The 72,089-nt window shown below is 36.2% G+C and overlaps 1 protein-coding gene across 3 annotated transcripts; it reads right to left on the reverse strand.

Annotated features, from left to right (window-relative positions):
• Nucleotides 1-11,140: 11,140 nt before the first annotated feature.
• Nucleotides 11,141-38,813, reverse strand: LOC110894743 (cytochrome P450 CYP72A219). Of its 3 annotated transcripts, XM_035980913.1 has the most exons (6): nucleotides 38,297-38,813; nucleotides 36,180-36,400; nucleotides 35,847-36,091; nucleotides 35,377-35,708; nucleotides 11,704-11,756; nucleotides 11,141-11,624 (listed from the first exon to the last, which is right to left on the reverse strand). In XM_035980913.1, the coding sequence occupies exons 1-6, from the start codon at nucleotides 38,562-38,564 to the stop codon at nucleotides 11,184-11,186; spliced, it is 1,560 nt and encodes a 519-aa protein (XP_035836806.1). In that variant the 5' UTR covers nucleotides 38,565-38,813; the 3' UTR covers nucleotides 11,141-11,183. The 3 variants fall into 3 exon arrangements, with proteins under 3 accessions (XP_035836806.1, XP_035836807.1, XP_021997668.1); XM_035980914.1 differs by lacking the exon at nucleotides 11,704-11,756 and having other exon boundaries at nucleotides 35,324-35,708; XM_022141976.2 differs by lacking the exons at nucleotides 11,141-11,624; nucleotides 11,704-11,756 and adding an exon at nucleotides 34,644-35,244 and having other exon boundaries at nucleotides 35,324-35,708.
• Between the last annotated feature and the right edge of the window lie 33,276 nt (nucleotides 38,814-72,089).

The following is a 72,089-nucleotide window of genomic DNA, read 5'->3' on the forward strand; positions in this document are numbered from 1 at the left end:
TTCACATCACGCCCTATGTAAGTAATACCTCTATCTGTTTTTTTCTTGGAAACAATATCCCGGATAGGTTTTCTATTCAGGTCTTTCCAAGTTTTCAATCTACATATGCAACTTTCAATCTCTACATATCTGTTGCATATTACTATTTATGCAATGATTTAAAACGTGCACCTGATAATGCTTGCCCTAACGGGCTTCTCTTGCCATTAGCCTTGTTCGCGGTCGTTACACGATTTAGTCCTTGATGGGCATGTTCCTCTTGTCATGCCTCGGACTGTTCCTCTATCACATCTTGCATTTGTTTAACCTTTGCCATCTTTAAATGTAAGTGTCCTTCAATCAAGACATTCACAAAGTTAGTAATGTCAACTTTACTAAATGCCCGTATCATAGTACAAGGCTTTTGTACTATATGTGTCAACGCACGAAATGTTGTTAACCATATCTATCATTTAATTTGGGGTAACGTGTATTACACGGTAACCCTATGTGTTGTCTACAACACTTTAATACGCTAGACCATTAGCATACATGCACATACCGGATTTGCGATCAAGCCTCGAACCGAACACACCTCACTCTTTAACCATGAGCTCTGATTACCAACTTGTAACACCCTAGTTATTATTTTAAAGGTTTTCATATAAATTACGAATACAGACATGTATTTAGTGTTAAGTATCCTTAGGAAATTCCGAGTAAATTAAAACTTTTACAATTCATAAGCTATTCTACAAAACGTGATTGGATTCGTCGTTAAAATTTACAACGAGGCAATGTGCGGAAGCATGAGTCTTTATCGTGTTCGGTTCTTCATTGAGCTTGATGTCTTCCGGCATCCAAGGTGTACCTACATTTCATAAACATGAAATGCTTAGTTATACAGGGTTTTAAACGTGTCTAAACGGGTCCGAGAAACAATTGATTACAAAACAACAATTTTCAACCCGACCTCCACCGTAAATTACGGTGGCACCGTAATTTACGGTGGCCACTGGTTTTACATGCCCCTACCGTAAACCAGTAGGGGGCCACCATAAGACTTTTCATCTCCACCGTAAATTACGGTGGCACCGTAATTTACGGTGGACCCTGCATCAGCTTTTCCAATTTGCCGTAATTTTGACCCATTCATGTTTTTATCAAACGAAACATGTTTGTTTGATCCTTATTCTCACGGTAATAATAATTTCAATAATTCCTATCATATTAGGTTCAAGTCACGGGTTCCTTACGTATCTTAAACCCGTTTACGCTCATATGCATATTTTGACCCGTTAAGGGTATTTATGCATATTTTGATCATGAAACGCTCTCATTCGTTTCTAGCATTAACATACAACATTTCTTATCAAGTGATCTTCCACCACAAACTTATTTGTGGTGGACTTAAGGGGGAAATCTATATAATCCGAGTTTTTCTCGTCGGATTACTAAATTTACGACAAAGACTCGTATAGAGTCATTTGACCAAAGGTTTACATCTTTTGCGACTTAATACTTATTTCAATTACTTACTTGATCGTAAAACTCGTTTCAAAACTACCTTTAAAGGTAGTTTGTCCAATTTAGCTTATAAGGGCGTTTTAGTCCGTTTAGCCAATCATTTACGATGAAGGACTTTTGGAAGTATATTCGACCCGCAATCCCTCTTTTAACTTATGATTTTGTTTGAAAAGTCATTAAGCTTCCCAACGCAATGTTCACTATATTAAACATTCGGTTTACTTATCAAGTAACCAAATGTTTATTTTGACTTCTATTAGCACTCGTTGAACCACATATTCTAAATGAGTGTTACCCTTTTTCACATACCTGGCGCGGATCAATATATCAACCCGTTTTTAATACCTTGCTTTTATAACCGCTAATCCATGGCGTTGCTAATACCCATTTCACATTTACTCCTGAAATAATATAACTCGACAATAATCATTAGTCGTTATTGTCAAGAGGTGATATCTTCACCTTTTGACCCGTTTGGTCTAAGTGACCGGTTAGGTTGACGAGATGGCATTTATTACCAACTCATCTATACAACTCGCTCCGGTTTACACCGTGCGGTCATTTCACCTATTGATCGTTCCCTAACACTTTTTAGCCTATCATAGCTTACGTCATACGGTGCCTTTCAAAATCAATAGTTATGGTCAACGCGTGACCAATTTACCGTTTTACCCTTATTGTTTGTTTTGGTTTACCCTATAAGGCAACCATTCCAACGTTTCATTTTTCATTTGTCATAAAATAATCGAATTACTGATTTTAAGTCTTTTCTAAACCATCAACATGGTTTCTTGTCATGCTTGTCTAACTTGTTCCGTGCGTCTACACGCCGGAACATCATACCGCAATTATGTATTTATCTTATTCGTAACTAATACGATAAGAGGATATTCTAAAATACAAGACTAGTGTAAGCCATACTTACCTCGCACCCGAATACGCTTTTTCTTCTCGTGCTTGATTCGTTTGACCGCTTCTTTCCCAAGCCTCCGCCTAGCTTGTAGAGAGTGTCAAACTATTATTATAATCCGTAAGATGATTAGATTAGTCATCTTTACTTATGACTATTTTATTTTACGGATTTCATGCCAAAACTACTATTCGATATCATCATTCGTTAATTTGACTTTTAGGAGTCAACTACCCTTAATTATCCAATAGGCATAATTAAGTTAAATCATCGTTATGATTAGAATCCGTTTTAACCCATATTTCACGTAATTAGTCAAACTAGCCAATTACGCATTTCTTTCATAAAATCCTCTTTTCAATATTCATTCGGGCATTTTAACAAACACCTTGTAGGCGAGATTTACAAGCATATTTTCTCTAATCATGTTCATCATTTTAACCAAGTTTTAGTATCAAAATCATGCCTCTATGTCTAGTGTACATGAACTACACCTAGAACTAGCATCACAACATCAAGGTTCATCCATTTAGCATCTTAATTCGAGTGTTCACCATATTTCTACAAAACCCATTTAACACATGATAGGGTAATTATCAAATCCCTAGTTTGGGCCTCAATTCATCAAGTTTTCAACTAGGGTTTGTTTCTAAACGAAGATTTCATCACAATAACACTCATAGATTCAATATTCATTCTAGAATTTCGATTATGATTGTTTATCATAATCTCAAAGTATCACCAAATCATAAAATTCGACATACCTTGTGATCCCCACGACTAGGTGATCATTTATATGTGTTCATGCATCGATTTGGGTCTTGATTTGAGCTTCAATTTGTTGAGATTGTTTGAGCTAGGGTTTGGAGCTCTTGCTCCTTCTCCTGGACTACTTCACGCACGCACACACACATCTAGTGTGTGTGTTGTGTTATATTTTTAAGTTATAATTCCATTTTCAAGATACCCGGCTTTGGTCCCTCGTGTTTGGTTAGTTATTAATTAGGTCACAACCTAATTATTTTCAATAATATTCCCACTTATTAACCAGGTTTAATATTCCTAGTTAACTTAACGGGTTCGGGAAGTCATAACCCGTTTTTATTTTAAGTCCCGTTACTCGGACTTTTACAAATTTCATTTCATTAAAAGCTTTTATTCACTTCTTATTTAATATTAGGATTAATTATTTAAAATCCTATTATTTACCGGGTAAGTTCTACCGCTAACGGTATTTTACCCGTCTTTTAGTGCTAACGGGGTTTGATTACCGAACCCATTTTCGGGGTGTTACAAGTCTGCCCCCTTAAAGAGGTTTCATCCTCGAAACCTTTTCTTACATAATTTATCGAGTTTAACTCCATGCATTTGCTCTCGATAATCAATTAAGCATTTCTCCTATCTTAACCGATTGTTAGTATTACCAGAAAAGTATGGTAATATTCTTTTGGTTATTAATCATCTACGTATCTTACATGACATAATGCGACTGGAAATAACGTAATCTCGTTATTTCCACTAATTTAATTAACTTAGCGATATTCCCCGCTTTCATATATTATCGAATTCTTTATGAATCCATTACTTTGAACCGTTTAAAGGTCTTTAGTGAAATCTTTCACTTTTAGCAACAATTTCTTTTGTTTTCAAATTCATTTATTCGGTTCAGTTATACCGAATCCACCGCTTACAAGCAACCAAATTACTTAAATGACCTTAACTGGTCTCACTAACTAGACTTATTTGTCCAGTTCCTTTTTACCGCTTGCTTGGTCATATTGTGATTCTACTTCACATTACATTTCTTGACCGTGATTGTGTTACATCATGTTTAATTTATATCAACCTTTCATTTTTGAGAATATCACCTTTCGAATATATCATCTTGCGCCTATCAGTGTCAAGACTTGTATCTTTCATGCTTACTATTTAAATTCCTATCAGAATTTATGTTTGTAAGAACATTATTTCTTACTAAAACCGAAGTTTTAGTTTTAGGATCTTTTCTTTATCTTGTGTCAATCATCCATACCAGGATATTGACAGTCCGTAATTTAATCCTTTACAGTCTTAGTTTTTATGCGGGGATTCTTAACTGATTTCCTTGCTTTATTCCATCTAACCCGTAGGTTTATCACTTAGCCTTATGGGCTATTTTTGATTAGACATTCACCTGTTTAAGGCGAAGTCCTTATAACTTCTTTCTAATCATGACCCGTGGGTCGTTTTGGCCCCGTAGACCTTTTGCTCTAATTAATACCTCGTAGGTTATGATGATCCCGTAGATCATCTTTTATTCGAGTCTTCCTTCAAATGTGTATACATTTATATACGCATACGGCGTTAAGGCACCATGTTTTTGTTTAACATCATTTATTATCGTTTTGATATTATCTTTGACCTTGACCGTAGTCTAAGGCTACATTCGTTTCTTTTCGGGCACATTTTCCGACTTTATGATTTCTCACGTCATTTATGCGTCGGTTCATCTTATGCTCACCATTATCCAGTTTACATACATTCGTGTTTGATTATGTCCCATTGCCGGGCTCATTATTCTCTTGCATTTAACACTACCTTTATCTGGCTAGTGCTCATTTGTGCCATTCGGCGTTATATTGTATTCAACATGTTTGACATATTAATGTGAAATCCATCACTTATAATCAATCAACTTTATTCTTTATTCGACCCATTCGACTTCGAATAGTTGAACATATTTACTCACAATTTCTATATACGAGATTTTATAGTCATAACTCGTAATCCAAGTTACTTTGATCTTTCAACCCGCGTTCACGTCTCTTGGTTTACGCATGTGTTTAATTCTTACACACCCACCGGGTGTTTTACCGAAGTTGTTATTATTGCAACCCTCCCGGTATGCATTAAGACCTCGCTTCGGTTTTTATATTCTGACTTTATCTTTAAGTTCGACGTTTTACAAAAATGACCCGTTAAGGAACATATTTGCATTTTCCGGGTTCGAGTGTAAGTACACCCCCTCCCAATGCATATCTAACTCATCTTACATGTTTACATTCTCCGGGTTCGAGTGTAAGTATCACTCCCTCCCAATATTTGTCTAAATCATTTTACATGCTTGATGTTTTCTGGGTTCGAGTGTAAGTACACTCCCTCCCAATACTTGTCTAAATCATTTTACATGCTTGATGTTTTCTGGGTTCGAGTGTAAGTACACTCCCTCCCAATACTTGTCTAAATCATTTTACATGCTTGATGTTTTCTGGGTTCGAGTGTAAGTACACTCCTTCCCAATACTTGTCTAAGTCATTTTACATGCTTGATGTTTTCTGGGTTCGAGTGTAAGTACACTCCTTCCCAATACTTGTCTAAATCATTTTACATGCTTGTTTGTCCCTTCACCCGGGCTCATTATCCTAATGTAATACGCTCCCGTCACTTGGTTGTGCGTTTACATTATTATCAAATATTTTGCTTATCTGATTCATTTGGGTACTTTTTAATTAGTCCCATTCACCCCACCCTTACTACATCGGATGTAAACGTGTCCGCCATAAGAAGTTCATGGTATCATATGCCGCTACTTACTTGGCCAGAGTAAGCGATTAACACATGACACGCATGACCTTTTTACAGTTTTCACATCACGCCCTATGTAAGTAATACCTCTATCTGTTTTTTTTCTTGGAAACAATATCCCGGATAGGTTTTCTATTCAGGTCTTTCCAAGTTTTCAATCTACATATGCAACTTTCAATCTCTACATATCTGTTGCATATTACTATTTATGCAATGATTTAAAACGTGCACCTGATAATGCTTGCCCTAACGGGCTTCTCTTGCCATTAGCCTTGTTCGCGGTCGTTACGCGATTTAGTCCTTGATGGGCATGTTCCTCTTGTCATGCCTCGGACTGTTCCTCTATCACATCTTGCATTTGTTTAACCTTTGCCATCTTTAAATGTAAGTGTCCTTCAATCAAGACATTCACAAAGTTAGTAATGTCAACTTTACTAAATGCCCGTATCATAGTACAAGGCTTTTGTACTATATGTGTCAACGCACGAAATGTTGTTAACCATATCTATCATTTAATTTGGGGTAACGTGTATTACACGGAAACCCTATGTGTTGTCTACAACACTTTAATACGCTAGACCATTAGCATACATGCACATACCGGATTTGCGATCAAGCCTCGAACCGAACACACCTCACTCTTTAACCATGAGCTCTGATTACCAACTTGTAACACCCTAGTTATTATTTTAAAGGTTTTCGTATAAATTACGAATACAGACATGTATTTAGTGTTAAGTATCCTTAGGAAATTCCGAGTAAATTAAAACTTTTACAATTCATAAGCTATTCTACAAAACGTGATTGGATTCGTCGTTAAAATTTACAACGAGGCAATGTGCGGAAGCATGAGTCTTTATCGTGTTCGGTTCTTCATTGAGCTTGATGTCTTCCGGCATCCAAGGTGTACCTACATTTCATAAACATGAAATGCTTAGTTATACAGGGTTTTAAACGTGTCTAAACGGGTCCGAGAAACAATTGATTACAAAACAACAATTTTCAACCCGACCTCCACCGTAAATTACGGTGGCACCGTAATTTACGGTGGCCACTGGTTTTACATGCCCCTACCGTAAACCAGTAGGGGGCCACCGTAAGACTTTTCATCTCCACCGTAAATTACGGTGGCACCGTGATTTACGGTGGACCCTGCATCAGCTTTTCCAATTTGCCGTAATTTTGACCCATTCATGTTTTTATCAAACGAAACATGTTTGTTTGATCCTTATTCTCACGGTAATAATAATTTCAATAATTCCTATCATATTAGGTTCAAGTCACGGGTTCCTTACGTATCTTAAACCCGTTTACGCTCATATGCATATTTTGACCCGTTAAGGGTATTTATGCATATTTTGATCATGAAACGCTCTCATTCGTTTCTAGCATTAACATACAACATTTCTTATCAAGTGATCTTCCACCACAAACTTATTTGTGGTGGACTTAAGGGGGAAATCTATATAATCCGAGTTTTTCTCGTCGGATTACTAAATTTACGACAAAGACTCGTATAGAGTCATTTGACCAAAGGTTTACATCTTTTGCGACTTAATACTTATTTCAATTACTTACTTGATCGTAAAACTCGTTTCAAAACTACCTTTAAAGGTAGTTTGTCCAATTTAGCTTATAAGGGCGTTTTAGTCCGTTTAGCCAATCATTTACGATGAAGGACTTTTGGAAGTATATTCGACCCGCAATCCCTCTTTTAACTTATGATTTTGTTTGAAAAGTCATTAAGCTTCCCAACGCAATGTTCACTATATTAAACATTCGGTTTACTTATCAAGTAACCAAATGTTTATTTTGACTTCTATTAGCACTCGTTGAACCACATATTCTAAATGAGTGTTACCCTTTTTCACATACCTGGCGCGGATCAATATATCAACCCGTTTTTAATACCTTGCTTTTATAACCGCTAATCCATGGCGTTGCTAATACCCATTTCACATTTACTCCTGAAATAATATAACTCGACAATAATCATTAGTCGTTATTGTCAAGAGGTGATATCTTCACCTTTTGACCCGTTTGGTCTAAGTGACCGGTTAGGTTGACGAGATGGCATTTATTACCAACTCATCTATACAACTCGCTCCGGTTTACACCGTGCGGTCATTTCACCTATTGATCGTTCCCTAACACTTTTTAGCCTATCATAGCTTACGTCATACGGTGCCTTTCAAAATCAATAGTTATGGTCAACGCGTGACCAATTTACCGTTTTACCCTTATTGTTTGTTTTGGTTTACCCTATAAGGCAACCATTCCAACGTTTCATTTTTCATTTGTCATAAAATAATCGAATTACTGATTTTAAGTCTTTTCTAAACCATCAACATGGTTTCTTGTCATGCTTGTCTAACTTGTTCCGTGCGTCTACACGCCGGAACATCATACCGCAATTATGTATTTATCTTATTCGTAACTAATACGATAAGAGGATATTCTAAAATACAAGACTAGTGTAAGCCATACTTACCTCGCACCCGAATACGCTTTTTCTTCTCGTGCTTGATTCGTTTGACCGCTTCTTTCCCAAGCCTCCGCCTAGCTTGTAGAGAGTGTCAAACTATTATTATAATCCGTAAGATGATTAGATTAGTCATCTTTACTTATGACTATTTTATTTTACGGATTTCATGCCAAAACTACTATTCGATATCATCATTCGTTAATTTGACTTTTAGGAGTCAACTACCCTTAATTATCCAATAGGCATAATTAAGTTAAATCATCGTTATGATTAGAATCCGTTTTAACCCATATTTCACGTAATTAGTCAAACTAGCCAATTACGCATTTCTTTCATAAAATCCTCTTTTCAATATTCATTCGGGCATTTTAACAAACACCTTGTAGGCGAGATTTACAAGCATATTTTCTCTAATCATGTTCATCATTTTAACCAAGTTTTAGTATCAAAATCATGCCTCTATGTCTAGTGTACATGAACTACACCTAGAACTAGCATCACAACATCAAGGTTCATCCATTTAGCATCTTAATTCGAGTGTTCACCATATTTCTACAAAACCCATTTAACACATGATAGGGTAATTATCAAATCCCTAGTTTGGGCCTCAATTCATCAAGTTTTCAACTAGGGTTTGTTTCTAAACGAAGATTTCATCACAATAACACTCATAGATTCAATATTCATTCTAGAATTTCGATTATGATTGTTTATCATAATCTCAAAGTATCACCAAATCATAAAATTCGACATACCTTGTGATCCCCACGACTAGGTGATCATTTATATGTGTTCATGCATCGATTTAGGTCTTGATTTGAGCTTCAATTTGTTGAGATTGTTTGAGCTAGGGTTTGGAGCTCTTGCTCCTTCTCCTGGACTACTTCACGCACGCACACACACATCTAGTGTGTGTGTTGTGTTATATTTTTAAGTTATAATTCCATTTTCAAGTTACCCGGCTTTGGTCCCTCGTGTTTGGTTAGTTATTAATTAGGTCACAACCTAATTATTTTCAATAATATTCCCACTTATTAACTAGGTTTAATATTCCTAGTTAACTTAACGGGTTCAGGAAGTCATAACCCGTTTTTATTTTAAGTCCCGTTACTCGGACTTTTACAAATTTCATTTCATTAAAAGCTTTTATTCACTTCTTATTTAATATTAGGATTAATTATTTAAAATCCTAATATTTACCGAGTAAGTTCTACCGCTAACGGTATTTTACCCGTCTTTTAGTGCTAACGGGGTTTGATTACCAAACCCGTTTTCGGGGTGTTACAGTAAGGTCTAGGTGGGATTATTAAATGCCAATTTTCTTAAGAAAAACAAACGTTTATCTTTATCTAAATATTTTGTTAAAATTATTATTAGATAAATGGAAAAATAAGGTGAGAAAGCATGAGAAAGTGACACGTGTCCAAAAATGATTTTCGTTTATTAGTATAGGAAGATAAGCAGAACGTGATATTGCGAGAACATATAGAATAGGATAAAAAAAACTCATTTTCTCAATTTAAAAAACAATTGAAATGTAAGAAAATGACAAAAAAAAAAACCCGAAATGTAAGATAACGGTAATGTTTATTGTTTCTAACTTATGTTTTTAAAAAGGCAAATTGTATTAAAATAATCCTAACTTTCTCATTTGTCTGATAATAATCCCAACTCAGTTATTTGCCGATAATAATCCGAACTGTTCCACTTTTAGTCGATAATAGTCTGCGTTAAAAATAGTTTAACGAAGTTAAGTTTTTTTTTTTCGGAATTACAAATTGATATTTTAGGGCTTTTGATTAGAACGAGGATATTAGTTGATTAAGGTAAAATTTACCTCAAAATACTGCCCCAAACGACGAAAACGATGCTTCAATTCAGGTGTTTAAACTTTCAATCAACAAAAATAAGCCGTTTGGAGCATCGTCTCGAGGTAAGTTTTACACAAATCGACTCGTATCATCGTTCTAATGAAAATCTCTAAAACATCGGTTTGTAATTCGGAAAAAAAACTTAACTCCATTAAACTGTTTTTAAGGCGGACTATTATCGGTCAAAAGTGGACCAGTTAGGATTTTTATCGGCAAATAACTGAGTTGAGATTATTTGAACGAGGGGAGAATATTATTATAAATTAGATTGTTTTAAATTACAACTCGTGTTACGAATTCACATCGAGATAGTTGGTAAACGGGCAACAAGCTGCGCCGCTATCCCTTTTTGAATAGCAAAACTAAGTCTTTTAAAAAGTACGTCCATAGATCTCGGGGTCATAACATTACTATTATGAATGACCTTTTGAACTCGACTACGTAGGCCCACAACCTTTGGAATCCGTAAATAAAACATATATCAGGTATTCCACAACTTCAGCAAACGTTGGAAACTAGACAAGTTTAAAAAAGTTATTGATGATCTGTTTGTATATGGTACCAGTGATCCCTAGTAATTTTCATCGGTAATTTATCGTGAATGAATTCCCACTACCATATTTCTGAAATCCTGGTTTACTGTTGGTAACCACCTTTATCGACGAATTTGAGCGCAGATAAAAGATGGGATATAATTGTTGATCTTTTAAATTTCTCTGAAATAATTATGTTCTTGGTCGACCAACACAACTTAGGAAAGATTAATAAGAACTAGAACATGATGATACAAATCTACAGATGTTGCAACTAAAGAGTTTGGGGTGTGTGTGTATATATATATATTAAATTAAACTACAATATGTGATAAATTGTGTAGAATCAAATGAGCGCCAAATTGAGGTTGTAGAGTTAGCATAGTGTGCGGAGCATGCGAGTAGGATGGAGATAGCTCAAAAGAAAAATGCTGTAGAATCATTGCAAGGGCCATTTTCGCTTCAAGTAAAGCAAAATTTTGACCAATGCATATACGTGGGCCGCCACCAAATGGGACGTATGCGGCCTGTCCCTTAGTAACCTTTGATATGCCTTCGGAAAATCTTTCAGGCTTAAACTCATGCACATCTTCACCCCACATATCTTTGTCGTGGTGCAAAATCAACGAGTTTAGTTGGACAAAGGTTCCTGCTGGTAAGGTTAAGTTACCTAGTTTGGTTTCTTCATGTATTAGTCGTCTAAGTTGCACAATTGGTGAATATAGTCTAAGAACCTCATTGAAGATCATGTTCATCTGCAAAATGAGATTGATAAATTAATAACTAAAATATATTCAACAAGGATTTAGTAAATTTATAGGTCTCAAAACTTACAACTTTCAAATGACTCAATCCATCAATATCTGGGTTTTTATTGCCAAATAAATGTAAAACTTCCTCAATAGCATAATTAAGAGCTTCCTTACTAATTAAATGGCGTAAATTACGTATAGCCTATTAAAACCCAAATTTTTATACCAAACTTTTTACCCACTGTTATAAAATAATATTTTGGGATTTTTGGTGATTTTTATTTATTTTTAGGCTGAGCATAACTTAGTGTTCTAAGATTAATTCGGTTTATGCCGGTTTTGCCCTTTTTAGCCATAAATTGAGTTTTACAAATCCTTTTGACCTCAAACCAATTCCTACTGATTTGTTATGATAAATAAATTATTTTGAGCCTTCTGGAATATTGAAAATATCAGCTTTTTACAGAAAACCCGGAAATGGCTCCAAATCGCCTTTTTAGGCATTTTTAACACATAAGTGTGCACTAAAACCTTATTTAGCATAAGGGTTTGAACCTACTGATGTAATTAGTATACTTTTATTTTTAAACAGTAGGCAAATGTTTTGAACTCAGAATTTCCAGAATTGACCTTTTAGGCACATGTGAAATTACCAAAATGCCCCTACGGTACATAGTAAGGTTAAAGATAATAAATTTCACATAAATTTGATACCCTACTGTTATAACTTAGTAAATTAAGTATATTTACTAATTTAATCAGACCTGTAACTCAGGTTATCATTTTAACCCTTTTTCACCTTATAAAATGACCAAAACGCCCTTTTGAGGCATAGTTTTGGTTCATAATCATTTGGGGCATAATGAAAGGTATCATTCTGATATCACAACATATTTTAAGCATATTGACTTCAGAAACTTGTATTTGACTCTTATGATTACTCGTTACGCATTATACGCGTTCGGATCGGCTTAAGTGACTAGTTTGGCCATTTTAGCCGAAACGGGTCAAACCATATCTTTTTGGTCTCAAAATCCAGAATGTGATTATGTTACCCATATAAAACAAGTGTGCAAGCTTGTTGAGGCGAAACCACATTCTAAAACGGTCTTCGCCTTATTGTGCGTTTAAAACCGTAATCTTTATATAAAACTAACCGGTATAAGCTTAAGACTCGTTAGGATTCTAATAGGTTATTAAAACCTTAATTTCCAGATCTAGGAGCCCAGTAAAAGCTACTTGCACTCGTTATATTTGGTTTATACTTGCTCAGGTAAATACGTTTAACTTATTTTCCCTATACGGGCTTGGGGTACGGTATATAAAATACCGCTTGGTCGGGAAATTGACCATAACCGGTCTTGGTTATGTGCAGTCAAATGAACCCGTTTGAAAATGTTGTTTTGTTTGTTTAACGCCTTTGGGGGCTTAATGACCATGTCCCGGATATCCTTGGCATCATTCAAAGAATGGCCACGACCTTAGCACTCGGGTGTAGGCGTACACCCGTAGCGCTGTATAACATGTATAATCGTCGGTACGAGAGAAGTCTCGCGGCGGAATTATATTAAGTGGTGTGTCTATTAATCCTTAACCCGGAACGAACCCGGGCTACTGAACGCAGAACGAACATGTAATTATTTTACAAGATTATTAAGCAAATAATTATCCCAAGTTATAAAAAGTTTTATGCCACGTGCATTTAAATCAATTTTAAACGTTTTCAAAATGAGTCAGTTAAATTGTATTTACCAGTGTAAACTGACGTATTTTCCAAAAAGACTAAGTGCAGGTACTACGCGTAATAGGCTGGTCACTCCTTAAGCATCCATAGAAGTCTCGCAAGCTTAGGATGCATGAAGTCTGTTGAAATGAAGTTTCCTTTTTATTTGATTCTGCATGTGGATTCTATTTCGACATTTTGTGATACTCGAATATTACAATAAATTAAGTTGAAATAAATCTATCTTTGCTTCCGATGTGCATTATAATTTGTGTTGTTTGACTATGATGATACCAACTACGTCACGTTAGTCCCCCACCGGGCCCACCGGTGACACGTGGAAATTAGGGGTGTGACAGGTTGGTATCAGAGCCAACACTGAGTGAATTAAACACTAGCCTTTTGTGTTTAGTCTCAGTGCACGAATTGCACATTCTTCGAGTTCCGAGTCTAGACAAAGAACATAGGACAAACTCTGTTTTGTTTTATTTTGGGTCTTAGTTTATTATATTGTTGTTATCTAAAACGTGTATGCAGGTCAACATGCCACCAAGATTTCTTCGCGGACGAGGCAAGGCCCCTGTCACGGGTCACGACCACGAAGCCGGGCCTTCGCACCGGCGTACCCCGTCCATTACCATGAGCACTAGTCCACAAGAGCCGTGGAGGCTCTATGTTGAACCCGAGAGACGGTCAGTTTCCCTCAGCTCTTCGCCTTCTTACCAGCACTCCTTTGGGCCTCAATCGGAAAACGAGCCCAACGAACAACCACCCTCTTTCATACCATTACAGAGATCCAACTCCCACCATTACTTTGGCGACCCAACCCCAGTTTTCCAAAGCCGATTCAACCCGGCCAACATTTTTCCAGAACCTGGAGGCTTTAACCCACTCGGACCGGAAGACCACTTCTCTGGGGAAAACGACATGGACGAGGATACTGATCCAATGGAGCCTGCTACAGGAACGCCGAACCACCCCATCGAAATCTCGGATGGGTCATATTTCCACGGATCACCATACCGCTGTCCGGATAATTATCAAGAGAGGTTCAAGCAGTGGGACTGGTACTTCACGCCTTCTGAACACTCGTCCCTGTATCAGCAATAGCAGCAACAGCAACAGCAAGATCCTTCTGAGGATCAACGATTCGTGGCAGTCACCCCGCCACCACCACCACCAGTGGAACAGCAGCCGCCTCCGGAGCCGCCGAGGCGGAGGAGGTCGAACGCACGGATGTCCGTGCGAGGGGGTGTCCGTATCAGCACACCCCAACCGTCAAGTGGCAGCCATTATCCGCCACTGCAGGAGGAAGAAGAAGAACCACAGATGGGGGTTCCATCAAACCCCATTCCAGATGTTAACTCAGTGCCTGAGGTGCCTCCGTTGGGTTTTGACAACCCAATTCCTGCTTATTCTGCGGCGTACAACCCGTTTGAAATGCCGGGCCACAACAGCTTTAACTATGCCAACGTGGACCCATATCAGGAGGCTTGGGATTACAACGCGCGACACCCTGAAGGGCCCTACGGTGGTCCTTGGACTACCGGGTACCCTCCATATGTGTTCCAGCAGCCACCACCTCCTCAGCCGTTGTACCAGCCACCGCAGCCACAGCTTATCCCACCGGAGCGTCAGCAGGAGGTTCTTGATAGGTTGAACCAGGTCGAACGAGAAGTTCGAGAAGACCGCAGAGAGCGGCAAGGCTTCTTCAAGGGTCTGTCAGACTTGCTAAAGGGGAAGTCCAAGAGGAGGGGTCACTGAAGACCTTGTTGTTTATTGCTTAGTTGTAGTCAGTCCCTGCGTGGACTTGTTGTTTCTGTATTCAGCTCCTACGCGAGCTTGTCTTTTAGTATTCTGCCCCTACGTGGGCGTGTCTTTCAGTTGACCCCTGCGTGGGTTTGTTTGTTGTTTTATTTGTTGTATTTCGCCCCTGCGTGGGCATGTTGTTGTAGAAGTCCCGTTTAGGGCAAGTATTGTACCGTTAAATCTTTATTTAGTGAAATGTTGCATTGAAATTTTCATGATTGTTGTTATAAATAAGTATATGAATAAACTTAAAATAAAATGAAAATAACATTTCCTAAATTAAAAGAAGACCTACCATTAATATAAAATGGCAAAATCTAAAAGGGGGCAAGACCTAGCCACATGTCATTTTAAGACAAGGCCAAGATGGTATCTCCATAATTAGATTCAGGTCCATAATTAATGTCTCAACTTAGGATTGATCTGCGTTATAAAGAGAATCTAAGGGGTAAAAGCCTAGCCACGTGTCGTTGCAGACATGGCCAAGATGGCATAACCTATCTAGAAGATTCCAAATTCTGTTAACATCTGTAAGTATGTTAACATAATGGGCAAATTGTGACACAGTAAAAGTCACATAGGCCATCATTGAAAATTGGGTTAATTTGAAATTCCCTGTAGGTAAATGTCCATTCCTTGGGAAAGAAGTGCCTACGGGTAATAATTAATGTCCTAGGGACTAAGGGACAGTTAGAGTCTGCAACTCACTGTCTAGAATAGGGTGATGAACTGTGATTCAAACCCTAATACCTTGATTCTGTAAGAATCCGGGTTATTGACTAACACTGTCCTTGTGACTAAGTTATATGTTAATTCTTAACTATAATATAGGATTACAATACAGGTCCTGAATTAATATTTGATTAATAAATTAACCTGCAATGGCTATTTAAAACCATGGTTAATAAATTACATAAAATACTGTATTAGCTGTTAAATAAAACCTTGCCCATTATTGTTTATATGTAGCAGTGAAGCTACATGGCTAGGTCGGACGAGGTAAATAGTCGTCTGGTGGAAAACCACGATAACACCAAGATACAGTTAACTGGTGCGGAGTTGAAAGCACTGGTAGATGATGCGGTTACAAAGGCTTTAGAAAGACAGTACAGTGAGTACAGCGGGACCCATAGTAAAACCTTGTCTACACCGCATAATAAATCTAAGACTCATTCGGAGGCTCACAGCAAGCCACCTTTTGTCAAACCCAAGTCTAAAAAGGAGGAATCCAAGAAGGAGGAATCCAAGAAGGAGGATAATAGACATTCTTCGAATGAAAATGATAATCATTCCAAGAAGATTGTGCTTTATGATGCCCCACGTGCCAAGGGTTGCACGTATAAATACTTTGTGTCTTGTAAACCCCGGGATTTCACTGGGGAGAAGGGGGCAGTGGACTGTATGACTTGGCTTGATGAGATGGAGACAGTAGTGGATATAAGTGGCTGTGCTGAAAGAGATATTGTGAAGTTCGTGACACAATCCTTTAAAGGTGATGCACTGCAATGGTGGAAGTCGCTGATTCAAGCCACCGGAAAGATACTGCTATACAACATGTCTTGGGAACAATTTGTTGCCCTAATCAAGGAGAATTACTGTCCCCAGCACGAGGTCGAAGGAATAGAGTCTGATTTTCTGTCTCTGGTGATGAAGAACCTGGACTGCCAGGCTTACCTCACAACCTTCAATTCCTTGTCAAGGCTAGTTCCCTACCTTGTAACACCTGAACCAAAAAGGATAGCCCGTTTCATTGGGGGTCTAGCCCCAGAAATTAAAGCAAGCGTCAAGGCCTCTCGGCCCACTACTTTTCGATCAGTGGCCGACATATCTCTGTCCCTTACAAAGGACGCAGTTAGACAGAGATCACTGAGAGCCGCAGATGCCGAGAAGCGAAAACGCGAAGATGATGGTTCGGGACGCTCAGAAAAGAAGCGTAAGGGCAATGACGACCACAAGAAAGGGTCGGGATCCAAGAAAGGAGATCATCAGACAGGTGAAAACCCAGGTGCAAAGTTTGTAGGAAGCACCATTTTGGGAAATGCAGGCAGGAGTCTAGGTCCCAATCCCAGCAGAAATTATGTAGGATTTGCAAGTCCCCGGATCATAAGGCATTAGACTACAAGAAGCAGGTAGTAATCAAGACACCATCTGGTGAGCCACTCACTATTCAGGGAGATACTCAACACGGAATGCCAGAGCGTGTGGCCATGCTTAAGGCATCCGGATGCACGAGTAGGGGTTGTGTCATTTATATGGCAAGAGTAACCATTGACGAGAAGAAGCCCAGGATCGAAGACATACCGTTCATTTCTGACTATCCCGAGGTTTTTTCGGAGGAACTACCTGGTTTGCCGCCAGATAGGCAGGTGGAATTTAGGATTGACATCATCCCCGGAGCTGCACCAGTGGCCAGAGCACCGTATAGATTAGCACCAACGGAGATGAAGGAATTAAGGACACAGCTAAATGATTTGCTAGCTAAAGGCTTTATTAGACCTAGTTCATCTCCATGGGGAGCGCCAATTCTGTTTGTTAAAAAGAAGGATGGATCAATGCGTCTATGCATTGATTACCGTGAGCTAAACAGGGTTACTATCAAGAACAGATATCCTTTGCCTAGAATCGATGATCTATTCGACCAGCTTCAGGGAGCGAGTTACTTTTCTAAGATAGATCTCAGGTCAGGCTATCATCAATTGAAGGTTAAGGAGGAGGATGTTCATAAGACCGCGTTTAGGACTCGTTATGGTCACTACGAGTTCCTAGTGATGCCTTTTGGGCTCACTAACGCACCTGCCGCATTCATGGATCTCATGAATCGCGTATGCAAGCCTTATCTGGATAAATTTGTCATCGTCTTCATTGACGACATCCTCATCTATTCAAAGAACCAAGCTGACCATGAGAGGCATCTCCGGTGCATTCTTAAGCTACTCCATCAAGAGAAGCTCTATGCCAAGTTTTCAAAATGTGAATTTTGGCTTCGCGAAGTTTAGTTCCTTGGTCACGTTGTGAGCGAACGTGGAATTCAAGTAGATCCCGCAAAGATAGAAGCTATCATGAACTGGCAAGAACCAAAGACACCCTCAGAGATTCGTAGCTTCCTAGGTTTGGCTGGATACTATAGGCGTTTTATTGAAAACTTCTCAAGGATTGCTGCACCCTTAACGTCGTTAACACGTAAGAACGTTAAGTTTAATTGGGGGCCTAAGCAGCAAGAATCTTTTGATATCTTGAAGCAGAAGTTGAGTAACGCACCAGTGCTGACTCTACCTGAAGGCATTGAAGAATTTGTGGTGTATTGTGATGCGTCACACACCGGAATGGGTTGTGTGTTAATGCAAAAAGGGAAGGTCATAGCCTACGCTTCACGTCAATTAAAGGTGCACGAAAAGAATTACACCACCCATGACTTGGAGTTGGGTGCCGTTGTATTTGCACTAAAGCTCTGGAGGCATTATTTGTATGGGACGAAGTGTGTAATCTATTCCGACCATAAGAGCCTTCAACACCTGTTCAATCAGAAGGATTTGAACATGAGGCAGCGACGATGGATGGAAACCTTGAACGATTATGATTGTGAAATAAGGTACCATCCAGGCAAGGCCAATGTAGTCGCAGATGCTTTGAGCAGGAAGGAAAGAGTGAAGCCGATAAGGATCAATGCCAAGAGCATTGAAATCAAGAGTAGTTTGAATGAAAGGTTATTAGCCGCACAAAAGGAAGCTGTGTTGGAAGCTAACTATCCTGAGGAGAAATTAGGAGTAACTGAAGAACAGTTGTCCTACGATAAAGACGGAATGTTGAGATTAAATGGACGAATATGGGTTCCTGTATATGGAGGACTTCGTGATGTTATCCTCAAGGAAGCCCACAGTTCCAAATATACCGTCCATCCTGGAGCTGATAAGATGTACCAGGATTTAAAGGCAAATTATTGGTGGATAGGCTTGAAGAAGTCTATAGCTGCTTATGTAGCTAAATGCTTGACGTGTGCTAAAGTCAAAGCTGAACATCAGAAACCGTCAGGTTTGTTACAACAGCCTGAGATTCCCACCTGGAAATGGGAAATGGTGACAATGGACTTCATCACCAAATTGCCTAAGACGCCGAAGGGAAATGATACTATATGGGTCATAGTTGATAGACTGACTAAGTCAGCACATTTCCTGCCCATTAGAGAAACCTTCAGCTCTGACATGCTAGCCCAACTATACGTGGATAAGATCGTGGCCTTGCATGGTGTGCCAGTATCTATTATCTCGGATCGGGATACTAGATACACATCCCACTTCTGGAAGAGTTTCCAACAGTCTCTGGACACTCAATTGAATTTCAGTACGGCTTACCATCCTCAGACGGATGGGCAGAGTGAGCGTACTATTCAGACGTTGGAAGACATGCTGCGTGCATGTGTAATTGATCTAGGAGGTAGTTGGGACAGGCATTTGCCATTGGTTGAGTTCTCCTACAATAATAGCTACCATACTAGCATTAAGGCTGCGCCTTTTGAGGCACTATATGGTAGAAAGTGCAGAACGCCCATTTGTTGGGCAGAAGTGGGAGATACGCAATTGTCAGGCCCTGACTTGGTCTTCGAGACAACGGACAAGATTGTCCAAATTCGCGACCGCCTGAAAGCTGCTCGAGACAGGCAAAAGAGCTATGCGGATGAAAGGCGAAAGCCTCTCAAGTTTGAAGTTGGCGATAAAGTTTTGCTCAAAGTATCACCATGGAAAGGGGTGATGCGATTTGGCAAGAAAGGTAAGTTAAGCCCAAGGTACATAGGGCCATTCGAGATTATCGAATGTGTAGGATCAGTGGCTTACAAGTTAAACTTACCTGAGGAGCTCGATGGTATTCATAATGTATTCCACGTCTGCAATCTGAAGAAATGTCTAGCTGATGAGTCACTAGTCATACCACACACAGATGTGCATATAGACGAGAGCTTAAAATTTGTGGAAAAACCTGTGACAATTGAGGATCGACAGGTGAAGAAGCTTCGAAGAAAGCTTGTACCTATTGTCAAGGTAAAGTGGGACGTCCGCAGAGGTCCTGAATATACGTGGGAGTTAGAGTCCACGATGAAAGAAAAATACCCTCATTTGTTTCCTTAAATCTCGAGGTCGAGATTTCTTTTAAGGGGGTGAGGATGTAACACCTTGGAAATTCCTGTCCAATAAAATAAAGACACGTGTCATGAGAGACAGATGTGTCAGGAAAACCGGATCAAATAAAAAGATGTATGGTAGGATTTAAAAAGGGCGTCATGTTATTAAAATACCTCTGAACGACCCCAAGGGCGACATGTTATTAAAATACCTCTGAGCGACCCAAATTTATAAATCCCAAAATCCATAAATCGTTTGACAAACATCTTATATATATATATTAACCGGTCGTTTCTAAAGTCCGTCTTTTATATGGAATTTGGATTATTGGGAATGTTGCTACTAAAATGCTGAATAGAATTCTTGTGAAAAAGAAAATTAATAATGGTTAACTAGCATAACCAACTCTTGTGAGAATCCAAGATTTAAATCCTTGGAAATGTCCGTCACTTTAAGAAATTACAAGATGCCAAAGTGTAGAAACATGTAAGGGACATACAAGCATGCAATGGCTGAGCCAATAGGTCCCACAACTGAGAAAGTAGCATGAAGTTCGGAATCCACGAGATTGCATGGTCAAGACTTGAAGTTTGTGAAAATTTTGTTTCTGACCAACGGTTACGGACCGCAAGGCCCTAGTCTTACTGTCCGTAAGGAGGGTACCTGGGCAATTTCAGCAAGGGTCGGTTACGGACCGTAACTGTTCAGCATACGGTCCGCAAGAGATGCTTACGAACCGCAAAGCCTTAAGCTTACGGTCCGTAAGGCAGTCGCTGGCAGCAGGAAATGGACAGCTGCCTGTTCAACCTGTTAAACCGACTTAAATGAATGGTTTTCGAAACCAGGGGCTTGCTAGGTAGTTTATAGCATCATAGAGACACCTGGGGTGATCTTGTAACCACTCTAGACTACTTTGGCATCATCTTAGACCTCAAGGTTCACTATATAAGAACTTGTTGTTGTGAACACTTGGTATGCTCATTTGGAACTTTGGTTCAAGACTTCTCTGGAGCTCCTGGACTACAACAAATCTTTCTTAGGCCTCATAAGCATTCATAGGACTCTTGTAAGTGTCCTTAATCCCCTCTAATTACTTTTAGCTTAGTTAATTAGCTAAAAGTCAAACCATCGTAATTAAGGTTTGACTTCTGGATTAGTCCATGATTACTCACTAATATCCCGAATTAAAAATACCTTTAAGTAGGTAATTATGTGGGTAACAAACCCTTAAAAGGGTAATTCCAGAATCCCATTCTAACTATGCTAATTGTCGAGTCAAAGTACATTATAAAAAGTCAACAGAAATGACTATTTGCGAATTAATGCATAATTAGCAATGTAGGTTACATGCAATCTGTTTGATCATTAAAATAACTTGGTAATTAAAGTAAGAACATGTTCCAACATGTTCAACTCGACAATTTTCAGTTAGGCTCGGTTTGGAACCGAAAGTCGCAAAGTTTGACTTCTGCTTTGACTTTCAGCTCTGACCGTTTAAGCCAAGATTAGGATTGCCTTAGAGCTTCTTTTGAACCTATTTACATGTTAGTATAACTCTCTGAGATTATACAACTTGGTTCATTAGATATCCTATTCACATGCATGTTTCCGTTAATCGCTTATATGTTGACCATTATGCCCATTTGACCTTAAAAGGGGATTTTTGAAAATATAAAAGGGTAGGCACCTTAGCTACTGATTTATAAACTTGCACCCAAAATTTGAAGTTAGTTTGAGGTCTAGATTAAGAGTTATGCTCAATAGCATAATTAAGAGCTTCCTTACTAATTAAATGGCGTAAATTACGTATAGCCTATTAAAACCCAAATTTTTATACCAAACTTTTTACCCACTGTTATAAAATAATATTTTGGGATTTTTGGTGATTTTTATTTATTTTTAGGCTGAGCATAACTTAGTGTTCTAAGATTAATTCGGTTTATGCCGGTTTTGCCCTTTTTAACCATAAATTGAGTTTTACAAATCCTTTTGACCTCAAACCAATTCCTACTGATTTGTTATGATAAATAAATTATTTTGAGCCTTCTGGAATATTGAAAATATCAGTTTTTTACTGAAAACCCGGAAATGGCTCCAAATCGCCTTTTTAGGCATTTTAACACATAAGTGTGCACTAGAACCTTATTTAGCATAAGGGTTTGAACCTACTGATGTAATTAGTATACTTTTATATTTTAAACAGTAGGCAAATGTTTTGCACTCAGAATTTCCAGAATTGACCTTTTAGGCACATGTGAAATTACCAAAATGCCCCTACGGTGCATAGTAAGGTTAAAGATAATAAATTTCACATAAATTTGATACCCTACTGTTATAACTTAGTAAATTAAGTATATTTACTAATTTAATCAGACCTGTAACTCAGGTTATCATTTTAACCCTTTTTCACCTTATAAAATGACCAAAACGCCCTTTTGAGGCATAGTTTTGGTTCATAATCATTTGGGGCATAATGAAAGGTATCATTCTGATATCACAACATATTTTAAGCATATTGACTTCAGAAACTTGTATTTGACTCTTATGATTACTCGTTACGCATTATACGCGTTCGGATCGGCTTAAGTGACTAGTTTGGCCATTTTAGCCGAAACGGGTCAAACCATATCTTTTTGGTCTCAAAATCCAGAATGTGATTATGTTACCCATATAAAACAAGTGTGCAAGCTTGTTGGGGCGAAACCACATTCTAAAACGGTCTTCGCCTTATTGTGCGTTTAAAACCGTAATCTTTATATAAAACTAACCGGTCTAAGCTTAAGACTCGTTAGGATTCTAATAGGTTATTAAAACCTTAATTTCCAGATCTAGGAGCCCAGTAAAAGCTACTTGCACTCGTTATATTTGGTTTATACTTGCTCAGGTAAATACGTTTAACTTATTTTCCCTATACGGGCTTGGGGTACGGTATATAAAATACCGCTTGGTCGGGAAATTGACCATAACCGGTCTTGGTTATGTGCAGTCAAATGAACCCGTTTGAAAATGTTGTTTTGTTTGTTTAACGCCTTTGGGGGCTTAATGACCATGTCCCGGATATCCTTGGCATCATTCAAAGAATGGCCACGACCTTAGCACTCGGGTGTAGGCGTACACCCGTAGCGTTGTATAACATGTATAATCGTCGGTACGAGAGAAGTCTCGCGGCGGAATTATATTAAGTGGTGTGTCTATTAATCCTTAACCCGGAACGAACCCGGGCAACTGAACGCAGAACGAACATGTAATTCTTTTACAAGATTATTAAGCAAATAATTATCCCAAGTTATAAAAAGTTTTATGCCACGTGCATTTAAATCAATTTTAAACGTTTTCAAAATGAGTCAGTTAAATTGTATTTACCAGTGTAAACTGACGTATTTTCCAAAAAGACTAAGTGCAGGTACTACGCGTAATAGGCTGGTCACTCCTTAAGCATCCATAGAAGTCTCGCAAGCTTAGGATGCATGAAGTCTGTTGAAATGAAGTTTCCTTTTTATTTGATTCTACATGTGGATTCTATTTCGACATTTTGTGATACTCGAATATTACAATAAATTAAGTTGAAATAAATCTATCTTTGCTTCCGCTGTGCATTATTGTGACATCTCGTATTTTCAATCTTTCCATTTTTTGGCAAGTCTACCTGTACTTTCTATTTTTGTAAGTTGTACCTCGTGGTATTTGTTTCTAATTCCAAATTGTACTCGAGACTTGAAATCATTATGAAAATGCATGATTTTATCCATATTTTGTGTTTGAATGCTATGTATTGTTGAAACAATTGAAACACGTTGAAACTATGTTAAACACGTAAAAACAGAGAAATTACATCTTAATTCCAGCTCTTCAATTCATCGTTGCCAAGAGATTACCCTAAACCGTACAAAAATTGGGAATTTATACGCTAATTCGGTAAAAATATTGAAATTTGGGTTAAAACGATTTTTATATTATTTTATTAATATTTTAGATAAATAAAATAACAATTTAAATTAAATAAATAAACATTTTTCTGAATTTTTATTGAATTTAAGCATTTTCGTTAGCTAATCTAACCCCGTTAGTGAAAATCCGGTTAAATGAGCCTAACCAGGTTAGTTCTATTAAAGGGCAGCACTAACTGAGTTAGAAAACTCAGTTAGTGGCTAACTCAGTTAGTTATAACTAACTGTATTAAAAAAAGGGATTAAATCCCAAGAACATGCGTAACCCGGGAATCGAACCCGCGTCCCTCAACAACTAAATCAACGCACAACCAAATGGGCTATTGCCCAACATGTGAACAAACTGGATCGGAATCGTATTTATACACGCATTAAATGCTGAATTTGAATCAAAAAAAAGAAACCGCCCGACTGTTGATCGTCTTCTCCGATTGGCAGATGATCGGACTTCGACCCTTCAACTCTGTAACCGACCCTCTTCACCCTATATATATATACGACCACATTTCAGCATTTGTTCCTTTATACTTAGTTCCCGATTACGAATCAAACCGAAATCGATCACCCGAAACCGAAGTAAACCGTGAACCGAACTCGACTCGCCGGAACTGCAACCGTCTCCTCGCTGGAACTACGAACCGCCGGAAATCACCGTCGACCACCGCCTCGCCACCGTCGAACCTCCGGTAACCGTTTTCCGAGTTCGTTTTTCTTTTTATATAATTTCAGTTCCTGTTATTGTTATTACAGTTTATTATTATTATTATTATTATTATTATTATTATTATAATTATTATTACTAGTATTATTATTATTAAGTTATATAAATCTGGATTACATTATATTAATATATAAAATCAGTTATAATTATTTAGAAAATAGATATATTATATTTCAGAATTTTATTTAATTATTTCAGTTTTATAAAATCGGATTTATTAATCAGATTTATTTATTCTAAATCAGAAAATATTTTTTTTTTTACATTTTTATCAGAATTTGAATTATTAATTAAAACAGAAATTTAATAAATCAGATTTATTTATTAAACTAATCAGATTTATAATTATTATTTATTTATTAAAACAGATTTATTATTTCAGAATTTATAATTATTATTCCAGAATTTTCATTTCTTATTTAATTAATTCAGAATTTTTATTATTATATATATTTCAGAATTATTATTGTTAAAACAGAATTATTATTTTAAATAATCAGAATTTTTATTTAAATATCAGAATATGTTTATAATCAGAATTTATATTACTTATTTCAGAATTTTTATTTCTTATTTATTAAAATCAGAAATTATTATTATTTTCAGAAATTTATATATTTCAGAATTATTATTGATTAAATCAGAATTATTGTTTATATATATATTAAATCAGAATTTTTATAAAAACAGAATTTATATTGCATTTAATTATTAAATACCAATTTTCCATTAATAATTAGAAGTGTTAATTCTATTTTACTTTCATGTCTTGTTATAATAATTCCCAAAATTCCCAAATAATTAACAAATCCTTCCAACTTAATAGGGTAATTCTCTTGTGCACATCCTCTTGGGGAAAATCTATTATTCTTATTCTTATCTTATTCCAAGAATACGCAACGCACTCTAAGGTGAGTATACTTGACCCATTTTCGATTTTACACTTTTGGGTGTAGTATGCATTTCCTATATCAAAAACACTATGTTAAACATTTTTGCACTATCTATCCACATTTCTTGTGAATCTATTTGACTCATGTTAATCATGTTATGCTAATGTTAAACATTTATGGCTGTGTGTTCATTAACTTTGCAAGCCTCCCCTAACAATGGCAGCGCTGTAGGTTGTAACGCCCCTCCCGTAATATTATGGGTATTGTTAGGATTTTTAACTCTATGTTACCACCCTTTCGAGGGTTAGGCTATGTTAATTGCGTTAAACTATGGTTTGAACACATAGTTTCATCGTTACGAGTATAACTGTTAATATGAATTCAAGTATTCACGTGGACTAGATCCTGTTAAACTATTTTAACTCTGTTATGCTATGTACAAACTTGTATACTCGCCAGCATTATTTGTTGACTTTATTTTAAATGCATACTGCAGGGTGATGATACAAGAAGTGAAGAAATAAATAGGATGGCTTAGAAACCCACCTACGAAATAAACTTGTTTAATGTTATGTTATTTCTTTTTGAGACTTTGTATGAAACTTTGAATTATTAATAAATGGAATTTTAATTATTGTCACATTTAGTGTTATGATGTCTTTGAACAGTTTGTACGTCTCATCTCGATGTTTCCGCCATCGGTTGGGGTGTGACAGATTGGTATCAGAGCCATAACTATAGGGAATTAGGTAAATTGCTATACTTTTCCCTAGTCTATAGTAGGAGTACTCTGATACCAGATTGGTATCAGAGCCATAACTATAGGGAATTAGGTAGAATTCCTATACTTTTCCCTAGTCTATAGTAGGAGTACTCTGATACCAGATTGGTATCAGAGCCATAACTATAGGGAATTAGGAATGCCTTGCTTGCCTAGTCTATAGTTTAGGAGCTTTCTCATTTACTTGCTGTTAAAGACATTATCCTTTTCTCTCTTCTTTGCTTCTCTCTATTCTTTTGGACTTCTAATATACAAGCCTTTCCTAAGGCTAACACAATACACACTTGGAAGCTTTGAAGACACTCTTACAACACAATCGAAATGATTCATCAAGATAGGGGTGATTCCCACACTTGGTGATGATTTTCACTCAGCTATACTTTGATTTTTGCACGAAATCTACCCTCAAGTTAGGAGTGATATCCAAACCTTGTTGGGAGTTTTCCATTTCATATTCTAGTGGACCCTTATCTTAGGATAAGTACCAACCACATTAGGGTACGATGTTATCAAGTTAGAGGTGAAACTCGCATCTTGTTTAACTAGTCCCATTCCTTGATTTTCGATCTCGCCAAAGTTTCGATTTTCCCAATCGATTAAGGACGTGTAGTAACCGGAAGGACAAACATCGTTAGTCGCTCCTCGATGAGAGTGTTTGTCTATTAGGTCAAAGCACGTCTCCTTAATTCGAAAAGGATTTCGATTCACTTTGGAATAGTCTTATGTTACGTTCCGTGACACTCCATATTTTTATGATAAATCTCTTTTTATGTTATCTCAATTATTATGTGATTTACATTTGAGCGTTATTTTCATTTCAAGTTTGGGAACACGAATCACGTTATTATCGCAATCTAAAACAATTAATAATTACTCCTTCGTGAACAAACTAAATTTATCTTGCTTTCATTATACATGATATTCTATGTGTAACACTATGTTATTCTATGTGCAATACTATGCTATTCTATGTGAAACTATTTGGCAATTCATGTGAAAAACAATGTGCTATGTGATGCATACATGAAATCAATTTTCCTAAACTTTATTTCCCTCTTTTTGAATCATTAGATGTCATCTTTTCAAAAGTTTTCCTCTTAGATTTCGAGGACGAAATCTCCTAAAGTAGGGGAGACTGTGACATCTCGTATTTTCAATCTTTCCATTTTTGGCAAGTCTACCTGTACTTTCTATTTTTGTAAGTTGTACCTCGTGGTATTTGTTTCTAATTCCAAATTGTACTCGAGACTTGAAATCATTATGAAAATGCATGATTTTATCCATATTTTGTGTTTGAATGCTATGTATTGTTGAAAAAATTGAAACACGTTGAAACTATGTTAAACACGTAAAAACAGAGAAATTACATCTTAATTCCAGCTCTTTAATTCATCGTTGCCAAGAGATTACCCTAAACCGTACAAAAATTGGGAATTTATACGCTAATTCGGTAAAAATATTGAAATTTGGGTTAAAACGATTTTTATATTATTTTATTAATATTTTAGATAAATAAAATAACAATTTAAATTAAATAAATAAACATTTTTCTGAATTTTTATTGAATTTAAGCATTTTCGTTAGCTAATCTAACCCCGTTAGTGAAAATCCGGTTAAATGAGCCTAACCAGGTTAGTTCTATTAAAGGGCAGCACTAACTGAGTTAGAAAACTCAGTTAGTGGCTAACTCAGTTAGTTATAACTAACTGTATTAAAAAAAGGGATTAAATCCCAAGAACATGCGTAACCCGGGAATCGAACCCGCGTCCCTCAACAACTAAATCAACGCACAACCAAATGGGCTATTGCCCAACATGTGAACAAACTGGATCGGAATCGTATTTATACACGCATTAAATGCTGAATTTGAATAAAAAAAAAAGAAACCGCCCGACTGTTGATCGTCTTCTCCGATTGGCAGATGATCGGACTTCGACCCTTCAACTCTGTAACCGACCCTCTTCACCCTATATATATATACGACCACATTTCAGCATTTGTTCCTTTATACTTAGTTCCCGATTACGAATCAAACCGAAATCGATCACCCGAAACCGAAGTAAACCGTGAACCGAACTCGACTCGCCGGAACTGCAACCGTCTCCTCGCTGGAACTACGAACCGCCGGAAATCACCGTCGACCACCGCCTCGCCACCGTCGAACCTCCGGTAACCGTTTTCCGAGTTCGTTTTTCTTTTTATATAATTTCAGTTCCTGTTATTGTTATTACAGTTTATTATTATTATTATTATTATTATTATTATTATTATTATAATTATTATTACTAGTATTATTATTATTAAGTTATATAAATCTGGATTACATTATATTAATATATAAAATCAGTTATAATTATTTAGAAAATAGATATATTATATTTCAGAATTTTATTTAATTATTTCAGTTTTATAAAATCGGATTTATTAATCAGATTTATTTATTCTAAATCAGAAAATATTTTTTTTTACATTTTTATCAGAATTTGAATTATTAATTAAAACAGAAATTTAATAAATCAGATTTATTTATTAAACTAATCAGATTTATAATTATTATTTATTTATTAAAACAGATTTATTATTTCAGAATTTATAATTATTATTCCAGAATTTTCATTTCTTATTTAATTAATTCAGAATTTTTATTATTATATATATTTCAGAATTATTATTGTTAAAACATAATTATTATTTTAAATAATCAGAATTTTTATTTAAATATCAGAATATGTTTATAATCAGAATTTATATTACTTATTTCAGAATTTTTATTTCTTATTTATTAAAATCAGAAATTATTATTATTTTCAGAAATTTATATATTTCAGAATTATTATTGATTAAATCAGAATTATTGTTTATATATATATTAAATCAGAATTTTTATAAAAACAGAATTTATATTGCATTTAATTATTAAATACCAATTTTCCATTAATAATTAGAAGTGTTAATTCTATTTTACTTTCATGTCTTGTTATAATAATTCCCAAAATTCCCAAATAATTAACAAATCCTTCCAACTTAATAGGGTAATTCTCTTGTGCACATCCTCTTGGGGAAAATCTATTATTCTTATTCTTATCTTATTCCAAGAATACGCAACGCACTCTAAGGTGAGTATACTTGACCCATTTTCGATTTTACACTTTTGGGTGTAGTATGCATTTCCTATATCAAAAACACTATGTTAAACATTTTTGCACTATCTATCCACATTTCTTGTGAATCTATTTGACTCATGTTAATCATGTTATGCTAATGTTAAACATTTATGGCTGTGTGTTCATTAACTTTGCAAGCCTCCCCTAACAATGGCAGCGCTGTAGGTTGTAACGCCCCTCCCGTAATATTATGGGTATTGTTAGGATTTTTAACTCTATGTTACCACCCTTTCGAGGGTTAGGCTATGTTAATTGCGTTAAACTATGGTTTGAACACATAGTTTCATCGTTACGAGTATAACTGTTAATATGAATTCAAGTATTCACGTGGACTAGATCCTGTTAAACTATTTTAACTCTGTTATGCTATGTACAAACTTGTATACTCGCCAGCATTATTTGTTGACTTTATTTTAAATGCATACTGCAGGGTGATGATACAAGAAGTGAAGAAATAAATAGGATGGCTTAGAAACCCACCTACGAAATAAACTTGTTTAATGTTATGTTATTTCTTTTTGAGACTTTGTATGAAACTTTGAATTATTAATAAATGGAATTTTAATTATTGTCACATTTAGTGTTATGATGTCTTTGAACAGTTTGTACGTCTCATCTCGATGTTTCCGCCATCGGTTGGGGTGTGACAATTATAATTTGTGTTGTTTGACTATGATGATACCAACTACGTCACGTTAGTCCCCCACCGGGCCTACCGGTGACACGTGAAAATTAGGGGTGTGACACTCATGTTGGACGAAACCAGATTCGAGTACGAGTAAGAAATAGCGGTCCCTTCATAAGAATCTGGAACAACGGACTCGTCAGAATATTCACCGAAAAGGTAGTTGTTAAACCACGACATCAATAATATGAAGATTAGTATGTGAAACTTGAATGTGAAGAACATGAAAAACCTGTATGCTTGGTCTGTCTGTTTTAAGAGACAACCTCATACCCTATGCGTTGCTCTTAGCCCAAAACGCAACATATAGGTCCCTGGGACACTGTGCCTTGTCAGCCTTGTCAACTGTTTGTCAACGGTCACTTATATTTTTGTCGGGTGAAAACCGTAAACGTAGCTCTATGGCCAAAGAGCAGCGTATAGAATTCCACACACCCATGCGTTGCGCTTTGGCCAAAGTGCAACATGTAGGTACCACGTCAATGAGACAAAGACTGACACCCATCAATCTTTTCCTGCCGGTCGGACCTATATGCTGCTCTTTACGCATAGAGGGTGTGAAAATAAGGCATAAGTGTGCGATATCAATTTTTTTTCTTCTTTTAATATACTCTCCCCATTCATGTTCTTTTAATATACTCTCCCCATTCATGTCAAATCAGAATCAGAACTGTTAAGTTAGTTTGTATTCTTTTGTTAATTGTTTTTGTGTTATTATTATATATTAATAATACTAGGTTAGAACCCCGTGTATTACATGGTTTGTATAAATGTAATTTTATGTAAAAAGATATATTAAAAAAACTGGCATATTGCACGTGTTGAATAAAATATAATGGCATATGATAACACAAACAGTTGTCAAGATTTATCTTTTAAAAAAGTGCATTCCCATTAAGCAATGCGTTTAAAAACACTCACAATTTGATAGAAGGATATGCCCACCTAAAATAATTATTTAATTCTAGTGAAAAAAGACAATAATACAATTATTAATTAAGTATTTTTATCAAACGGTAACCTTTGATTCCTAATTTACCATAATTTCAATCACCGAACTCGAAAGTCTATGCATCTACTCATAATATCTAAATTTTTGTTTAAAATTAATTATAGAAAAACAAATATTTGTTCTTATCTAATTTTTTGTTTAAAATTACTATTATTATTTATTATGATCATAATAGAAACAAACGTAAATATTCTTATCTATTTTTTTTGTTTAAAATTATTATTATTTAATATGATAATAAATAAAAACGTAAATATTCTTATCTATTTTTTGTTTAAAATTATTATTATTATTATTATTATTTAATATGATCATATAGAAAATAAATATGTATTCTTATTTAATATTTTGTTTTAAATTATTATTATTATTTAATATAAGAGATAAATAGGAAAATAAGGTGAGAAAATATCAGAAAGTAACACGTGTCTAAAAAAGATTTTTATTTATTAATATAATAAGAAGAAGATTTACGTCAACCAATTTTAAAGGTTAACTAAAATAATAATATATTAATTTATAACAAATAAGCTTCCACATTGTTACAAGAAAGGAGTTGTGAATCTGTGAAGAGTTCCTTCCTTGCAGCTGAATTAGTCGAATGAGAGTTGATCAAAGCCAAAGGATTTAATGAAATAAAAGGCGGGGGCTGTTTCCTTGTTTTTGTTATATATCGGATACTAGGTTAGAACCCCGTGTATTAGTATAAATTTAAATTTATATGATAAATAAGAAAAAAAAGATGTATCTTTTAAAAAAAACTCGTATATTGCACGTGTTGAATAAAATATAATGTTATATGCTAACACAAATAGTCATCAAGATTTATCTTTTAAAAATAAAAATTAATGTACTATTTACTTATTATAGCATTTTGCTTTTTTTATTTATTATTAATTTAAAAACATGTATTACATGTGGTTGAATCCTGTTTTTATTATACATTCAAATTATGAGATACAAATATTTTAGTTAGTTTTATGGACCTTTATGCTTATTTGTTTAGTTCATTAATAATACAGTCCTCTTAAATTTATATTCAAAAGAGTTTACGGTACAAAAAGGTGGAGATCATTCCCCACGTTTTTATATGTTTCATCATTTTTTTAATTATATCGTAAAATCAAGAATTTAATTCTCTTTGAATGAAGCATAATTTTTTTTATTTCAGATTATTATTGTTATTATTATTATTACTACTACTATTATTATTTACTTGATTATATTCTTATCAATTTAAAAAAAATATTATTATTATTTAATACGATCATAATAAAAACAAACGTTTATCTTTATCTAAATATTTATTCTTATCTAATATTTTGTTTAAAATTATTGTTATTTAATATGAGAGATAAATGGAAAAATAAGTTATTTAATATGATCATAATAAAAAGGGAAATTGACCTGTAATAATCTCACCTAGACTTTATTGACCATTAATGATCCCACCTCAGTATATTCCCCCCACCAGTCTCACCTTTCACCTATTTTTTCTACAATGGTCCCCCGTTAAAAAAACTTAACGGAGTTAAGCTTTTTTTTATTTTTATTCAAATTACAAACAGATTTTTAGGGCTTTTGATCAGAACGACGACACGAGTCCATTGATGTAAAACTTGTCTCGAAACGGTGCTCTAAGTGACTTGATTTTGGTTAATTGGAAATTTAAACACTCGAATTAAAGCGTCGTTTTCATCGTTTGGAGCACCGTTTCGAGACAAGTTTTACATCAATGGACTCGTTATCGTCGTTCTAATCAAAAGCCCTGAAAATCTGTTTGTAATTTGGAAAAAAACTTAACTCCGTTAAGTTTTTCTAACGGGGGACCATTGTAGGAAAAATAGGTGAAATGTGAGACTGGTGGGGAGAATATTCAGAGGTGGGATTATTAATGGTCAATAAGGTCTAGGTGGGATTATTAAATGCCAATTTTCTTAAGAAAAACAAACGTTTATCTTTATCTAAATATTTTGTTAAAATTATTATTAGATAAATGGAAAAATAAGGTGAGAAAGCATGAGAAAGTGACACGTGTCCAAAAATGATTTTCGTTTATTAGTATAGGAAGATAAGCAGAACGTGATATTGCGAGAACATATAGAATAGGATAAAAAAAACTCATATTCTCAATTTAAAAAACAATTGAAATGTAAGAAAATGACAAAAAAAAAAAACCCGAAATGTAAGATAACGGTAATGTTTATTGTTTCTAACTTATGTTTTTAAAAAGGCAAATTGTATTAAAATAATCCTAACTTTCTCATTTGTCTGATAATAATCCCAACTCAGTTATTTGCCGATAATAATCCGAACTGTTCCACTTTTAGTCGATAATAGTCTGCGTTAAAAATAGTTTAACGAAGTTAAGTTTTTTTTTCGGAATTACAAATTGATATTTTAGGGCTTTTGATTAGAACGAGGATATTAGTTGATTAAGGTAAAATTTACCTCAAAATACTGCCCCAAACGACGAAAACGATGCTTCAATTCAGGTGTTTAAACTTTCAATCAACAAAAATAAGCCGTTTGGAGCATCGTCTCGAGGTAAGTTTTACACAAATCGACTCGTATCATCGTTCTAATGAAAATCTCTAAAACATCGGTTTGTAATTCGGAAAAAAAAACTTAACTCCATTAAACTGTTTTTAAGGCGGACTATTATCGGTCAAAAGTGGACCAGTTAGGATTTTTATCGGCAAATAACTGAGTTGAGATTATTTGAACAAGGGGAGAATATTATTATAAATTAGATTGTTTTAAATTACAACTCGTGTTATGAATTCACATCGAGATAGTTGGTAAACGGGCAACAAGCTGCGCCGCTATCCCTTTTTGAATAGCAAAACTAAGTCTTTTAAAAAGTACGTCCATAGATCTCGGGGTCATAACATTACTATTATGAATGACCTTTTGAACTCGACTAGGTAGGCCCACAACCTTTGGAATCCGTAAATAAAACATATATCAGGTATTCCACAACTTCAGCAAACGTTGGAAACTAGACAAGTTTAAAAAAGTTATTGATGATCTGTTTGTATATGGTACCAGTGATCCCTAGTAATTTTCATCGGTAATTTATCGCGAATGAATTCCCACTACCATATTTCTGAAATCCTGGTTTACTGTTGGTAACCACCTTTATCGACGAATTTGAGCGCAGATAAAAGATGGAATATAATTGTTGATCTTTTAAATTTCTCTGAAATAATTATGTTCTTGGTCGACCAACACAACTTAGGAAAGATTAATAAGAACTAGAACATGATGATACAAATCTACATATGTTGCAACTAAAGAGTTTGGGGTGTGTGTGTATATATATATATTAAATTAAACTACAATATGTGATAAATTGTGTAGAATCAAATGAGCGCCAAATTGAGGTTGTAGAGTTAGCATAGTGTGCGGAGCATGCGAGTAGGATGGAGATAGCTCAAAAGAAAAATGCTGTAGAATCATTGCAAGGGCCATTTTCGCTTCAAGTAAAGCAAAATTTTGACCAATGCATATACGTGGGCCGCCACCAAATGGGACGTATGCGGCCTGTCCCTTAGTAACCTTTGATATGCCTTCGGAAAATCTTTCAGGCTTAAACTCATGCACATCTTCACCCCACATATCTTTGTCGTGGTGCAAAATCAACGAGTTTAGTTGGACAAAGGTTCCAGCTGGTAAGGTTAAGTTACCTAGTTTGGTTTCTTCATGTATTAGTCGTCTAAGCTGCACAATTGGCGAATATAGTCTAAGAACCTCATTGAAGATCATGTTCATCTGCAAAATAAGATTGATAAATTAATAACTAAAATATATTCAACAAGGATTTAGTAAATTTATAGGTCTCAAAACTTACAACTTTCAAATGACTCAATCCATCAATATCTGGTTTTTTATTACCAAATAGATGTAAAACTTCCTCTCTTGCATGTGTCTGCCATTCTAAATGTTGTCCTAATAAAATCATAGTCCAAACAAGCATATTTCCTGTGGTCTCTTGCCCTGCAAAATAGAAGAGTTTGCATTCTTCGATGACTTCATCAATGCTTAATCCGTAAATTTTATTCCCTTGCTGTTCAATTTCTTTGTCATTGGAGTCCAAAAGTATGCCCAAAAGGTCATCATGGAAAGTTTCCCCGACTTTCATCGCAACAACTCGCTTATTGATTATGCTCATTATTAAACCCCTCACTTGTTGGTGAATCTCTTTCATCCTCTTATTGTTTTTCGTCGGCAAAAAGCTATCGTATAGTGTATTATAATTATTACCAACATAAAATATCTGAATTAGTTATATTACCACATTAAATATCTAATAAATAGTACATTAGAACTTAAAAGTGACATACAAGTTCAAAAATATTGTTTAGTTAAAGTACCTTGATCCTGGAATGTAAACCGAACTTAAAGCCTTTCCAATTAGCTGTGATTGTTCTCTTTGAAGTTCAAATATCTTTCTTCCTTCTACAAAACTACTACCAAACGCTGTACGTGAAATTACGTCACTTGTAAAAGTTTGAAGATAAGGCCACACATCAACTTCACATGAGCTTTTGGTGTTTAACTCGTTTTCCCATTTTTCAATCATCTCTTTGCAACTCGTATAGAAGGCGGGCACCATAAACTGCGAAAAGAATAATAAACATTTAGCTACTAGTTTTTGATGCAAAAACATCATGTAACAAAAAGAGAAAAAAAAAAGAGCAAGAAACCTTGAGCTTCTCCATTTGGAATGTAGGTTTGATAATTTTTCTATGTTTAACCCACCTATCACCCTCAGCATCGAGTAATCCTCTAACTAGCAACTTTGTTAATGGATTACCCCCTCTTGGCTTTTGAAATTTATTATAATTGGTCAGGAGCTCTCTTATCATAGATGGTTCATATACATGTAGTATAGGCTTTGTTCCTATCCATGTAAAACAATTCTTCCCTGTGTAATGAAGATTAATTAAGATTCATCAAAGTAAGATAAACATATATTTTAGATACCACTTTTCTAAATATTATAGATATATTCAAAAATACATGATGTCATGGAATAGTTTAGTTTTAAAAAATATGAGAGTATATAAAAGTTATTTGAGTTTTAAAAATTCTATGAAACTAACATAAGAAAAAAAAAATAAAGGCCACCAACTATGTTCGTGTCCTATTTTACAGGTTAAGTTACAATATTATCACCACCTCAATCTTAGTAAGTAAAATAGGCGACCTCATCACCTCTTCTATAGAGTTTTAAAAAATATTAGAATAAACATTTCTTGTATTTAGTAAATTTGATTTTTATTTTTTTTTATAAATTTGTAGGGATGACATGTCGTCTCTACAAACTATTCTATAGCAACAACACCTATAGAGACGACTTTTGTAGCCCATAGGGATGAGGTTGTAGAGACAAATTTTATAGAGACGATATGTTGTCTCTATAGGTGAAAAAGGCCTATAGAGAGAATATGTCCTCTCTATAAATGTCGTCCTTTCTTGTAGAGTCAAATGAGAATAATACTTTTTTTTTATTTGACATGTATTATATTCATCGAATGAGGTATTGTACAAAGTATCTTTAACCTCCGAAGTCTAGGAAGCCATAAAAAATGTGGCACGTTTGTTGTAGACGAGGGGTATATACGCCAATATAAATACACACCATAATTACTCATAAGTTACGCACTATGCATATATATAATTACACACAATATTATGTATAGATATATCAAAGTTATTTGAGTTTTAAAAAAAAAATTGGAACCACACTTAAACCAAAAAAAAATCTAACACTAAAGGCTTATTCTTTTTTATTCTTTTATTTTTTTTAACTTCCTATTATTTAGGACTTTACCATCAGCTCCATCTAAACTGTTGGAAAAGTGAGATCAATGGTCCATGTTATTTCCTACGCTTTGTAATATAATTCCACTTTGTATTTGATCCTTTAAATCTAAACACAAATTATATCAATTAATATCTTCATCTCATTAATATTCTTAAGATCTGAGAAACATATATGATAAAATATAGAGTTTTATTAGATTAAATTGTCAAAATCGTCTCTAAGGTTTGGGCATGTTTTTCATTTTCATCCAAAACAACTTTTTTTTTTGTACCATATAGTCCTTCACTTTTGGGATTTTTTTTGTCATTTTCATCCAAATGTCTGACTTTTTTTTTGCCAAAATCGTCCCTGATATTTGGGATTTTTTTGCCATTTTAATCCAAATGTTTGATAGAAAAAATAAAACAAATTAGACGTTTGGATGAAAATGACAAAAAATCTCAAAAGTGAGGGACTATATGGTAAAAAAAAAAAAAGTTGTAATATGACAAACATTCACAATTCACAAGCCTCAAGGATGATTTTGGCAATTTACTCGTTTTATTATTTTTCATTAGATATGAGGTTGCCATACTATTATGAAAAAACAAAGTTTTTAGAAAGGTGTGATGCCAAGAGAACTAGTCTATTAAAACGATGCAAACAACTTTCCAAGCGTGTTTGGGTTAGGGCTATTCATAAAGCTCGCGGCTCGTAACTAGCTCGAAATAAGCTCGAGAAAAACTAACAAAAAAAACTTAACTTGAGATGACGTGAGCTAAGCTGGCTCAATTTGTAACCGAGCCGAGCTCTTAGGCTCGTTTAGCTCTGAACTAAAGCTTGAGCCGAGCCTAGCTGCCTCAATTAATTCCGAGCTTGAGCTCGAGCCCACCATGGCTCGACTCGGTTCGACGTTTACAACCCTAGTTGACACACTTGATCTACATACATCACAACAGTTCTAGACTTCTACTTAAAAGGCAGTAAAAGAATATGAAAATAAAATTAACATACCAAAGGTGGTGCGGGATTGATGGAAGAAAGGCAAGACACGAGGAGCAATATCGTGTGTTAGATTCATGGGTTTAGATTTGGCTTCACTCGTCATTCGTGCCATCTCTTTCAAATCTCCGTACATGAATCTATAAGGGCTACCTTTGAGGCCTTGATCTCTTAGAAACTTCTCCATCTTCTTTGGTTTAAACCATACCCAATTCAAAATTCTCCATATACAAAACAAGAATATTGCTACTACAACATAAAAAACTCTAGTTATTTCCATGGCTTGTGGGTATAGGAGAAATAGTTTTTGATCTTTTGATATTTATAGTTGTCATTGTTAGCCCGCCACAAACGAACGTCACATGAATCTAGAGTGTGGATATGTAATATTCTTTTATAGTTGACTAACCAGAAATATCAAGCCGCCATATTGGATTAGCCTATCAATAAAAAAAGTTGACTTTTCATCTTGGATATCTTTGTTTATGTTCTTGTTTATTTATTATTATTTTTTTATATGTACATTTTTCTTTTTTAAATTAAAGAAAATATGCTATGGTGTTTAAACTTTAGATAATAAAGGTATCTTGATGTAAGAACAAGGTGTATTACTGAATATTTAGGTTTGGATGTATAAGAAGGAGAGGATTCAAAGGGAAAATCTTGAAAATGACCATTGACTAATTTTTATTTTTAAAATGGCCACCTTTCAAGTTTAAGGAGAGACGTTTCACGTATGGGAAGCGTCAATTTAACAATGACTAGCAAGTCGTAGCGTTATTTAATACAAACATGACACGTGACTATTTTTTTTTTAACTTGAAACGTCAACCCAGAAGTCTCTAGACGTCTCCCAGACGCCTTCTAGTTAAAACCAGCCACGTGTCTCTGTCCTATTAGACAAGCACTACAACTTGCTAATCATTATTAAATTGATGCTTCCCATGCGTGAAACGTCTCTCTCAAAACTTTCGAGGTAGCCATTTTGGAAATAAAACTTGATCAATGGCTATTTTTCGAGATATTCCCGATTCAAAATATGAATAGTTTGTAAATTTGCGGCAACTAGAATTAAGCACCCCGCGTTGCGGCGGGGGCCTAAAACTATGCCAAATAACATCAATGTCACACCGTTGGTAGCGACCACCAACACTGAAGTTGCGGCGTGTTAATGCGAAGAAATAAGACTGAAACATATAACATATCAAAAATAACTATGTCGATTTAGGACACACGCGTTGCGTCGAACTTGTTAAATGGAAAAAATAGACGTAAAAACGTTGAACCACACACGCACGTTGCGCCTTGTTAACTTGCAAAATAACGTAGAAAAGAATAACTAAGTCAATGTAGGATCCGCCAGTTGTGGCGAACTTACCAAAGGGGGAAAATAGATACGTTGCGACATACCTGTCAAATGTGAAAAAAATAGACCAAAAACGTTGAACCACACACACACGTTGCGACGTATTAACTCGCAAAATTTAGAAGAAACGTAAAACGAAAAACTTGTGAAAGATAAAAAGTATGAGGGACCAAAGTTGTAAATAAAAAAGTTTTGGGTTAAATTACAAAAGATGAAAAGTTTTGAGTTAAAAGTAAACAAATTAAAAGTGTTAAAATACAAAAAATAAAAACTTTTGGGTTAAAAGTAAAAAATCACATTTTTTTTGAAAAACCCTCATACTTAGGGTACAACACAATGCAACAATTAGTTGCTAATTTATATTATAACTAGAATTACGACCCGCCGCAATGCGGCGGGGATTCTTTAGTTATAACTAAGTCGATTTAGGATCTGCACGTTATGTTGAACCTGTCGAACGGTAAAAAATAGACGATGTAAAAACGTTCACCCACACACGCACGTTGCGTCGTGTTAACTCGCAAAATTTAGCACGAAACGTAAAAACGTTAAACCAAAGACGCACGTTGCGATGTGTTAAGTCACAAAATTTAGAACAAAGCATAAAGCGAAAAATTTGCGGAAAATGAAAACTATAAAGGACCAAAGTTGAAAGTAAAAAAAATTGTGAGGATAGTTTGCAAAAGATACAAAGTTTTGGGTTAAAAGTAAAAAAAAAACAAATAGTTTTGCGTTAAAAGTAATTTATGAAATACTTTTGGGTGAAAAGTAAAAAAAATCAATTTAAAAAAAAAAAACCCCAAAGCCAAGGTTACAACAACCATATGCATAACCATTTTTTCTTTGGAAAACGGCAGGGGGCATAAACCGTATCAAATAGCATCAATCTCATACCATCGCCAGCGACCACCAACACTGAATTTGCGGCAAAAAAATTAGACTAAAACGTAAAAGATAGAAAATAATAACTAAGTCGATTTAGGACCTGCACGTTATGACGAACTTGTCAAACAGGAAAAAATAAACGACGTAAAAACGTTGAACTAAACACGTACATTGCATCTTAGAACGAATCGTAAAACGGAACGTAAAAATGTTGAACCACACATGTATATTGCGCCGTGTTAACTTGCAAAATTTAGAATAAAGTGTAAAACGAAAAATTTGCGGAATATGAAAAATACATGAGACTAAAGTTGAAAGTAAAAAAGTTATTAGGTTAAACTGAAAAAATAAAAAAAGTTTTGGGTTAAAAGTTATAACCCAAATAGTTTGGGCTTAAAAATAATACATCAAATGCTTTTAGACTAAAAGTATAAAATCAACTTTTTTTTTTTTGGAAAACTCCCCCATGATGTACAACCCATAATGCACAAAAAAGTTGATAATTTATAGTGTATAAATTAGTTGCTATTTTTTTTTTTTTGAAAAACCCTCATACTTGGACTAAAATGGCAACGCATGAAACTACTTGGACTAAAATAGTAACGTTTCAAACCTTTAGACTAAACTGACAAAATGATCCAAACCATAGGGACTAAAATGGCATTTAACTCTAATCTATCTACTATAATAAAAGAAACCAACTTTTGAACATGTGTCATTCATTGAAGGTATCCTCAAATCTATATTTATCTTATATTAACTAAATAAATAAATAATAAATTAATATTAAATCTTATACTCTTAATACTATTTGTTTATAAATAAATATATACTTATCCTGGAACATAACCTTTTATGTTTAAATGTGTTTCTTGTGATTAAAGTATAATGACTAAGATAATTCTATCCGAAAATAGTTGGTATTTTTTAAGGGTTAATACATATAATTTAAACATATAAAATGACGAATACTGAATTTTGAAGTTACAAATATATTATAACTCATAATATTCCTAGAATTGGGGTGTCACATTTAAGGTGTTCTTGAGATCACCCAACCCAATTTTGCTAAAACCAGCCTCTTGCTTAAGTAGGCGATACTTATGTTCGGTATTTTTTTTTTCATAAAGCAAATGAAACTCCAGTAAGATTTTATTAAAAGTCAAAAAATATTTAGCGTAAGTAGGCGATAATTATGGTCGATATTTTTGATTTTTCATTATTAGTAGCATCATATACTACCGATGACAATTTAAATGGTTAAATTATAGAAAAAATCTATCTATACTTTCTATAAAAGGAGAAATCCCAATGACATAAGAAAAGCCGATGTGGCAGCCAGAGAGGCTGTCCAACAATGTTTTTCTTATGTCATTACTGCATCATAAAGCCTAATATATAAAATCACTTTAAAATTCATTAATTCACCAGTGTAATACACGTATTTATTCAACAGGGCCGTCTCCGAAAATGTTCGAAAATCTTTAGCCCCTGTGTGAACAGAAAATACGGGCCCTTAAATATAAATTTTTTAAAAAGAATATATATATATATATATATATATATATGAGTTAATTACATAATTAGTCCCTGTGGTTTGCACAAAGTAACATACTTAGGTACTAATAGTTTAAAATCACATTCTAGGGTATTAACTTTTCATTTTGTAACGTATGGAGGTATTAACGTTATTTGAAGGTTTAAAATCACATTTTATTAGTACCTAAGTATGTTATTTTGTGCAAACCATAAGGACTAACTATGTTAATACCCTAGAAGTTGATACCTCCAAACGTTACAAAATGAAAAGTTAATACCCTATAAGGTGATTTTAAACTATTAGTACCTAAGTATGTTATTTTATGCAAACCACAGGCACTAACTATGTAATTAACTATATATATATATAATTTAAATATATGAAAATGAATTAATGTCATTTGAATCCGCACCAATCATTTAATGTAACTTGACAAAATTAGGCAATTAATGTCATTTACATTTAATAAATAGATAAGAAACAAAAAGAAAAACAAAACTGAGGACGCCGGGATTAGAACTCATATCTTCTTATTAATAATGTGGTTTTCAAACCACCAAACTAAGTGCTTCACAATGGCATTTTTCCGATTCATTACGTATATATTCTAACTTTACAGTGTAAAACTAATACAAAAACAAAAAAAATTTGTGCCCTCGAAGGGTTTGGGCCCTGAGACATCGCCCATCCCGCACACCATTCGGGCCGGCAATATTCAACCCATGCAATATACGTTTTAAAAAATGTAACTTTTTTATTACCTAATATATAAAGTTATATTTATTCAACCCGTGTAATACACTGGGTTATAACCTAGTAATATTTATAAATTACATTACTAAAATGGCTATTACTTCAAATATAATTTAATTTCAAGCTTTTAATCACGGATATTTATTTAAATTCAAAGCACGACCACTTAAACACGTTTATCTAATTTTTAAAATTTTTTTGTTATATATTTTTTAAAATTTATTGTTATATAAAAATACAAATAAGTAGTTTTAAAAAATATATTGTTATAAAATATATTTTTTAAAATAATATACGCGAATGTATCTTATCTATACTATATAATAAAAGAAACCATTTTAGGGACACTTGTCATCATATTAGTCTATGACTTATGAATAATTATTGTTTGAGTTTAATATCTTTTAATTAATTATAGATAACCCTCATACTAAATATTATTTAATTTAATATTTTATGGATAATTATTATTTAGTTTAATCTCTTCTAATTAATTATAGATAACTCTGCTACTAAATATTATTAATGAGTAAACTGCCAAAATGGTCCCTGAGCTTTGGTCACTTTTGCCACTTTAGTCCAAAACTTAACCTTTTGAATCTAGGTCCCTGTGTTTCAATTTTGTTGCCATTTTCATTCAAAATCATAATATAGTCAGATTTTTCAGTTAACATTCAACTTTTTTGTTTTTTCTCTCCATTTTAATGAATTAATGGCAAAATTGTTAGCTTTTAGATTTTGCTTTTAAATGAAAATGACAATAAAATTAAAACCACATAGGGTCCAGAAGTGACAAAAGTGACCAAACCTCAGGGACCATTTTAATAGTTTACTCTATTATTAATTTAAGATATTTTAAATAACCAAATTATATCACCAAAACCAAACTTTTTATTAACATATTATTTATTTTTATTTTCATTATTAAAAAAATATTATATCGATTTTATTACATAATTTTTAATAAATTGTATATAACTTTCAATATTACTTTATATATAAAATTAGATTTATTACGAGTTTTTTAAATATAATTTATATTTTATCACTCAAATGGCTGATTATTTGCTTCTTGAATAGCATGTTTGACCATTGTTTCTTCTTTTCAATAATCATCTCCGCAATCCCCATATCTGTCGCGTACCGAGTATATTCATTAGTTTTTTAAAATATAATTTTCTTTATTTGGTATATAAAATTATATTTATTCAAGCCGTATACGGGGGTTTTTAAAGATGTAACTTTTTTATTATTTGGTAAACAATATTCTATTTATTTAACCCGTGCAATACACTTGGTTTTAAAGATATAACTTTGTTATTATTTGGTATATAAAATTACATTTATTTAACCCGTACAATATGGTTCTTATAAATATAAATTTTTATTACTTAATATTTAAAAATGATATTTATTCAACCCGTGCAATAAAGAAGGTTTTTAAAGATATATTGTTTTATTATTTAGTATATAAAATTCATTTATTCAACCCGTGTAATACACGGGGTTATAACCTAGTATAAAATATATAGAACCATGTTAGGTATCTACATTACGCCTCCTAATTCAACATGTTCGAAATTATTCTACTTCGAACCAAAATTTAATGAATCCTTCTTGATTTCTATAATCTATACTATAGTATAATGCAAGAGGGAAGAGTATTTTAAGATATCTAAAAAATAAGAACTTTTCCTCCTTTAATTTATAGATAGGCCCCTAAAATGAGGGTAATTTGGTCTTTTAAACACAATTTATTTTTTATCCATAAACTTATTACACTTAAATCTCTGAGTTATAACAAAATTACAGATAATTAGTTCCACTTTTCCTTCTCCACAACAAACTTATAATTCTTTTAAGTATTCTACCCATATCTTATAAACAATAATGTTTAAAAAAAATCAAAAGGTACCGTGACGACCTACTCATTTTTGTCGACGTTTCGATAATTGTCTTGGTTAGAGTTGACATGTGAATTAAAAGGTACAAGTAGATGATGCCTTAGTGTACAAGTAATTAAAGCTCAACGTACTTAGACATTATCCCATAATGTTTAATAGCTACAGAATGTCAAGTGATTAAATACGTCAATTTAATCATCTCATCTAGATTACATTTTAATCTCTAATCTTTAACAAAATTATAGATAAATTAGTTAGTAGCTACACTTATCCACTTATAAAAAAAACTAACTCCCCCCCCCCTTGACGATTTTTAAACGCTCATAACCATTTGGTACGTTAATATTGTTTTTTTAAAATTACACCATATGAACAAGTATTTATTCTCTTTAATTTGAGTATAATATTGTTATAGTTTTTTAATAAAAAATTGATATGTTACATGATTAACAATGTCTAAGAGTAAGTAATAACTGAATTGTTAACCGAAACTGAACCGAAACTAATCCAAAATTGAATTAACTGAAAACTAATTAACCGAAACCCGAATTAACCAAAAACAGTTATCGATTTTTTGTACCTTCATTTAACAAAAAAATAACTGAACCGAACCATTCATATTTTCATATATTTCTAGCTTTTATACCCCCAGTTCATATGTTTCATATTTATACTCCTATTTTATGTATTTAAACATCCATTTCAAGTACCTATGCATCTATTTCATGTAATTATACATAATTTTCATGTATTTCAAATAAAAAGTTTTAACCCAAGTTTGGTATTGGCTATTAACCGAAATTAAATAAATCAAACCAAAAGCGGTCAATCTAACTGAATAAACCAAACCGATTAACTAAAAACAGATTGGTTAATAAAGTAGACTAATCGATGACCTCAATTTCGATTAAGGATAATAATCTAATCAACCGAACAATCCACACCGTGGCATTGTCTGTGTTTCCCGTTGCATCGCCCACGCATCTATCGGTTAATAACCAAAACCGGTTGTCGGTGAGTACCACCGGAAAATCTATTCTAAGTAGCGCAACCCCATGGTGGGCGCCACTTGTTAAAGCAACAAAAGTATGGTAGGGGGAAGGTCCAGAATCAACTCCAAAAGGTAGCTCCTTGGTCAGAATATGCAATCAAAGAACACCGTTATTCTTAATGCGAGAGGTGGTCTCCCGCGTTTGGACTCCGGCGTGAGAATCAGTAGGATGATCTTAAGAGTCTAAGTGAAATGAAAGGATAAGAGTTTTAGAGTGAGAGTGAGAGAGATGGACTTACTTTGGGTTGGAATAAGACCCTCCTTTTATAGGCAGATTGCTCTGCCAAAGGGAGCCTCATGCCAGCACGTATCTTTTAGTCTTAGTAAGCTTATCCTTCTCTGATATTGCTTGCAGGGTTAGCCTTACCTCTTTAGGTAAGTTTCAGGTTTGTGTGTCTCGAGGACACCTTTATGCGTTGTAGAGAGAGGTCTAATCAGTTTGACCTGTTTAGTTCAAGTTCCAAGGTTGTACAGTAACCTTAGCTTCCTGTCGCCAGCTATTGGTGTATCAGCTTCTAGGCGGGAGCTTCCAGCTTCTTTCTTTTAGTTTATGTTTAGCGTTCTTTGTTATATTCTTGCGATTGTTGTTGACTTTGACTTTCTGACCGGGATCTCCGAGTACCCATATTATCAGTGAGCAATAACTAAATCGTTAACCTTAACCAAATTGAAAATAGACTAAACCGAACCGAAATCAACCAAAAACCGGTTATCAAATTTTTGTACTCTCGTTTAGCCTAAATTAGCTTAACCGAACCAATCATTCATATTTTCATATATTTCTAGCTTTTATACCTCCAATCCATATATTTCATATTTTATATCTCCATTTCATGTATTTATACTTTCATTTCATGTATTTATACCTCAATTTCATTTATTTCTAAGCAAAAGTTTTAGCCAAAGTATGGTTTTTTCAATTAACTAAAATTAAATGAACCAAACAAAAAACGGTCAATCTAACCGAATAAACAGAAGTGATTAACCGAAAACTAATTGGTTAATAAAGTAGACTAACCGATGACTTTGGTTTCGGCTTCGGTTGAGGATAATAACCGAACCGACCGAACCATGCACATCACAATGAAATGGATTACTCGATTACTTCGCTTTTGATGATATCACAATGATGTTATGATAAATATTATATGAATAAGAAAACTACTAGAAATGAATACAACAATGCAAATTGTCACTCCCGCCGCATCACGTGGGCACCCTGCTAGTTCTATTTATGTTTTGATTCAAATTTATTATCAGAAGTTCATAATTAAAAAATCAATTTGAATAACCAATAACTCAAAACTAGGGGTGTGCAAAAAACCGAGTTAACCAAACCATAACCGAATTAACCGACAAAACCGAACCAAAAGAACCGAACCAAATAAAAAACCGGTAGGTCGGTTAATGGTTTTTTTGAAAACCGAAAGTAGCGGGTCGGTTATGGTTATCATTTTTTCCATACCTACCATAACCGAACCGAACCGACATGTAATAAATCTTTGTAGGATTTAGGACTTTTCACCATATTTTTAAAATTTGAAGTTTTTGACTGAAGATTTTTATTACTTATCGGTTTTCCATATCATTTTGTGGTTTTGGTTGAATGTTTATTTGAATTTATGGAATGTATCATATCACTTTATTTGAATATTCGATAATAATTGGTATTAATATTATAGATTATATGTAATTTTTAATACTATGTAATATACTAATATATACAAATATGCAATAACAATTTATTCCATGTTAAAAAAATTAAGCTATTTTTAGCTAGGCTAAATACACAATTAACCACCCACAACCGACCAGATATAACCATAAAAATCGAATAACCATAACCACCATCACCGATCGGTTATGGTTATGGTTGTCCAATAACCGATATCACGGTTATGGTTATGGTTTTTGGTCAAAACCGACCCAAAACGACCCACGCACACCCCTACTCAAAACCAATTTGATGAACACTTCTAAGACAAGTTAAGAGATTTTATATTTAAGTTAGACCGTAATTTACCATTTCACGATAAAGTCCAATGACTCCTAGATCAATTGTTTTGGGAGGATGCATTCCATGGTGTTCCAATGTAGAGGTCATGGGTTGAAGTCTCACTTAATGTAATATTTTTCAAGTAGGCCGTTGTTTTACCACAGTGGGCCTTCATGCGGTTGGTTTCCCTTAGAATGGTAGGTAGACTTTGTCACCAACGTTGTTTGTGTTCGCAGGGAGTGGGTGGCCTTTAGCCAATGAGTTTGTCCGGATAGCCAGACTTGTATAGTATTTGTTGGTCATTAAAAAACGAAAAATGGTATATATAAGTGATTTCTTCGTATCACTTAAACTTTTCACTGATTTTTATTTTTTAAAAGAGGAATCAGGTATATGTCACTTTAGGAAAAAATCTTAACTTTTTTCTATTATTTCACTTACTGTTGTGGGTTCATGTCACACCTCGATTTTCGGTGTGCCCGGATGGGTCGTGACGATTGGATAACAATATCACAATTTAATAATATGCAGCGGAAGTATTTAGAGTAAAAATATTCATAACATTAAAAGTGTCTGAATATACCAATAAAAAGTTTTTCAAGTTTAAGCCCACATGCGGGATCGAGATAAATGAAGCTTAGACATCATAGGCCTTAAGCTAGGAGTTGCAAATTCCATAGCCTTTATCATAGCCGACCCGGATTCCCAACCTAATATCAAGGTTCAATACCTGCAGTTCAATATTTTGAAAATACACCAGCTTTCGCTGGTAAATACAATTAACTGACTCATTTTGAAAATACTTTTTCAAAAATGATTTTATACACAGACAAAAACCGTAGGTAATCATTTAATATTTCTTGGGATTTTATCTTGTCACCAGATTTACATATTTGTCATACAATGGGAACCATATATCAAAGCTGGTCATTTTCAGTGTTATAATGATTATGGTACACACCAAAGTTGAATAATGTGTCTTACAGTCAGTATGCCTACCCTGACACATTATTTTGTATGGGCATAATAGTTCATGAGTCGGGACGTCCGGACACGGTACCAACAACCCCCAATTGTTTCAGTTATCAAATAAAACGAAATAAACCGAGTTCTTACATTTATGAGCTATCTTAGGCGGCTCATTTATGTAATACTCGCTCCAAGTGGCATATTCGCCATACCCCAAGTTTTAAAACAAAATAAGTTAAGAGTATTTACCTTTTTGCTAGCTTCCAACCGATAACGGTTTTAATATAGTAAAAGTCGTAAAGCCAAAGTATTAAAACCCAAGTCTGAATATCTGGGGGGGGTTCTATAGTCTAGAGTGAACATATTCAGTTATCTGTTAAAATATATACGGGTCATAGGTTAGTTCCTTAGACACGACCCGTTACTTAAGAATAAGATCGGTTCACTAGATTAAGCGTAGACCGGTTAGAATGTTGTTTATACCTATCCGAGTGTAAGGACTTATTGGATAAAAGTTTATTAGACCAACATTCTAATTTTGAAAGGTTTTGACCTGTTACGCCTAGTTTATGCGAACTAGGTTCGCATAACGAGTTATGCACGTAAAGATGGGTTCAGAAGGTCGGATGAGCTTATGACAAGTCTAAGTATAAAAATATATCTTTAGTGGATTTACATTCTGTTCCAAAGTTAGATTATAGTTTGGTTTAGATTAAAACCATATTTTTAGCTATTTTGACTACATAAGGGTATAAGGGTATCGTGATCATTTTCAATAATATTCTTAAGACTTGTCATTTAACTCATCAAACGAAATGACCATGTGGTATAACTTCAGAGAGTTATACTCAGCAATGATATGGTCTTAAAACAAGTTTAAAACAGATCCTAACGTTAACCAAAGGGGCCAGAATCAAAAGTCAAAACAAAAGTCAAACTGCTTGACTTTTGACATAGAACGAGGTTCTAAACTGAATTGGACAAGTTAAGTATGCTAATATCAGTTTATATAAGTTATAAAACTTATATATGTGTCAAAACAATTGAGTTATAAGTTATAAAAACTATTTACATCATTTATGTAGTTTATTCAAAAGTTTGACTTTTACGTAACATGCACAACTTATCAATTCAACTAGTAAACATGATTATTCGAGGGTATGATCATAGAGGAATTATAGCATCCTTATTACGATCACGTAGGAAAGTTCAGATTGAACTTTTCCTAGACCAACTTGGTCAGAAGCTAAAGTCAAACAGAAAGTCAACTGTTTGACTTTAAGCTAAAAAAAACTAATAGAAACGAAATAGAACAAGTAAAAACACTTACTTGGAAGTGTTAGAGCATAATGCCACTAAATAGGGAGTCCTCTTGTCCAGAGGAGAGCTCCAATAGATTTTATAGTGAAAGAGAGTGAAAGGTGTGAGGTTGAATGAAGATTTCATGACTATTTATACTAATCAAAGTGTCATCAAATCATGCCAATTGTCCCACCAGGTGTTTAGGCATTGATTAGTGGAAGGACAAGTGTTGAATGGAGGTGAGAAGTTGCACAAAACGAGCAAGGTGGTAAGCTTGGCAGCCAAGGCAGCCATCTGCCAAGAAGCTGTCACTAGCCCTCCCTTACGGACCGTAAAGATGATGGCTTACGGTCCGTAAGGACCTTAGGCACGCACCAGAATTCAAACCCCCTTGCGGATCGTAAGGGTTAAGCCTTGCGGTCTGTAAGGGACCTCCAGAAATTCAAATTTGATATTTTTACAACTTTAGTCCTTGGACTTTGATTCTTTTGCCATTTGGTACTTTTGGGATTAGTCGGAGATACGGAACGCGTTTTAGTTAACGTACAATAATAGTGCCTCTCCTTCCCAAAGTCGGGATCACTCAGAGATTTTGGATACGTTTCATTGAACGTATAGTGTAGGTCCTTCCTCCTTCCACATAGTCGGGATTAGCTGGAGAATTGGATACGTGTCGTCATGTAACTGGACGAAATTTTCGGGGTGTTACAGTTCACGAAGCCCCTATTAACCGACCACGTCAGTGGTTAACGGCCAGATCCTCGTGTCGGTCTGTTAACCTGGCTCGTTAATGGGGTGGTTGGTTAATGAGCTAACGAAGACCGGCTTAAAAAAGGAACGTTGGGGCGTGCTTTTCTAGGTAAAAAAGAGCCATTGCACATGGAGGGTAGGTTGAGTTTTTGTTTGAGGGGGTATGAGAAAGAAAAAGTGATTTGTTTGAATTGTGTTTTAAAAAAATGTGCATTCACCCTGAAGTTTGATGTTTATTTAAAAATAACTTAAATTTTAAAATCTTTAATATTTCAAGTTTCAAGAATGACTTGTATAGTCATTGTAGTTTGTGATGTTTGTGAAATTAGTTTAAAATTTAGAATTTTATAAATATCTAATTTGTAAAATTTAGAATTTTATAAATATCTAATTTGAATCTTTTTATAAAACCTGAATTTTGTAATATTGTAGTTTTTATGTTTTTTAAAATATACTTTGTAATCTTTTATTAAATAAAAATAAATAATTGAATAATGATTGTTAGATAACTAGTTAATCCACAATACATATTTAACGGACAATTTCGTTAATAATATTTTGATGACTTGACACTCAACATTTTTTGTTATTTAATAGAAAATTCAGTCAATCCACATGATAGTCTTAGAACTCGTTTCTTAATAAACATCAACTAATTAGAATATAGCACCAGTCCAAATGTAAATCGCGTTTCTTAGCTAATTTTGATGAAAATTGCGTGTTTAAATTTCCTTTCTTTGGATATTGTGGAGCTTGATATTCATATTTGATGAAAATTGCGTGTTTAAATTTTCTTTCTTTGGATATTGTAGAGAGCTTAATATTCATGTAACATTGAAAAGCTAAGTTGTCACCTAAAGAAAACTTTATCCCCACAACTTAAAAAATATGTTTAGTCTCTTAATTCTGTTAATATGTTTAGCCTCTTAACTTTAAGACTAGTAGGTGTGGGTGTAAGTTTTGGATGTTTTGGCCTTTTAACGTCGGGTGCTCCATTCCGGGTTGACGTTTTGGTCAGCGTTGTCCGCTTGGCATGGAGATTCTGCCTGGCGTGAGTCGGGGGGCTGGGTGACATGACGGGCTGTGGTTGGCTGGTTCAATGTAGTTTTTTTTTTAAATTTTCTTTGTAGTTTTTTTTTTTTAAAAATTCCACATGTCTGGCCACGCCCAGCTAAACGACGCCCCACCACACCCTTCGTTTTTGAGTATTAGCTTGTGGATCCTACCATCATCACGTGTCAAGCAATGCCCCAAATCCAAGCCTCTCCACACCCACTACACCCCTAGTTCTTTGACTTACACTTTATTTTAATTACTATTTAGATCCACAACCAGGGGCGGATCTACCATTGATCAAGGGGGAGCCTCCGCTACCGCTTGGTCGGAAAATTTTTAACGTTTTTAGTGTAAATTATGGAAAAATTTGACGTTTTTTCGATTTCGTTACCGTTTATTTATAAAACGTTCCCGCTTGGTCGGAATCCTAGATCCGCCACTGTCCACAACTATACCTTTTTCTTTTTTTTTCCTTACACTTTATGATGGTTACTATTTAAAACCTTAACTTTAGTTTTTTCCCCTTTGCAATTACTATTTAACCCTAAACTTTTAGCTTTTTTTTTTTCCTTTTTACTTAATTTTGGTCGCTTCTTCAGTTTATTTTGAACGTAATGTTTTCCAAAAATTTGCATGTACCGTAGTAAGTTATTTTAACCACGTTTCAAACCCGCATGGATATTTGTTTTTGTCGATACCATAACAAAGTGAACCAATAAATTTTCCCCAACTTCCAAATATACCGTCGTGACATCGTGTTTTCATTGTCATATAGAATCTCCTGTTACAATTTGCCTATATTTATTTCTTTTTGAGAATCCTGTCACAAAAGTGCGAGTAATAACCCACTAGTTGATGTTTTGATATTATTTGGTGGTTCAATGAAAGCCGTTTTTTTACAAAGCAAAAGTTCTTAGTTAAAAATTGATTTACTGTACATGTTATATTATGATCGGTTGATATTTAATATGCGTGCAACTTCTTTTTAATGGTGATAGGTTTTTCTTAAATATAGTTGGCTTACCATATTATTCCCTTTAAATAGTCAGTTTTTTTTTTTTCTTATTTTTTTTGTTGACGATTCTGGCTTAAAGAGTAAATTTACGTAATTGGTATTCTTCAAGGGAGGGTTGACAATCTAATCCGCTAATATTAATGAGTCAATCAATTTAACAAGTGAAGAGTGAAAAGGTTGTAATAGAGTTATAAATAGATTAAACATATAATAACTAAATATTTGACAATTTAATATGTTTGTTGTACTCATGGAATTATAGCCTAGTAGCATAGGGTTAGGATCAAATACAAAGGATAAAATAAATAAGAAGTGTAAGAAGGATTCTAGTCCATTGATCTTAGATTTGGAGGGTTGAGATTAGTTGTAGGGAAAAGAAGATAATAGAAGGGCATAAAGGGAATCCTATATTTATGGATTTTCTATTAAAGCACCAGATCAATGACGAACATCAAACATTGCACTTGATTCAAGACATGAAGAACAAAATATGAACAAGATAGAAATATGTAGAAGATGAATCTCTTTATTGATGAATCAGTCATCACAGATTACACAAACCAAAGGAGTATACATCATCTACAAGCTGGTTTAGATCACAAAGATCTAAACCCTAGCTTTCTCTCACTAACACATAGTCTCTCTCTCTCTAGAATTCACACTAGGAGAATGAACAAGTTGGAAGAGGTGCACAAAGCTTCAAGAGTTACCCTAATATACACAATACACACATATATATAGGCTAGGGACTAGACCCGGACAAAACACATTGTCCGGAATACAAAACAGTACAATAATCCGAAACACTAGAAAGTCGTCCGAAACGCCTTCAGCAATTGATAATCTTCATTATCATTGACTTTAACTTGGACTTCTGCTTTGGTTGACACAGAACTGATAAGCGACAGTTACCCGGCAGGAACTGCACTTATAGTCTCCCCCTTAACTGTTGCATCAGTTCTGTGTGGCATCGATAATCTTCAATCACCGGATACTGCACTTACAGACTCCCCCCTTGACTGATGATATCATGCATGCTTTCAACTTTAGCTGAGACTTGATCTTTTAGGTAGAGCACAGCGATCATCAACCCTTCTAATTAAAGACTTGCTGACGATCACTTAAGGCCGCTTTGAGAAACCCGAAGAATCCAACATCAAACACTGTAGATCCTCCCCCTCAAACTACTCCCGAATCAAATTAACGCGAACCGACCTACAACCAAATGTAGGAATATCGCTCGATACATTAATCTTCAAACCTAACCGGTAGCAGAAAGAAACATTGGATTTCCAATGCCCAACCTTGAACACTTCAAACTTCACAAAGACATGAAGCTCAGTTCGATAAGTTAATAACAAACTGAACTTTGTAAAAGTACATCCACCATCTTGATCAAGGTCTTCAACTGAGTGTCTGAGATCATTTCATCTCGAATCTTCAAGAACCAATCTCGTATCTTCACAAATCCAACAATTACCCGATGACTTTCGTCTCTGATCTCCCCCTCAATGTAAGAACCCCTATTTCGAGAATCCGATCAGTCACCAACTTGGAAGAGGTACCAAGAAGACTAATCTTCTCTACTCTAACCGGCATACGATAAAGGCATGACCTTCAACTACTTGCCAAACAAACAATTTGCTTCATCACGTCAACACTTGATTGAACCTTGAACAAACTTGACAAAACTCAATCATACACGAGCTCTAACTTGCTTCATGTTTTAAACACTTCGCCACCGGTAAGATTAATACTAAGTTAATCTCAAAGATAGTAAACATGAACTTGTTTCGATGTAGCATCACGAGCTTTTGGTTTACAAAGAAAACAGGAATTTCAAAATTTTTACTCCTCCTTTTTCTTTGTAAACAATACAAAAATCCAAGCATGTCTTATTCTCTTCACCTCCTCACTTGATCCGGACAACATAAGTACCATAAAACTTTTCGATAATCTGAAACCGACTTCAAGTTTCCAAACTACACATAAATCTGACTCTTAGTTAGTTATCCGGTACCCCAGGTAACCCAAAATAACTACAAAACTCGGAACATGCACAACTCGAAACTTCCGAACAACACAAACTTCTAAATTTAGCTAAAAATCCAGTACCCCAGGTAACCCGAAATTCTAGCAAATTTGGAACCCGTAAAACCCAGAAGCTCTTGAAACGTTGGATCAGATCATCAGAACAGTATGTAAAATACAAAGGAATTCGAAACAAGCAAAGAAATAAAGGAAACTCTGAAGAAACCCGGGGACTGCTATTCGAAAGACTAATCTCGGAACAATCAAACTACTTGTTTCAAACCTCCGGAGACACATAGAAACCCGGAGTACATCTCAGATTAGAAAACCAACAATTTTAATTCCCAGCTACTGAAACTCGGAACTAAAACTCGGACAGAGAGAGCTCGGACTTTAAAAGCTGTGAACATCAGACTATTGTTGTTAAAACTCGGATTCTTTCATCATTTGTAAAAACTCGGAAACTCTAATAGGACCGTAAAACTCGGAATCACGAATAACAGATGTGCCAGTTTGCAAAATTCGGAACAATTAACACAGATATCAAACATATGACAAAAGTTCGGAACAAGACCAAAGCTCGGACTAACAACGTATGTTGATCCAGACTCGGAATAGTTTCAGAACTGAAACTCGGAACATTTGACAAAAAAAGAACCAAGAAGCTTGGACTGTTGAAATACTCGGAATCGTAAAGAGATATTTACACTGTTTAAAACGTCGGACATAATCATAGCAAATAAACAAGGGCCAAAACTCGGACCCTTGAAAGAATAGCCAACAGTCGGATTCTTTCATATTTTAAACTCGGACATGAAGATATCCGGTGACTGTTGAAAGACTTTGCACAAACTCAGACTGCGAAAGCATTAAAAATTCGGAAGCTATTAAACTCGGACCCTTAAAATATACATCAGACTGTGAAAGACTTTGCACAAACTCAGACTTTGCACAAACTCAGACTGTGAAAGCATTAAAAATTCGGAAGCTATTAAACTCTGACCCTTAAAATATACATCAGACTGTGAAAGACTTTGCACAAACTCAGACATTGCACAAACTCAGACATTTAAAAATAAAACTCAGACATTGCATAACATAGTTTCAAAACTTAGAAACTCGGCACAATTGCACTAAGGATAAACCTCAGACCTTCAAAACTCAGACCCTCGAACAAAACTCGAAACAACTAGTTGGAGTAAAAAACTCGGACTGTTAACTTTTAACCAAAAACTTGAAAAGCTGAAATGTTTGTAATGCTCGGAAGATTTTGAGAGTCCGAACAAATTTAAAACTCGGACCATGAGAAAGTTGATCCTCGGAACAAAGAAAACTTAACTCGCAGACTTTCTGTTTTTTTAAAAAAAACTCGGAAACAACGAAGAAACTCGAGTTGAAACTCGGACATCTTAGCTTTAATAGAGAACAACATCTCTATGCTTAAAAGTCAGAACATCAAAACTCGGAATGGATTTTAAAACTCTGATGATGAGTTTTAAAACTCAGAAACTTTAAAAGAATAAAAAGAAACTCAGACCTTTTGGAGGTTCCAAAACTCTGACCTTTTGGAGTTTCCAAAACTCTGACCTTTTGAAGGTTCTAAAACTCGGACAAAGCTCAGAAACAAGTCTCCGGACTATCTCCCTAGTGTGACTTCACACTAGTTCACCAAAACCCCGGAAACACAAACACAGAGTTTTAAACTCAGACGGGTTTAACACTAAGAAAAACTCGGACAGAGCAATTTTTGGATCAAACCTCATATCTGCAACAACTTGGAGAACAAAACAACCACGAACAGCTTCATTTTCTTCAACTTTTCTGCAAAATCTTCAAGTCTTCAAGATGTTTGGCGGAAACAAACATCAAATCAAGAGCAATGGTGATTAGGAAGGCGGTTAGACCATTCCAAATCGGTAACCATGCTCTGATACCACTGTTAAAGCACCGAATCGATGACGAACATCAAACATTGCACTTGATTCAAGACATGAAGAACAAAATATGAACAAGATAGAAATATGTAGAAGATGAATCTCTTTATTGATGAATCAGTCATCACAGATTACACAAACCAAAGGAGTATACATCATCTACAAGCTGGTTTAGATCACAAAGATCTAAACCCTAGCTTTCTCTCACTAACACATAGTCTAATAAAATTAGGGTTAGGTGCACAGAATTTCACACAGAATCGCCACCTTGTCTATTCCACATAAAGGTATAAATACAAGGCGAAACCCGGACTTTCAAGACAAACTAGAAAGCCCAGACAAACAAACTACACAAAGCTCAGACCTTTTGTCCTAAACAAAACTCAGACAAAAGTCTAGGCTAAAACTTGGACAAAATGTCCAAGGATAAAACTAGGACTAAGTTTCACTATATGTACAATAAAGAGCCTATAAAATGGGAGACATGCACTTATCACCTAAAGTGCATTAACAAACTCCCCCTTGATCAGTGCATGGTCTTCATTGGTCTTGAAATCTTCATACTCTCTTCGAGAAGCTGCTTCCTGCCCAGACCTTGTTCTTCACACAGAACTGAACCACCTTGATGAACTGGTCAGCTAGAACACGATCTTCTTCATTGTATTTTAGAGGCAGGCGCCGAAGCTTCTTCAAATGTGCTTCCCTTAAGTTGTCAAGCCAAATCGGATCCAACACTTTAGCAATCTCAACCGTCACTTTCTTTTCAGTAATCACAGCTTCTCCAGTCTTGCCATTGAGATACCAATAACCTATGTTGTCAAATTTGTCGAGATCAAACTTACGCATAGGAATTTTACGGAGGCATCTCGCTGGAGGATAGACCATCTTCCATTCTTCTTTACCAGTGAACTTGTTTAAGTACTTAACTCCTCGACCAACTGCTGGTTTTAACATCTTCCATTTACTTTCTCGACTCTCAGCAACGAGATGAGGAATCAATCTTCTGATACTAGCAACATTTGTATGGTTGTTGAGATCGAGCTGAGCAATGTGATGGAGATCACGAGCTGGAAGAGTCTGAAGATACTTGGCCCTTGGCCTGAAGTACTGTACCCCATCGGTCCTTTTGATCATTACCAGGCCGTGCTGCTCATCGAAATCCCAACTTCGAATCTGACCCGAATACTCACCTTTTGTGGATAAATACCTCTTCCTTTGAGTTTCATCTGGAAGATCTCTAAACCATTTGTGAGCTGCCACACTGACTTTTTCGGGAATTCGAATAGGGTTAAAGATTTCTTCGGGCATTTCACAGCCAAACACAAAGCCTCTGATAACATCACTGTTGACCGGTAAGGACTCGTACTCAGTCCTCTTCCCTTTCACAGTCTCAATGAAATTGAACTTACCAGCTAGGTCGTCGTCGGTTCGCCAATCTTCTACCATTTCCTCAACCACTTCACCAGCTCCTAAGAACAATTCAGCAGCAGGATCTAACTCAGAATCAGATAGGGCACCTGTATCAGAATCTACAGGGCCTTTATCTCCCTCTGCAGCTGCACCCGAGGACTCCCCCTCAACACGAGCTGAGGTTGCAGCTTCAGGAGCACGTGCGCTCCTTGACTGCTCCCCTGCTTCGCTGCGTTGGGATCCTTGTCCTTGTCAAGATCGTCTCTGATTTTCTTTAGTTCATCCATCTTGCATTTAGCCTGAACCTGAAAATCCGAAGCCGATATCTCCCCCTGAGCAGCAAGGAGTGACACGAGATCTGACACAATCCCGAGAAGCTGATCCGTAGTACTAACCAAAGTCTGTTGTCGGGCAGACGTCGAGGCATCTTGTGTTATGAACTTACCCAACTGAACACTCTGATCTTTGGTTAGACGAAAAGCTGTGCCATCTGCTGGTCTCGAACTGCATCCCTTTTCTTCAAGAAGGCAATTTCTTTCTGCTGCCTAGAGATCTGAGTCTTGTGTTGTTCCATAACCTTGGCTGCATCCTGAAACTTGCCACGAACAAACTCCTGAAAGTTCTACCCTTGACCTAAACTTGATGGTCTCGAAGCAGAAACAGTAGAAGATCTGGGAGCAGGAGGTCTTGATCCAGACGGCTGTGCACTAGATGGCCTAGGACCTGAAGATGGTGGAACTGGAGGACGCAGAGATCCTTTCTTCGGTCGGACTGGCGGACTACGACCGAAAGCAACCTTCGGACGTGCTTGTCGTGTCTCTGGCGCTTGCAAAGAAGAACTTCCTGATAAGGCAAACACATTACCCGTACCCATTTGAGAAGATAACGACCCAAATAATGGTACTGCAGGAATCGGAGACATCATCGGCGTTACTGGTTGAAGAGTCGAAGCCATACTGGTAGCTTCCACAAAAGACGTGAATGGAAGTGAGGAAGACAATGACGGGAGAGCTGCAGATAACTCCATATTTAGAAGACCTCTGGAGTCTGATGGAGCAGAGCTGAATGTAACCGTGACCGAAGCAACCATCGGACTCGAAGACTGAAGAGCCGAAACAGCAACACGTTGTCGCTTATACGTCCTGAGAGGAACTGGCACACGAACAGTATCAGTATCAGGACGACGACGATCTTCATCATCATCATCATCAGAAGAGGACGAGCTAAACATAATTGAATCTAAATCATTCGCTCTGTCATTCCAACTAGCTAAGCGTATACTCCAGTCGGAAGACGGACCGAAAGAAGCAACCTTCACTCGAAATAACTCAAGCTTTTCTCTTTCATAGGGTGAAATACGATTTTGAAGTTCCTTCATTACTAACAGAAGGTATTGTTTTTCAGATGGCATATCATCTACGGATTCATCCACAGAAACTTCTTCCATAGGACGCTTCCCTTTGTCAACTGTACGGGAGGACGGACCCGCATCTAGAGCTGCATCAAGCTCTAAAATCACATCATCAGTTTCTACAGCAACTCCTGTTGCCGAAGACGTAGAAACTGGAACTTGAACCGACACAGTTTCTTGAATAAAAGCAACAACAACTGGTTCAGAAATCACTGGTTCTTGAACGGGTTCAGGTTCAGGTTCCGGAGGATTAACCGGTGGCTGTTGAAGATCAACCTGAGGTTGAACAACTACGGGCTCTTGAGCATTATCAACAACTGCTTGCATACCTCCAGCAAATATTTGATCAACACCACTTCTAATGTTTAACCAATTCGGATCATGTTCTGGATTGTAGTTGCCTTGAAGAATAGCACCACACAAGGGAGTCATAACAGGACGAGCATCAGTCCTTTTGGACTCGTTAACCCTGGCACAATCAGTGAAAATACGAATAGGCATGGCTGCTTGAGCGTAAGCAGGTAAAGTTCCTTCGAACGAAAGATTCGGCAACAAATGTTGAAAAATAAGACAAAAGAAACGAGGATACAGAATCAACAAACGCTTATCATTTGCCTTCAGACCAATTTGGTGTTTGAGAGCTTGGAGAATCATCAGTGAGAAATTGTACGGCTGGTTGTAAGTTAATCCAATCATCGCAGAAAGAAGATCATGACCCATCGTATTAGTTCCTGATTTTCGTGCAGACAGACACTGCATCAAGACATGAAAGAAGTATCTCCACTGCCCAATAATCAATGCCTTGTAGATCTCCTTCTTGGTAAAAGAACCAACGTAACCGAAAGATCTAACCCCACGTTCACGGATTTGCCGCACATAACACGTGTTTCCATGATCTAAATCACCAAAACGCAAAGCCGTACGAATAACTGCCTCCGTGATAACAATAGAGCTTCCCCAAACAGTAGCTTCGATAGAATCATCAACAATCCGAGCCGTATGCCAAAAATCCTCAATATACGCTTGCACTTGGTGAATATTTTCTGAAATCGCGAAACCAATTCTTGAATTTCGAAGAAAACGTATGATATCAGAATATTCGGCTCCACCACGAACGTTCTCGTTTAGCAAGGCAATTTGATTATGATTACGATGAAACTCCCGAACAGGACGACGTTGTTCGGCCATCTATGTTGAAAAACAAACCAGAAACGAAACGCATGCATCAGATATAAGTGTAGAACAGTTAGAAAATAACAGCATGCAGTTTACACATAGTAGACTTCAAAATTCAATTTCTGGAAAAATTGCTGTCACACAGTTAAACACACAGTTAAACATACGAAAGATGAAGCATGAGCAGTCAATCCTAACAGTTGAATGAACACTGAACAGGTTAAAACCACTGAACATTTTAATAATTGGACTGATGTTGAAACATTTGAAACTACTGAACAAATTGATTCTCTAAAACTCGGAATTGAAAAGTTTTACAAAACTCGGAATATATTGGAGTGTTTAAAAACTCGGAAAAACCAGTTTTGACTGTGATGAAACTCGGATAGACGACGCAGTAGACTGTAAACTCGAAGTAGACTGTAAACTCGGAACCACGTACAAAACTCGGAACCACGTGCAATACTCGGAGACACAGTACACCGTCCTTTGACCTATTCAAAACTTGGAACCACGTTTACAAAACTTTCAAAACTCGGAGCCTTTCAAAACTCGGAGTACATTTACAGACAGTTCAAAACTCGGAATAACATATTGACTGTTTAAAACTCAGAACTACATATTGAATGTTCAAAACTCGGAAAAGCTGTTTGTCAGTTTAAAAAACTCGGACACTCTTGTTTCACCTTTAAGAGTTTTAAAACTCGGAAATATGTTGAAATGGTTCAAAACTCGGAAAAAAACTGTTTTTACCAAAAACTCGGAACATCTGTTTAAAATTGTGTTATATTTGTGTTTTTTATAAATTGTGTTATTAGTTCAGGCCATTGTGTTTAATATGTTATTCATTGTGTTTTAATATGTTGTCCATTGTGTTTTAATAATTTTTTAAATTTTTTTATTATCTTTGTTCATTGTGTTTTAGTTTGTTATGTATTGTGTTTTTAGTTTGTTTTCAATTGTGTCTTCATCTGCTCTCCATTGTGTCTTTTATCTGCTGTCATTAATTGTATCTTTTATCTGTTGTTATCAATTGTGTTTTTATTTAGTTTGATACTTATTGTGTTATATGTTATCGCCATTGTGTTATACGTTATGGTCATTGTGTTTTAGTATGTTGTCAATTGTGTCTTTATATGTTGTCATTGATTGTGTTTTTGATCTACTTTACATTATGTTTTATATCATGTCTATTGTGTAATATGCAACTGGGTTTTTTATCTTCTATTTTTTTTTGAAAATATAACAATATGATACTCATATTAAAGATAAAAAAACGTTCGATTTTATGGTATAATTTTTTTTTAAAAACAAATGATGTATAAAAAAGTTACGGACGTTTAAAAATGGGGGGGGGGGGGGGGGAATAACATGTGATTTGCATGTGCATATTCTCTTTCCTCTTGTAGACAAAATTACACTTTCCATTTAATTTCTCCTAGGACACTTGTCATTCTCTGGTGGCTTCTTACCCTTCTTACTTTTAAATACTTTGTATTATAACTCAACTCGCATAGCATATTGTAGATGGATAAAGTACAGGGACCATTAGGTCCTGAGTTTGAGTTTGATTCTCACATATTTTTTTTTTCAGATTTATTGGGTTTCCTCCTAAATTGGTGAATACGCATTATTGCCTAGTGTAGATGGATATGATTAGATGGTTTCGCTGGTAGCACGATGTTACTTCAACGGTCCGTCAATAATCCAAATTTACTGTTGAAAATAATGATAAAAAAATATGTTTTGTTGTTAACTAGTAGATGCCCCGCCCGCGTTGCGGGGCGATTGGGCGGGGCGATGGCCGAATAATTCTCAATCAATTACAAAAAGACTACTATAATTTTGCTATGGGGGAAAAAACGATGATATGACCGAAATTTTGGGCCTCTCTCTGTATCGCTGTACATAGGGCAAAATCATAAATATATTTTGAACCAGAGGCGAAATCATAATTTTAAACTGATAACAAAATCATAATTTTTAGCTAGGGGGAAAAACATATTTTCATTTTGAACGGTGGGCAAAAGCGTAATTTTGAGCTAGAGGGGAAAACAACATTTTATTTTTAGCTGGGGAAAAACGCAATTTTAAACAAAGGGCGAAACCGTAATTTTAAACTTTAGCTGGGGGAAAACGTTATTTTAAACAGATGGCGAAACCGTAATTTTAAACTGGGAACAAAAGTAAAAGTTAGGTTTTGACCCGAGGGCAAAAGCGTAATTTTGAGCTAGGGGCAAGATTATAATTTTATTTTGAGCTGAGGGCATAACAGTAATTTTAAACAAAGGACGAAAGCGTAATTTTAAACTGGAAATAAAATTAATTGAAAATTAGGTTGGTCCAATGGGGGAGTGCCAGGCAGCTGCCTGGCACTATTCCCCCATTTGGTATTTGTAGTAGTTTTAGCTGGGGAAAAACGTAATTTTAAACAAAGGGCGAAACCGTAAATTTAAACTTTAGCTGGGGGAAAACGTAATTTTAAACAGATGGCGAAACCGTAATTTTAAACTGGGAACAAAAGTAAAAGTTAGGTTTTGACCCGAGGGCAAAAGCGTAATTTTGAGCTAGGGGCAAGATTATAATTTTATTTTGAGCTGAGGGCATAACGGTAATTTTAAACAAAGGACGAAAGCGTAATTTTAAACTGAAAATAAAATTAATTGAAAATTAGGTTGGTCCAATGGGGGAGTGCCAGGCAGCTGGTTGGCACTATTCCCCCATTTGGTATTTGTAGTAGTTAGAATAGAATAACTAAGTATTGGACCAATTCAATGAAAAAGAGACGTTGTCAACTTTTTAGCCGGTTTAAAAAAATATGTTTTGTTTTGTTGTTATTGACAATTCAATGAAAAAGAGACGTTTTCAAATTTTTAGCCAGTTAGAAAAAAAAGAGAGAATCTCTTCTCCTAAGGCTACTCGGTACTGGGGCATCTAGGCCTGTCTTGGATCGGCGTCGGCTCTTAACATCATTTCCAGAGGTGCGGTGGCGTCGCGAATGTCTTCTCCAGGACGTTTATGCCGGGCCTTCCCCTTCTCACACACACATATACATACAAAACACACACATATATGTCTTTGGGGTGTGATAAGGTTTTCGGACCAATAGGTCCTAGGTTCGATCCATACAAGGAGGGTTTTTCCCATATTTATTGGGTTTCATTCTGAATTAATGGTGTATAGGCATTATGCCTAGTGGAGGTGGATATGATCGAGTGGTTCCGCTGATGTCATGATGATACTCCAGTGGTTCGTTAGTTGTTGATGCAACAAATACTAGACCGAGGATGGTAGCTGAGTTGGTTAGGCAAAAAGGCTGAAGGGTTCAGTTTTGCCTAACGCAGGTCGCGGGGTCCCCCCACGTTTTGCAAAACGTGGAAGGAGGTTCACTAGTATGTAGTTGTTGTTTGCTTTGAGGTTCTTTCTCCGAGACAAGCTCGAATCCATAAATGAAAGCAAACAGAATGTATGTGGTGAATATGACAAGGAGTAACTTGGAAGCAAGTACTCTTATGAATGACCAGAGATGAAGGAATCTTTCTCCGGTTTGGAATGTCTTTTTGAAGTGGAAGAGCTGTCTTCTTATAGGGGAAGACATCTCCTTAAATGGTATGTACAAGACTAGTGGAACCTGTTTGCAGTGGAGGGTTTCCCCTTTTGGGGTTGAAGGCTTTGGACCCCTGGGTAATAGCATGTATTGCAGACCTGCTCTGTTTTTGCGAGCGTGGGTTGGTGGACTGAGCTCGGATGTGATTGATTACTGTTCCCTTCTCGCTTTTCCCACTTCACAGCTTTTTAACCATTGAACCGTTTAACCTTTTAAGCACTTATATGTTTGGTACTTTATTTGGTCTTGGGCTACCCCCGTCATCAGCTCCCCAAGTCAGAGGCTTTTGGGTAGTATACTCAAAGACTTCTGACTTTTATGCCTGTTTGTTATTGCTTGAAGTTTTCAGTGGTTCGTTGCTTGAGTGGTTGAAAGGTTGGAGGCAGTTAGTATTTTGGATTTGAATTTTAAATTATTGACAGTTGATTTGATTGATTTATGGCAGTAGATAGGGTGGCGGTTTTGCAGGAGACTTTAATTACTTTTATTGCCCCTATAGTAATTCGTTTTATATTTTTCTTTTGCTGCCTTTTCATTTTCCATCAAGTGTTTCCTGCAAATCTTTCCCCTTTTCTCTCAAGGTTAGTGCTTGTTCACCCTTTGCTTTACTTTTGTTTCATAATTTTCTTGCAAAAATGGGTGCCCTTAAGGATTTAGCGAGATCCTTTTCCCGGTTAACCCAAGAGGAAGTAGCGTTGTTTTGTAAAGATTATGGTATTGGGGCTGAATTTACACCTACTGCTCCTGCCTGTGATGCTTCGGTTGATAAATGTCCGGCTGGTTTTATCGCCCTTTATTGCCGTCATTTTGAATTTTCAAACCTTCGCTACCCGTTTTCTCTGTTTTTTTTGAATTTGTTAGAGTATTACCGGGTTTCCTTTGGTCAGATTCATCCGAAGGGCATGGCTAGGGTTTTACACTTCGAGGTTTTATGCCGTGCCCTTGGTTATGATCCCTCTTTGTTATTGTTCCGTCGCTTTTTTCGTCTCGCCAAAAATGGCGATTGGTTTACTTTTGAAGCATCTAAAGTTGATTCTGGCCTTATTTCATCGATGGTTACCACACTTGGAGTTTGGAAAGATCGTTTTTTCTGGGTTTCGGACACTATTGTTCCGTTTAAGACTGTGTGGCGTCACCCGGATGCCGTTCTCAATGAACCGGAACCCCTTGAGTCTGATTTAAACGATGCTTTTCTGCAATGTATTCGTAAATGCCCTGCGAGGGTTCGTCCCTTTCCTGAGCATTTGCTGGTTCTATTAGGGGTTAGTAAGTTGTGGAAAAAGCCGACCGGGATCCGGTTCTGATGAGAGATGGCACGGGTATTTCATTTTTGTTTTTCTTGTTATTTTGTTTTTTAATTTTTCGTCTTATGTTTTGTTTGATTGTTCTTTGCAGTTATGTCTGCCTTGGACTTTATTAAAAGTGATGACACTTCGGACGTTGTGTTTGAGGATGTTCCCTCTGTTCCAAATGAAAATGTTGTTGTTAGGACCGCTGAGCAAAGGTTTGAGGGTAGTGGGTATGCTAGTGTGTCAGTTGTGAAGGGTTTCTCGAAGCCTCTTGCTCCCAAGGCTTCAACTCGACGATCTAATCGTCATTTGAAAGCTGCTCCACAATCCACCTCTACTGAACCGGTGGATTTGAGTGACGATATTGAAGTTTCGGAAGATCAGGTTGAAGCCGGTGTTGAGAAGGACAAGGAGTTGGTTGTTCGTGGTAAAAAGGTTCAAAGCAAAAAGGTTGTCTCTACCCCTGTTCAGGAGTCTTCAAGCAGGGACGTTGAAGGGTTGAATCCTGAAGGTACTTATGTGCCTGCTTGGTTAGTAAAAAATGATGACACCTTCAAGGATGCTGCTGTTTGTGAGGATGCTCTTAAGCATCTTGCTCCTCCTTCTGTGCACAAGACCATTGCTGAGATGGATGATGACTTAATGTTGTCTCGCATGGTTTTAAGCACCTGTAACCTTGCAGCTATGCTTCCTCAAGGGATTACTCGTTTTCGTCAAAGGATGCAAGAATATGAGGACTTTTCCAAGAAAAAAGATAAGATGAAATCCTCCCTAGCATCAATGAAGAAGGAAATAGCTGGTTTTGCGGAGAAGGAAGCAGCGTGGCGGAAGGAGGTTAGTGATTTGAAGAGAATGCATGATATTGAGATGGGTGATTTGAGGAAAAGTTTTGAAGCTAACTTGCTGAAGTTAAAAGCTGACCGGGAGGCCTTGGCTGTTCAGCAACAGGCCTTTCGTGAGGAAAAAGAAGGGTTGAAAGCTTCGGTTGGCCATGTTACTGCTGGCAATCAGTGGTTGATTGAGCATGGTTTCCAGCAGGTTGTCACTTACCTTTTACATTCCAAGGAGTTTAACTCTGCCCTTGGTGATGTTTATACTAAGCTTCTGAACCTGGGGAAACATCAAGGCCTTACTGCTGGTTACAAGCTTCATGAGTCTGGACAACCCTTGGAGAAATCACCTATGTTTCGCCCTGAGGCTTCTGATATTTTCAAAGGCTCTGTTGAGCAGGTGGAGAGGCTAACCTACCCTTACATTCATGAGGTTTCTTCTTGCTTTGGTAAGCCTTTATCTGTTTTACAGGATTTGAAACCTGAGGGGCTGAATGAGAAGGTGTGTGCTGAGGTTTTGGGTTCCCTTTCAAGGAAGAGGTCTTACTCTGGGGATAGCGATGATACCCTCTCAAGTCTGCCTGATGCTTCAAAAGATGCTGGTTTAGAGACCTCCGCGGTTGGTGGTGATGAGGGTGCTAAGGCCAAGAAGACTAAGAAAGCCAAGAAGTCCAAAACTGAAGGTTCCAAGCCTTCTGCTACCTGATGTTTATTCGTAGCTTTCTTAGCAAACACTTTATGTCTGTAATATCTTAAACAATATTAGGTTTCTAGGAACCCTTAAGGTTCCTGTTGGTGGTTTGTTAGGCCTGTATGGCCGTTTGAACACTAGTTTCTCTTGCAAGTTACTAGAACTTGCTTTAACTTTTTCTGAAGGTCTTTTATGGCCTTCCTAATTATGATATGATGGTTGCTATGTTGTTTGTGTTATGTTTGTTTACTTGTTTTGCTTGGTTTGTTTTGTGGGTTTTCAACCCTTCAAGCCTTTTGTGTAGCTGTTTTTGGGTTAAAGCCTTTAACCTTTCGAGCTTGTTTTCTGTTGGCTTGAAACCTTGATAGCTTTTGGTTTGGTTTACATGTTTTATTGATGGGTCTGCTCATTTTTCCCTTGTCAACTATTTTTATTTTCTGGTCTTGCCTTTGTTGAGTTTACTTTGTCTTTATGTTTTTTACACTTTAAAGGGTTCAGTGCTGCAGACACTTTACCTTAGTGTTTATTAACAACAAGACGTAGTATCTATCCTTTTCATTATTTCTTTGTAATTTATTTGATTTCGTAAGTCTATTTGTTGATTATGTTTCTAAGACTTAAGGAACGATTGGTGTAGGCTGCTCAAACCTGTCTATGAGACATTATTGTTTTTTCTTAATAAATCTCATGGAGTTGTATTGATTTAGGAACTCACCCCTTATATAGGCTCATTCAACCCTTGAACCTATTGAGCGATATGGCCTGGGAGCTCATCCCCTTACATGGCCCTTGCCATGGAGTTTTTTGCTAGGTTCTCAACCTGATATTAGGATAGAAAGACAAGTTTGATAAATCAACTTCATTCATTCAAGCAGTATCTGCTTTTACAAAAGATTTTCGTTTTGATACAAACCAAACTTTTTAAACATAGAACTTTCTCAGGGTTTTTCCGTTCCAATGCCTTGGAAGCCTTTTGCCTTCTGGGTCTGCTAGCTTGTGGGATCCGCCCTTGTGTGCTTCTAGGATGGTATATGGACCTTCCCATTTTGGGCCCAGCTTCCCTTGATTTTCCTTTTTGCTAGCTTCGTTGTTTCTGAGGACTAGATCCCCTGGCTTGAATCGTTCATTCTTAACCTTCTTGTTGTAGTAGGCTTCCATCTTTTGTTTATACTTGGCTTCTTGTATTGCCGCTTGATCTCGGGCTTCCTCTAGGAGTTGTAAATTCAACATGGTCTCTTGTTGATTTACTTCGGGATCCATGTTGACAATTCGTTGGGTTACAACTCCTATTTCAGCGGGGATTACGGCCTCGGATCCAAATACCAAGCTGTAAGGTGTTTTCTTGTGACTTGCTTTTTCGGTTGTTCTAATTGCCTATAAAACGCTAGGCAATTCTTCGAGCCAATTGCTTTCATACCTCCCCAATCTTGTTTTGATGCCTTCCACGATGCTTCTGTTGGTCCTTTCGACCTGGCCGTTTGACTGTGGGTAAGCCACTGAGCTAAAAATCTGGTTGATCCTGTATTCCTTGCACCAAAGGCTGAAAGGTTTCTCGGCAAATTGCTTTCCATTATCGGTGATAATTACGCCCGGCAAACCATAGCGGTAGATGATATTTTCCCAAACGAAGTCTATGACTTGTTTTCCTGTGATCTTGGCAAGGGGTTTAACCTCCGGCCACTTGCTGAAGTAGTCAATTGCTACTAATAAGAACTTCACTCCCCCTTTGCTTGGAGGGAATGGCCCAACGATGTCCATTCCCCATTTATGGAATGGCCATGCCGGGTTTATTGGGACCAGGTCATGTTTGGGGCTTCTTGGGATTGGGGCATGAATTTGACAGGCATCACATTTCTTCAACTGTTCCACGGTGTCACGATGCATCGACGGCCAGAAGTATCCAAGGTTCATGAGCTTTGCAACCACCGAACTAGCTCCAAAATGAGCTCCACATATTCCTTCATGCACTTCCTTAATCAAATACTTGCTTTGTTCAGGACCCACACATCTTAGCAAGGGTGCAAGGTAACCTTTTTTATAGAGGGTTTCTCCTTGCAACACATATTGCCTTGCTTTGATTTTAACCCTTTCGGCTTCTATTTGATCATTGGGTAGTTCATTATTTTGGAGGAATTTTTTTATGGGAGTCATCCAATTTGGATCCTCCTCGGTGACTACATCTTGTACTTCCAGTTCATCAATCGACCGGGCCTTTAACACTTCAACCAACACCTTTTTCGTGAGGTGGGCAAATGTGAGGGATGCTAACTTGCTCAAGGCATCGGCCTTTTTGTTTTGGGACCTTGGAATTTGTTTAATGCTGCATGTCTGGAAGGTGTTCATTAACTCCTTGGATTTTTCTTTGTACCTTCTCATGTTGGGCTCTTTGGCGACATAGCTGTCGTTAATTTGGCTTGATACTAGTAATGAATCTGTGAACAGTTCAAGCTTCTGGACTTTCATTTCTTTGGCCAGTCGTAGACCAGCGATCAATGCCTCGTATTCAGCCTCGTTATTGGTGGTCTGAAAATTAAAACGGAGAGCATATGTGAATTCTAGCACCTCAGGGTTGATTAGGACTAAACCAGCTCCTGAACCTTCAACGCTTGAAGCCCCATCAGTGAATAATTTCCAGGCTTCAGGGTTGGAGGGTTCAGCGGTTGTGGTGTTTACTTCTTCAATTGTTTGGTTTGGGACTTCAACCAGGAAGTCGGCCAGGACCTGAGCTTTAATGGCTTTTCGTGGGACATAGGTGATATTATGTTCACCTAGTTCCACTGCCCATTTTGCTAGCCTCCCCGAATTCTCAGGTTTTTCAAGCACATTCTTGACAGGTTGGTCAGTGACCACTTGTATAGGGTGTGCTTGGAAGTATCTCCTAAGCCTTCTGGCTGTTTGAACCAGGGCTAGAGCAAGTTTTTCGAGGGGAGGGTATTTGGTTTCAGCTAGTTTTAGAGTTTTGCTGAAAAAATAAACGGGTACCTGAGCCTTGTCTCTTTCAATGGTGAGAACTGCACTGATGGCTTCGTCGGCAATTGAAAGGTACACCGATATGACCTCCCCGGTTTTTGGTGCTGCAATATCTGGTAGGGAAGCTAAGTGCTGCTTCATTTGATTGAAAGCTTCTTCAGCTTCATCGGTCCATCTGAAATCTTTTTTATCTGAGCAGTTCTTGAGCGTTTTGTAGAAGGGTAGAGACCTTTCGGGTAGTTTTGAGGTAAAACGCTTCAAGGCTGCAAGCTTCCCGTTTAAGGTTTCAACCTCCTTCTTGGTCCTTGGTGGTTTAGCTTCAAGGACAGCTTTCACTTTGTTAGGGTTGGCCTTGATACTTTGCTTTCCGACGATGTGACCCAAGAATTTTCCTTCATCGAATCCAAACGAGCATTTTTCCGGGTTGAGCTTCATGTTAATCTTTCTAAGGTTCTTGAAAGTTTCTTGGATATCATCAAGCATTTGATGTTCGGTCTTGCTCTTAATTACCAAGTCATCGACATATGCCTCCATGTTTCTACTGATTTGGTCTTCAAAGGCCTTATCGACGAGTCGTTGATAGGTGGCACCTGCATTTTTGAGGCCAAAAGGCATCTTTTGATAACAAAAGATACCTTTGTCCGTGTGGAAAGCTGTCTTTTCTTCATCCTCCTTCTTCATGAGGATTTGGTGATAACCTTTGTATGCATCAAGAAAGCATTTAAACGAATATCCCGTGAGGGAATCGACTTTGAGATCAATTTCCGGCAGCGGGTAACAATCTCTGGGACACGCCTTGTTAAGATCTTTAAAATCTATACACATTCTCCAAGAGTTGTCGGGTTTTTTTGACCATAACAGGGTTTGCAATCCATGATTGGTACTTGACTTCCCGGAGAATACCGGCTGATACAAGCTTTTCAACCTCTTGGCAAGCTGCCAGGCTTCTCTCGGGTGCCAGGCTTCTTTTCTTTTGGACCACCGGTTTGACATCCGGTGGTATTCTTAACTCGTGTTCAGCAATGTTTCGGGGGATCCCAGTCATATCTTCAGGACACCAAGCGAACACATCACTGTGATGTTTCAGCAGCTTTTCAAGGTACGAAAGAGTCTCCTGGGAAAGGTTGGGGTTGACCCTTATTCGTTGCTCAGGGTATTTAGGGTTTATGACTAACCCTTGTTTATCCTTTTCATCGTTTGAACTTTCACCCTCGATCATGTAAGCTTCCTGAGAGGGTTGAAGGGTTGCTATCACTCTTTCAGTAGGGAATTTGACTATGCCATGGCCGACGGACACTGCCATGTAAAATGCACATTGTCCGGGCCTCCCTATGATTACGTCATAGTTTGAAGGGATGTTGATAACCACAAAGGTTAGTCATCGGGTTCTTTCTTTCGATCCCTCGCTGAAACGAACATCAAGGGTTATCTGCCCCAAAGGCTTTAGGGTTATATCGGCGATTCCTTTTATGGTGGTTCCGGAAGGTTGAAGCCTTGAACGTTCCTCGTCGCTTAAACGGTTGAAGAATTTCTCGAACATGATTTCAGTGGCTGCTCCCGTGTCTACGTATGCTTTACATGTTTGTAGTGTACCCACGGTGGCTTCAACCACAAGGGGACTGGGAAGTGGGTCCTTCCTCGTTGGGGGAAAGCAGACACACTGAAGCTCCCAGGCTTCCAACCGCTGCTTCTTGTGAGGAACCTTTTCATCAGAATACACCATGTTTACTTCCTTTCCTTTGCCTTCAGCCATCTTGTCTCGAACCCCTTTTACCAAATGGGCGAGCTCTCCTGACTTAACATCCTCTTCAATTCTCTTTTTTAGTTGGAAGCAATCGTTGGTGTGATGTCCCTTTTCTTCATGGAACT

This window comes from Helianthus annuus, chromosome 12 (genome assembly GCF_002127325.2).
Source record: "Helianthus annuus cultivar XRQ/B chromosome 12, HanXRQr2.0-SUNRISE, whole genome shotgun sequence".
In the NCBI taxonomy this organism is placed as follows: domain Eukaryota; kingdom Viridiplantae; phylum Streptophyta; class Magnoliopsida; order Asterales; family Asteraceae; genus Helianthus; species Helianthus annuus.

What these genes read in the sequence shown, in the direction of transcription:
- LOC110894743 (XM_035980913.1), bottom strand. Translation starts at nt 38,564, where the DNA reads ATGGAAATAACTAGAGTTTTTTATGTTGTAGTAGCAATATTCTTGTTT. An exon ending in TCCAAATGGAGAAGCTCAAG is followed by an intron (nt 36,092 to 36,179) that starts GTTTCTTGCTCT and finishes TTCTTTTCGCAG; the next exon opens with TTTATGGTGCCCGCCTTCTA. An exon ending in GATTGAGTCATTTGAAAGTT is followed by an intron (nt 11,625 to 11,703) that starts GTAAGTTTTGAG and finishes CTCATTTTGCAG; the next exon opens with ATGAACATGATCTTCAATGA.